The 72,089-nt window shown below is 41.7% G+C and overlaps 2 protein-coding genes across 5 annotated transcripts in view; both read left to right on the top strand.

The window, feature by feature from the left end:
* Positions 1–18,051, top strand: part of LOC311049476 (tensin-2-like) — a 48,102-nt gene extending 30,051 nt beyond the window's left edge. For 2 of the 4 annotated variants that reach the window (XM_084063052.1, XM_084063055.1), the window contains 24 exons: positions 1,593–1,625; positions 1,864–1,910; positions 2,013–2,196; positions 2,653–2,703; positions 3,045–3,167; positions 3,281–3,345; positions 3,595–3,678; positions 4,166–4,278; positions 4,964–5,024; positions 6,547–6,622; positions 6,874–7,003; positions 8,314–8,379; positions 9,534–9,650; positions 9,857–11,254; positions 11,750–11,903; positions 12,101–13,023; positions 13,635–13,766; positions 14,290–14,382; positions 14,560–14,637; positions 14,990–15,067; positions 15,314–15,482; positions 15,673–15,741; positions 16,067–16,096; positions 16,604–18,051. In XM_084063052.1, the coding sequence (XP_083919178.1) occupies positions 1,593–1,625; positions 1,864–1,910; positions 2,013–2,196; positions 2,653–2,703; positions 3,045–3,167; positions 3,281–3,345; positions 3,595–3,678; positions 4,166–4,278; positions 4,964–5,024; positions 6,547–6,622; positions 6,874–7,003; positions 8,314–8,379; positions 9,534–9,650; positions 9,857–11,254; positions 11,750–11,903; positions 12,101–13,023; positions 13,635–13,766; positions 14,290–14,382; positions 14,560–14,637; positions 14,990–15,067; positions 15,314–15,482; positions 15,673–15,741; positions 16,067–16,096; positions 16,604–16,748 (4,419 nt within the window). In that variant the 3' untranslated portion in view covers positions 16,749–18,051. The remainder of the gene's footprint in view (positions 1–1,592; positions 1,626–1,863; positions 1,911–2,012; positions 2,197–2,652; positions 2,704–3,044; positions 3,168–3,280; positions 3,346–3,594; positions 3,679–4,165; positions 4,279–4,963; positions 5,025–6,546; positions 6,623–6,873; positions 7,004–8,313; positions 8,380–9,533; positions 9,651–9,856; positions 11,255–11,749; positions 11,904–12,100; positions 13,024–13,634; positions 13,767–14,289; positions 14,383–14,559; positions 14,638–14,989; positions 15,068–15,313; positions 15,483–15,672; positions 15,742–16,066; positions 16,097–16,603) is intronic. The other 2 variants (XM_084063053.1, XM_084063054.1) reach the window with 2 other exon arrangements.
* Positions 18,052–25,694: 7,643 nt separating this feature from the next.
* Positions 25,695–59,553, top strand: LOC311049497 (vitamin D3 receptor B). The gene is made up of 10 exons (XM_084063097.1): positions 25,695–26,203; positions 26,581–26,657; positions 40,718–40,865; positions 42,125–42,255; positions 48,867–49,063; positions 51,793–51,892; positions 53,313–53,496; positions 56,306–56,457; positions 58,091–58,207; positions 59,259–59,553. Exons 3-10 carry the CDS (start codon positions 40,720–40,722, stop codon positions 59,510–59,512), a joined length of 1,281 nt encoding a protein of 426 aa, XP_083919223.1. The 5' UTR covers positions 25,695–26,203; positions 26,581–26,657; positions 40,718–40,719; the 3' UTR covers positions 59,513–59,553.
* The last annotated feature ends 12,536 nt before the right edge of the window (positions 59,554–72,089 follow it).

The raw sequence follows: 72,089 nt of genomic DNA, 5'->3' as shown, positions 1-72,089 counted from the left end.
AGAACATCACCAAACCCAGTACTGTTTTTTTTTTTAATAAAAATGTCAACTTCCTGTTGATTTTGCCATTTTTAATAAGTAGAAAACCTGGACTGGATCCGCGGATCCGGATCCAGATCTTCAAATAGTAAAATCAACAGGAAGTTGACATTTTTATAAAAAAAAAAAACAGTACTGGGTTTGGTGATGCTCTATATTGTCTGAATCAGCTATGTTTGGGTTCATTTATGTGCTAAAAGAGTGACTTTGAGAGCTGTTTTACCATACAATGTAAGTCAATGAGGAGCATATTTTGAATTATCAATTTCTAATCAATGGAGCAATTATTTTTTATTTCTTGCCCACCTTTGGGGTTACATCATGGCAAGGTAACTACACAACCCAAACCTCTACCAAAGTGGTCTTACCCTTTAAAGCTCAACTACTGCTAGCAGGAGTAGCTGGGGGGGGCATACTGTATATTGTATATTCACTGAAGGAAGCAATAGGGTTCATCTTGCAATCTGCCTATTATGAGATATTGTGTTTGCAATCTTGACATTTTTGCCTGAATGTCAATCCGCTTGCTACATTTTAAGATACTGTGTGTGAAAATTGGATATTTTGGCATACGGGTAGTGCTAGAGGAAAGGCTATTCGGTCACCAAAAGCAGTAGGGTTGTTCCTCCACAGAGCATGAATGCGCTCAACAAGTTTTATGGCAATCTGCCCAGTAGATTTTGAGATATCTAGTGTACAAATGGATATTCTGGCTTAAGGGGTGGTGCATTATCATTAGGGGCCATCATCTGGGGCACAGCAAGTGCACAGCACAAATTCCATGGCAATCCAGACGGTATTTTATGAAATATGTTGTTTGGGAGTCAAATGTGAGCATGTGGAATGTCTGGCCTGATGGTGGCTCTAGTCTAGAGGAAGGGCCATAGAGTCATCAAAATTAGTAGTTGTCATCACTAAGGGAGCATGAAGGTGCACACTTACAGCATTCCAAACAGTAGTTTTTGAGATGTGGTGTTTGGGTTCAAAATGTTGAACGGACAGACGGTTGGACTGACACAGCCATCCCTAGAACCCTGCCAGCTAGAAAAGAAGCAGTGATAAATGAGTTGAACAAATACAGTTTAGTTTATCCACCTTAAAAAAAAAAGAATGACCAGTGTCTGAATTTGTAATAATATAAATCTATATAAATATACTATTTAAACAATTGCTTGCTCAATTCATTTTTGGACATGAATAATTCCCATTAGTTCTGTATATGTATGTACTGTATATTGGGTGTGTCCATGCACGTGCATGCTTGCGTGCGTGCGTGCATGCGTACACAATACACATACTCTGGCATCACGGCTCGCCAGCCAATCATGTGGAACGGATAAATCTCCGCTGACAGCTTCCTCTCCAGACCAGCTGCTGCAGATGACAGGAAGAGAGTGAGAGTGAATCTTTCTGTCCCCTCCATCAACACTCCTCCTTCCTGTTCATCCCTTCATCCCTATGCAGCTGCAGCCAATCCAAGAGCATTAAACTAAGCACATGACGTGATTTCATTAATGCTACATAACCTAACCTATACTCCATTTCACTTTCAGGTGACAACCACCTGTATCTCAGCCCCAGACCTGGTGAGTCAGTACACATATTTATTATTAAAACATTAATAATAACAATAATAACAGACACAACAACAAGAACAGCAACAGCAATAATAATACATTATTATAGAATATAGAATATAGAATATAGAATAATGAATCAACAAAAAATATCTTCATCTCTCTCTATGTCTCTCTCTGTCTGTCTCTCTGTCTCTCTCTCTGTCTCTGTCTCTGTCTCTGTCTGTCTCTCTCTCTCTCTCTCTAGGGTGCCACTAAATCTACATCACAGAAGAAGAGGTGCTCCTTGCCTAGGTACATGTATATGGCCAAAGTGAATCAAATTGTATTTAATTAGCTTTTTCACAAAATGTTATGTCATCAGAATATTATAAACCATAACCATCTGTCCTGCAGGAGTAAGAGTGTGGAGCGAGTCATGGAGCGAGTCATGGAACGTCACTATGACTTTGACCTCACCTACATCACAGAGAGGATCATCTCCGTCTTCTTCCTGCCCGACCTGGAGGAACAACGCTACCGCCGGAACCTGCAGGAAGTGGCCGCCATGCTCAAGTCCAAGCACCAAGACAAGTTCATGGTCAGTTGCAAAAAACGACCACCACTGATACATAGAGAATTTAATTTGCGTCGTTCATGATGCAATAAGGATGACTTGCCAGCTCATAAAAGCCTAATTGAATGTGAAACAGAGTTATGGCAGTAATGATTGCTATTAAAAGCTTTTATTCTAGCAAAATAAAGGCTTTTTGTTTGTTCATTGGCATAATTATCCATACAGTAAATGTTATTGTTTTTGTATCTTAATCTGTGAGTGATTATAGACTATTGAGCTACCGAATGCTTCACTTCCCAGATCCTCGTAAAATTTATAGTTTGCCACTGCACTTTACAAATGTAGTGATTTAATTGTGTTTGCACAATGCGATCGGCCAATCATTTCAGTATATGGAACCAATGTTAAGCCCTCCATTTTGTTTAATGTGAATGAAAATCCCTGCTGGCTATTAACAACAAAAATCTCTTCTTTGACCAGCTCCTGAATTTATCAGAGAAAAGACATGACATCACCAGACTTAACCCAAAGGTATGACATTCTGTTATGGAGTATATTACATCAGATCACGCACTGTTCAAGAAATAAACTGTTACATGTTTCTAAATTCACAAAACCTTGCGTGCGTGCGTGCGTATCACTGTCCTGGGCATCGTGTGTATTTATTCCCATATATGGAGATTTGGACTGACAGACAAACACAAACAAACAAACACAAAAACAGACACATAAAAATCCTTTGAAAATAGCCGATCTACAATCTCACAATACTTTAATGTATGTTTTGTAATAATAATCAAAATCTACAAAGTAAGTTTGTTGTGTCTCGACACTCTCCTGCCTGAAATAAAATGTTCTCCTCTCTGAACCAGGTGCAGGACTATGGCTGGCCTGATCTTCATGCCCCACCACTGGACCGGATCTGTGCCGTGTGTAAGGCCATGGAGACATGGCTGTCCTCTGACCCCAACAATGTGGTGGTCCTTCACTGCAAGGTGGGCAACACAGGGAGGGCCTGCACCACTGCACACACACCTGCTTGTTCTGCAGAATATTGTGGAAAGAGTTCTGTATATCACATGATAACTTGTGCTGTTCATTCTGACAGGGAAACAAAGGGAAGACTGGCGTCATCGTGGCAGCCTACATGCACTACAGCAAGATCTCTGCTGGGTAACCTACATCAGTATTTATCACATTCATCTAAATATTATTTATACCTATCTATTCTACACAGAGCCTGATGATTATTGTACGTACTGTAGGTACATTTACTATACCCACAGCTGAAACGTATTAGCAATTTGGCCCGTCTTAATCCTGCATCCCATTAAACACTGCATGACTTTTCCATATTGTACATTAACAGTACATGTATTCACTTGTTTAAATATACTGTACAATACATCTATGTGTTTACAGGGCAGACCAGGCACTCACTACGCTGGCCATGAGGAAATTCTGTGAGGACAAAGTTTCCACTTCTCTGCAGCCTTCTCAGAACAGGTGTCTAATACTGTACCATACACCGTCTACACATTATCCAAGTTTCTGTATCTCTCAGATTATTATGATTTCTTGCCTTTCCTTCCCTGCACGGTTTCATATCTGATTCTTTCAGCACTGTGCCGATTTAAGACATCAGAATCTGTTTACACGTCATGTCATATAGCACTGACGAAGGTCCTATGACCGAAACTTTTGCTACCTTTTTCACAATGTGTTGCGATGCAACGCATTGTGACCTTGTAGATCGGATATTTTCAAATGATGATTTTTTTTTTTTGTGAAATGGGACATTCTGCACAATGAGTACTTTTACTTTTGGTACTTCAAGTATATTTGAATACTTTTGTACTTTTACTCAAGTACATTTTGAATATGGGACTTCTACTTGATACGTTTCCTTAAGTAAAACATGTGAGTACTTTTTCACCACTGGTTAAGGTGCAAATAAGTTAAACTAAAGCCTGATCCATGTTCTACCCACCAGGTACATCTACTACTTTGGTGGCCTGCTGTCTGGTTCCATTAAGATGAACAGCAGCCCTCTGTTCCTTCACCAGATCCTCCTTCCCTCACTGCCCAACTTCCAGGTTGGCGGAGGTCAGTGTTTGACCTTTGACCTCCTACAACACTACACATCTGAGTATTGTAGTCTCAAACATTTTCATGCCATGGACCCCCAAATTAATTTGTATTTGGTCGGGGTCTCCGCCAGGTCAGGTAGGTTATTGTGGGCCAGCAATGTTCGAAATGCGGCAATCAGGATGGAATATGAAAAATGTGACAGATCCGTCTTGACCACATGACTATTTTTTTATTTTTTTTATTTACCCAGGGTAGTAGCTGAGCACAAGTGCTCATTTTCAGCAACGCCCTGCACATAGAAACACACAGACAGACAGACACACTATAGAGATAATGTGTACAGATTTGCAGGATCTTGGACAAATTCTTTCGGAGTAATATCAAAAAATGTGTTTAGCAAAATTCGGCCTCCTGGTGCCGGTATAACAGGCCGATCTGAAACATTCGGAGCAGAGGTTGTGCTCTGGCATCCAGGGAGTGTGTGTGCACAGTTTCGCTGCAATTGGGCCTATGGTGCCGGAGATTAGCTGTTCAGAGATGGACTCACACACCGACGGACGGACGGACGGACGGGCGGACAGGGTGCAAAACATAGTCTCGGCCATGCCTTCGGCCTGGCGGAGACAACTAAGCTCTTGCATGTCTGCTATCTGTTTGTCCATCGTATTGTCCTTGTGTCCTGACCCGTCTCTGTCTGCAGGTTTCTATCCCTTCCTGAAGATCTATCAGTCTCTCCAGCTGGTCTACACCTCAGGCATCTAGTAAGTATTATATGCCTAGTCTGACCTTGTTATCGTCTACGAATTGTTTCATCAGACATTGTGTACACCACTCAACTCAACTCAACTACAGTATTTTATTTATAAAGCACATTTAAAATGACGGAAGCCAACCAAAGTGCTATACAACACAGCAAGAGAACAACAATGACACAGCAAAATATACAACAAATAAATGACATGCAGCAATTGAATACAAGTTAAAATACGCACAGCAGAAAACAGTGAGATGGAATCTATGGTCTTGGGGTGCCAGATTTAGCTGTGCTCAAAAGCCAGAGAAAATAAATATGTCCACTGGTTCATCTGGTTCCATGTGTACACTAGAGTTAAATCAACACTACAGATTTGACAGTGTAGATAAATTGGTGTCCCAGATGTACACTCTCAGAGTTAGAGACCCGTAAGGGTCCATTTGGACTCGAAGTTGAGAACCAGTGATCTACATAATTGTCTGCTGAACCAAGAATAAAGAAGAGGTCCAGATGAGATCACAGTACCAGGGCAGGTACCAGTCAAATAGTGAAGAAAAGCGGCACACTCATTTCTCCTTTGCTTATTTACTAACTTATGTATTTGGCCGCGGACCCTATCTTAAAATATGTTGTTCCAGGGAGCCCCAGAGGCACAGATCGGAGTTGAAAATGTTTGCTTTAAAACATAGCACACATTTCCAAGATTGTTCTAAAATAGCAGATATACAAGCTCATAGCGCGGCACTCGGTGCCGCTCTATGAGCTTGTATATCTGCTATTTTTGAATAGCCAAAGAAATCCTAAAATGACACAGATGCGTTCCCGGTCTAAATGGATTAAACGGCCTGAGCGCAGTGGCTGTTCTTCGTCCCTGGTCTGCTGTCATTGTTTAGATATCTGGTGCTCTGTGCTTACTTTAAAGTAGATGTTGTTCACATGTTGTAGGAGCCAAAATAATATATCTTGCTTGTTGATTTTATTTTTGTTTGGTTTTCCCCACGCTTTGTTTTGACGTCTCACTTCCTAATTGATTGATTAGCTCCTGCTGTGTGTCTCCTCATTATATCTTTAGTTTATGTCAGGTGTGTGTCTCGGGCAGCCGTAAAGGGGGGTGAGCTAGGCTCAATGTTTTCTGTTGACCGTTTACGTTTGGCGTTTACGTTTAAGGTGTTTTGCCTTCAGTTTCATTCATCTAAGTTTCGGTACAACATTTTTGGACCTTATTATTATTTCATGTTAATAAATCACCTTAACAGCAAGACGTTTTCTAGTTTTGTTTGGTGTTGGAAACGCATGACACAGTTCCTGCTGAAGCTCAGCCTCTTAGCGCTACTTTTTTTAATATTGGGAACACAACACATGTGTTTGCGACTATATGACGTCATGTTTTGATTGGCTTTACGTACCGTATGTTTTGTGAGCGTATACGTACCCATGCCTCTGACTTGTTCTAACCGACCGTGTGTGTGTGTGTGTGTGTGTGTGTGTGTGTGTGTGTGTGTGTACGTGTGCGTGTGTGTACTGTGTAGTGACCCCCAGGGTTCCACGGCAAGGAAGCTATGTATGGCCATGGAACCAGCTCTACTGTTGAAGGGAGACATCATGGTGAGGAATACTACATCTTTAGATAGAAAACATACCCATGTTTATGCAGACATCGCTCTCAACACCCGTACTATTTTGATTATTACCATATTTAGCCTTGAACCCTAGCGTACGTATTCTTGGGCCAACAATCAGTGAAAATGCCAGTTTCTGAGTGAGCAATATCCAAATCAATCAATCACTCAAGTTGGTGCAGGCAGGGTTCAATTTGCATCTTACATTCTGTTCTCACCATGTCTCCCTCCCTGCAGGTGAAGTGCTACCATCGGCGGCCCCGTGGTTCTGAGAGAGAGGTCGTGTTCAGAGTACAGTTCCACACGTGTACCGTTCACGGAGCCCAGCTGTGGTTCGGCAAGACTGAGCTGGACGTGGCCTGTACAGGTAGGGAGTCCGAGACGTGGACCGAGGTCCTGCTACTTAGTTTATAATGACTGTCTGAAATACCATTTTGGAACAGTCCTGTTATCTTTTCCGTCAATTGCAGATCTATTTTAGAGGGATTAGAGGAAAGTATATAAAGGTAAAGAATGAGTAAATATATGGGACACTGTAATCTGTCACACAGCTAATGTTTGTGCCTGCAGAGAGAGCACAAAAAGAAACAGGACTTGTTTTAGTGGAAAGCTTCTATGCACATTTCCATGTTGTTTGTGGCTACATAATTCAAAACCCTCTTTTTTTGTCTTTTCTTTTTGTCTTTTCTTTTTTCTGTTGCAACATGCAAAATGCACTTTGAAACAGATAACAAATGACAATGTCAGATGAGAAGAAACAGAAGGAGCTCATGCCTCAGTAAACCGCATTCCCCCTGACACAGGAGATACGCTCCAAATAGATACATGTACATAATGCACTGTTCATAATTAATAACACACACACACACACACACACACATCGGAAAGCAGTGATGGAAGAAGTACTCACATTTTATACTTGAATAAAAGTATCAATACAGCAACAGGGTGTAGAAATACCCTGTTGCAAGTAAAAGTCCTGCATTAAAAATGCACTTGAGTAAAAGTGCATAAGTATTGCCATCAAAAATACTTAAAGTACCAAAAGTAAAAGTACTAATTTTGCAGAAAGTCACATGTTTTCAAATGTATAAAATGTATAAAAAATCTTTTGAAAATAGCACATTTACAAGCTCACAATGTGTCGTATTGTGACATGTTGAGAGCTTGCAGATCGGCTAGTTTCAAATAGCCAAAGTATACATAGTACTGAATTGGCTAATGTATGTTTTGTAATAATAATCTGCAGAGTAACTTGTTACTAATGTTTAGAAATAATTGTAGTGGAGTAAAAGTAAAAGTATTACAAAATTGGAAATACTCAAGTCAAAATACCTCAAACTTTGACTTAAGTACAGTACATGAGTAAATGTACTTAGTTACTTTCAATCACTGTCTGAAAGACATGCTGCGCTTTAGTTCTTGGTTGTTGATGGTAGATTTTTACTTTGATGTGCTATTGATGCTGATGCCATTTCTTCTTTAGCCCTCGTCTGTCTCACTGATAATTGTATAACATTATATACTTATATCCTCCTGTTGTATCTGAATGCCATATCTTCATATTACACACAAATAAAAACATATTATATTCTATTTATTTGTAGACGACATAATTGATTGCTGATTTTAATGTTATTTGACCTTGTATGGCTCAATGTCATTGTCTGCCTGCAGATGATAGGTTTCCTCCTGATGCTACTGTTGAATTTGTGTTTTCCAATGCACCGGAGAAGATTAAAGGTAACGATCATGGGCGTGCATTAGTGTGTGTGTGTGTGTGTGTGTGTGTGTGTGTGTGTGCGTGCCCCGCGTGCGTGTGAGTGGACTCAATATATAACATAACTTATTACATGGCTTGGTTTATAAGTGTCCTATCCGTCCTGTCTGTATACTGTAAGTGTCCTATCCGTCCTGTCTGTATACTGTAAGTGTCCTATCCGTCCTGTCTGTGTAAGTGTCATATCCCTCCTGTCTATGTAAGTGTCCTATCCGTCCTGTCTGTGTAAGTGTTCTATCCGTCCTGTCTGTATAAGTGTCCTATCCGTCCTGTCTGTATAAGTGTCCTATCCGTCCTGTCTGTATAAGTGTCCTATCCGTCCTGTCTGTGTACTGTAAGTGTCCTATCCGTCTGTGTAAGTGTCATATCCCTCCTGTCTATATAAGTGTCCTATCTGTCCTATCTGCCAATTATGTATCAGCCATGCAGCCATTTCGTGATGGTTCCTGTCTTACCTCACTTTGACAGTGGCAAAGACACTGTCAAAGTGACGCCATGTATTTATACAGTATTTCACCGTATTGTCACGTGTCACGTGAGGCTTGACCAATCGGTGTGTCATATTTAGAAAGTGAAAACAATACTCTCCTGCGGATAGTAATAATATGTCTAATCAAAGATTTTTGCTGTATCCAACATGGCAGCCATATAAACGAACACACACATTTAGTGCCTACAGCTAAGCAGTACACTCAAAAAAGTTTGAAAACATTTGAGGCGAGAAATAGACAATGCAGTAACAGAATATTTATTCATATATGATCAACACTTCTCCTACCGGTGTTTTCCGAGCCGACCATGTTGCACTGGACACACCTGGCATGAATTAATGGACTGCTTTCATTACCGTAAGCAATGAAATCCTCTTAAAATCAATCAAATCGTGTTATTGTTACTTCTGGGTCAATTTAGTCATTTATTATGTAGCCATGTAATAAGCTGGATAATTAACAGGGAGTTGGTTCATTAGTGAAAAATCACCCTGTCAGGCTTTATTTCTCAATAACTCTCCGTTGATTATCCCTTGCATAATATAACATTTACTTGTAAAACTAAGGTGAAAATGGTGCATATTTTAATTCATTAACAACTTAATGTTTTATACCTGCTTTACAAGGTCGTGAGTATCGTAAGAATGACCCTGCCATCAAAGTGGACTACAACATCTCAGACCCTGTGGTGAGATGGGACTCTTATGAGAATTTCAACCTGCACCACCAAGACAGCCTGGAGAGTAAGACACTTTAATAATTATCCATTCTTCATCCAGCGATACACACGCACACGCACGCACACGCACACGCACGCGCACGCGCACGCGCACGCGCACACGCACACGCACACACACACACACACACACACACACACACACACGCACACACACAGACACACAGACACACACACACACACTCATCGCATGCTCTTCTATTCTTCCGGTAGATATCTCTCACACAAAGGGTCCCCTGGATGGCAGTCTGTACGCCCAGGTGAGGAAACGTCGCGGGCCGTGCTCACCCGCCTCGGGGACGTCGCCTAACGGATGCCTTCCTGACAGTCCCACCGTGAAGCCCCAGGCTCCCACTCCTCCCAGCCAGACCCCGTCTCACGGCCATCCGCTGTCCTTCAGCTCGGACTCTGGCCACTCTTCGGCCCAGTCCGATCACCTGGAAGAACCCTCTCTCTCCCCTCCCTGTCAGGACAGAGACGAGACAAAATGCCCGTCGAAGAGAGGAGAAGGGGAGAACAACAAAGCAAAGGGAAAAGAGAGGGACAGGGAGACGGCTATTTTGGACGACGGCGACCTTTCCAGCCCCGGGGGTTTGAGGCGTTCGTCGTGTGGAAGATGTGGGGAAGGGGGACAAAAGACGGAGAGAGAACGATGCCTCGCCAAATGTCACTGCTGCAGCAGCACTAAAAACAATCCCAAAAGTCGAACGCTGCCGGCCTTACCGTCCAAGTCTGTCTCCCCTCCTCCCCTCTGCCATCGTCACAGTGCGCACCAACCGCTGCCAGAGCTGCCATGGGAACGCCAGCCCATACCCCTGCCCTGTCTGCACAGCCCCTGCTACCCGTATTCCGCCCCGGAGCACGCTCACCCACACAGCCACACCCTCCCGGCCTCAAACAGACTGTGCACGGGGGAAGACTGTCATCTCTTCCACTATTCCGGCCACGGGCCTTCCTCTCGTCTCTCCCACCAGTCGCTGCCCTCCAGCCCGTACAGGGAGGTGTTCTTTAGCCCTCCCGCCACGTCCCCCGGCTGCCCCTGTCAGGATTGCACGAACAGGCGGGAGCACCAATCGGCGTCGGTCAGAACTTTCCACCCTCTGCACCCCGACCAAATAGAAAGCCAATCACATTGGGCCCGCGAGGCAGGGGTGCAACAACGCGCGAGGCAGGGCCCCCCGCTGTGGGAGGCCGAACAACCCTGGGAGGCCGAGAGAGAAGCAGAGTTCTGGCAGCGAAGGGTGGGGGGCATGCCGTCGTATCATGCCTGCCACTCTCATTTAGAGCAGAGGCAGAGCCTGGACCAGCGAGGCTTTGTCTTTGGGCCTCACCAGAACTACGTCGGCCCCCACTCCCTCATGGACATGCGGGACGGAACCAGCAGCGGTTACAACACCCCTCCGCAGCCTCGCCACTCCTGCCCCTGCTCCCCATATCAGGCCTCCCCCGCCGAGAGCCACGAGAGCCGGGGCTACGCCTCCGGATACCAGTCTGGATCCGGATCTCCTCTGCCACCCACAAGCCCCAACCCCGGAGCCTCTCCTGGAAGAGGCAGCGTGCCGGAGAGCCCGTCTGGAGTCCGAGATCAGCAACGACCTGAGAGTCACATTGGTGAGTAATTAAGCACTGTGCACTGTTGAGCCATCTGTTGGGCTTATCTTTGATACTGTGTGTGTTTTTTATATTAAATAGAACTGAAACAACAACACAAAATATTACATCAATGATGTAGCACTTTAAATTAGTTTATTTGTTTATTTAAACGGATCCTCATTAGCTGACTCCTTGACGTCAGCTAGTCTTCCTGGGGTCCAAGGCATTAAAATACATTAACAAAAATATATAAACTATGACAGTGTATTACAAAGAAATACTAAAAACAGCACAAAATAATGTTTTTTTTTCTTCTTTTTTTTTTACAAAAGTCGAGTATCACATAAAAAGGGATAAAACAGATTTAAAAAGTAGCACTATCAATCTGGTATGTAAGAAAAGATGTTATTGTATGTTTTGAGTGTACAGTATATGAAGTCGAAGTTTATGCATTGCCTCTATTACTTTACTTACTTACTCTAATTTCTTGGATCATCTCACCTCATCTAAAAGAAGATCACACTCAGGCTGACATGGAGGACCATGCATCACAAGGTTCAGTAGAGAAATCAGACTCTAACGGGCAGGTGACCTGTTCCACGCCTGGACTGGATTCGGATCAAGATTACACTGTCATTAGCAGCAGCCCAACACACACTGAGGATAGGTGGGTACCTAATCAAAACAGAAAATGTGTTGTGTGTGTGCATCTATATTTGTTAGGAGCTACAAAATAAACATTTTCATCAGGAATACTGCACTCGCCATTTCTGACGCAAATCTCGCTTTTATCTATGCCACAAATCTCAATCTAAGTAGTTCGAATCTGTCTGTGTATTTTTCATACTATGTCTCTTCTTCTAGTGTAACAGAGGAGAAGCTTGCCGATAGCCCAGAGCAGAGAAGTCCCCCACAGACCCAGGATCCAAGCCAAGGAACCTCAGCCTCTGCATCTGTGGACTCCAATGCCAATAGTGACAGCACTGCCACGCAAACACCAACAGAGACGACAGTACAAAGCCAAAGTTCTTCTAGCACACCCAAAGACTCGGCACAGACAGGCGATCTTTCCCCGGCTTTGAGAATAGAAGAAAATGTTACCGGGGCCGTAGATGGATCTAGCCCATCAGAAACATTGACCCGGACTCCCGTCGCTCGGCCCAGGTCCATCCAACCAGTCTTCCCAGGGATCCAAATGCAAATCAACGGCTCTGCCATCCCTGGCGACAGCCAATGCAATAACAATAGCCCTTCGTCCAGTCACAGTTCCACTCCAACGTCTCCCAATGGCACCCCAGACAGACGGTCATCTCCTCAGGCACCCTCATTGGCTGTAGAGCCGTCAGCGCGGAGACTGACCCCCGACACGGCCGACACCAAACCGCCCTCACCTGTGCCGGACGGATATATCACACCGACCTTCCCCATGGCGTCCTACTACTACCCATTGTTGAACGTACCCCGTGTGCCGTACACAGGGTACACGGCCATCACCATCCCCGCTGTTCAGCCTCCGCTCCCGGAGAAGAAGCGCTTGTCGTCCACGGCGGGCGCACCGCCCCAAAATGGACACAACTCCCTTCTGAGAATCGCGTCGGCACCGGCACCGCCAAGCCCGCCACACCACGTGACATTCTCCACCTCTGCGGGAGATGTGCCCCCACCTGTGAGACGAGGGTCAACGCAGTCTAGTGGGACAGAGACGGACAGAGACAGCAGAGTCAACGCCAAGTTTGTCCAGGACAGCTCCAAGTACTGGTACAAGCCAGGCATCTCCAGAGACCAAGGTGAAATCAGAGAACCAAGCAGCAGAACCAAGTGGAAGTGAATGGATCTAGAAATAGGATGATGTCGAACATGTTTTTATGATTATCATCACTTGGATTGCACAGTAGTCTGTTTCATCCGTTGTTTACTTGTACATGGATGCTAAGTATCTTCTTTAGATAAATGCTAGATTTGTTGTTGTCCTGTTATCCTCCTATTTAATTGTTTACCAATACAGCACACAGCAAAATCCTCAGTGTTAATCTAACTCTGAACGTGTAGAACTTGATCTTTTTAGTACTCTCAGGCGGCCTCTAAACCCATGTGCAATTCAATGTGCAATTCATGGTGCTATACTGTATGAGTGTGAAAGGGGTGAATTTGCCCCTTAAGTGGCCGTCTTTTTAGCAATGGTCTTCGATGGGAACGGAGCGTTTTCACACGGAAAGCCGCGCAATGGCAACAAAACACTCCGTTCCCATTGAAAACCATTGCAAAAAGCCACATAATGCAGAATGTTAGGTGTGACTGTACCCTAGAGTTAAAGATACACAAGATTGTATCACGTCACAACTGCTTCTCTCTTTCTGCCCCTACAGCATCCTTACTTTTTCTGTTTTCTCCACTGTAGCGATAGCAGTGCTCAAGGACAAGCAGCCAGGTGCTTTCCTCATCAGAGACAGCAACTCTTTCCAGGGGGCCTATGGCCTGGCCCTCAAGGTGGTCACCCCACCTCCTAATGCCAACCTCACTGGCATCAAAGGTACAGATCATAACTAATGCAATATTCATTGTACATCATTATATTGCAGTGGTTCTCAAACCTTTTAATTTCAAGGACCCCCATAACCCTCAGAGTTACAGACCTTTAAAGGTCCATTTAGACCTCCTCAAGGAACCCTGAGGGTCCCTTGACCCAACATTTGAGAACACTGTTTTTTTGTAACGTATTTATTTTGTAATAAATGTTTTATTTTTTACAAACAAATGTGCTTACAAATGTTGCTACAAGTTCTCATACTTGTGGTCTCTGTTACTCATTGGGAAAAAAATGTGAGAGGTGATTAGTATTGACATTTAAACTTTCTTTATTTTCTCATTTGAGTTTGACACATTGTGTATATTGAAATTTAATTCAGTCAAGGCAAGCAGTGATATTATGGTTCTTAAGGCTTGAACAATCTGAATCTTTCTATTTTCTCCCCTCGTCGTCATAGCACTATCACTATGCAACATACTTTCTATGGTTGTAGTGTGAAATTTATTTTTTTGTCCCTCTCTCTCAGGGGATCCACTGGAACAGCTGGTCAGACATTTCCTCATAGAGACTGGGCCGCGGGGAGTTAAGATCAAGGGCTGTCAGAATGAATCCTACTTTGGTCAGTTATGTCTCCAACACAACATGGATGATATATTTAGCCTGGTTAGGCCAATAGAATGCAATGAATGTCCACAGTTCTCAAATATACTGTCAGCTAAATAAAATAAAATAATGTCATGTTTCTTTTATTCATTTTTTTACTTACCCAAATCATTATCCTTCTTATCTCCTTCAGGAAGTTTATCAGCCCTGGTTTACCAACATTCAATCACTCCCATCTCCCTTCCATGTGCTCTGCGCGTCCCAGAAAAAGGTCATATCAATTTAATTTCAATACATAAGAGTTTACGTTTAGTCACAAAATGAGACAGACTTCATTTGAAAAAGTGAAATTCTGTAGATTGGTCAGAGATGCTATTTGTAGATGCTGTCTAGACTAGATGACTCACTCCATGGACACAATTAATTCTGGATCATATGTCTGTTATGTTTTATTTATTGTTATAACATATGGACTACCTGTTTTTAGGTTATTATTCAGGTTGTTTTATTTGTATCTTCTAAGAAGGGATTGTTTATGTATTTGTGTGCGTGCGTGTGCTTTGTGCTTTGTTTGTAATCTGTGTATTTTATTAAGACTGAACAGAGCAATGATTATGTTTCAGATCTGGTGGGAGAGCTTCAGGAGATACAGAGTGCCACAAGCACCAGCACAGCAGCTGATCTTCTCAAACAAGGAGCAGGTAAAAAAGGGGACTTTTAGGTTGAGTGAGTTGTTTAATAATGCCTGGAGTTATTTTGAATTGTTCAATGTTACAGATTAGATTAGATTACGAATTTATATTGTATCGTATTGTACTTGATTTTATTAGATTTCATTTTCACTTATGATCCCCTGGAAGAAATTCAAATGTGATTTCAGAATGATGACACATAATGATGTAATGCTAATCCATGTGAATCCATAATGCTCTATGTTTTGCATCCAGCCTGCAATGTGCTTTACCTGAACTCTGTGGAAACTGAGTCGCTGACGGGACCCCAGGCCATCTCCAAGGCAACCAAATGCACCCTGGCTCTGAGTCCTCGTCCCACAGCAACGGTGGTCCACTTCAAAGTGTCAGCTCAGGGCATCACCCTCACTGACAGCAAAAGGCGGTACGTTGAAGGGACTAGCTGGGGGTCTTCAGCACACTTTTGTTTATCACAAAATGATAGTTCCACAACTAGCAGATTGGTTAAATATTAAAATAAAATTAAAAATTCCAGCCTCAAGAAATTGTAATACACTCACCACTGAAATTGTAAAAGTACTAATGACGTGAAGATGTTGTGTGTGCCCATCCAGGCTATTTTTCAGGAGACACTATCCAATCAACAGTGTAACCTTCAGCAGTCTGGACCCCCAGGACCAGAGGTGGGGCTTTTGTATCTTGAAAGAAACACTGGCCGCGTTCTCTTACAATGATGCTCTTAATGACAGAAACTCAAGTGGGCTCCTTGTTCTGGCTCTGTTTATTCTCCTGCCACACAAACAAACTTATATTGTATTTTTATCATTTCAATATAAGTTCTCTTTGTGATTTGCTTGTATGCTTTGTTAACTGTGTGACGTGGATGAATTAGTAAATAGCGCTATTGTCAGTGGCTACTGTTGTGTAAACCAATCCTATCTACGTCCTTGTTGTCCAAGTTTTTCTAAGTCTGGTCTCTATGTCTCCGTTTGTTTGCCCGCGCTTCAGGTGGATTAATTCTGATAGTCCGTCATGCAAGTAAGTGCTTGTGCCTCTATGTGTTTCACTTTTGCAAGTGACAGTAAATGGCGCTCTGTACTGTGTGCTGATTTATGCATGGCTAATCGTACTTGCATCTGTTTGTCAGACATCTTTGTGAATTTGCCCTATTTACAGTAATGCAAACTTTTTTTTTACCAGGTGTTCTGTCATATAGATGGTTTCAACAGCCTATTATTTCTAGGAGACATGTGAAAACACTTTGTCGACATCCTGTCAGCTGTTTACACCACTAGCAAATGTAAAACAATAACAATACTAATAGTAATCTTTTTTTGTAGGCTAGCTCATTAGAAAGTTAGCAAACAGCTTTTTCCGTGACATTCTATATTGTTTCCCAGTGCAATGTTTATAAACAGGAAGTTCACATACTGTAGGCTGCAATGTTCAGGGCTCCTGTGTTATTGTTTACAGCTTGAAACTGTCCATATTGTTTGTTTTATGCCTCCCATAACCTCTTTACATGGGGTCCTCTCTCTACTACAGAATGTTTGGTTTTGTGGCAAGACGGACAGGCAGTGCCACAGAAAACGTGTGTCACCTGTTTGCAGAGATGGACCCAGAGCAGCCAGCTGTAGCCATTGTGAACTTCATCAACAAGGTCATGCTGGGACTACAGCAGCGTAGATGAAGACTGCCGCCCACACAAGAGAGACAAGACAGACAGACAGACAGACAGACAGAGCTCTCTGACTTGATGGGAGGGATTATTTGGATAGAGAAAGACATTCATAGGTCATTCTGAAGATGTGGTGTTTTTGTGAAAGAGGTGAGTGTTTATGTGTATGCTTGAAATGTGTGGCATTGTGTGGTGGTATTGCGATGGCTGTGATTGTGGGTTTACTATGAAATTCAGGCTGATGAACTGGTCTAGGGCACAGTAGTGTGAGTAAACCCCCAAAGAGTCACAGAACTTTGATAGCCAAATGAGATTCAAAGATTTTTCTTTTTTACTGGCCCTTTACTCATTGTCATTTGTCTTTCATGTTTCAGAAGAATTCAAATGTATAGCACGCCTTACAAAGCTTTTGACTGGCATCATTTACCATAGTCCATTGACGTTTTTTACATTCTGCTTTCCAGTATCATGATTCCACATATAAAGCTGCAGATGCAACGGCTCAGAAGGTTATTATTAATGTACCAATACTGTATTTGATATTAATGTTTTAAAGTGTCAGGTGATATCAGTGCAACATCATTCCCGAATTCTGATGTTTCAAAACCAAAGAAAGTAAAAACGTAAGTGATCAAATGGATAAAGTGAAGTTATGAGGCATTATACTGAGTAAGAACGATGAGATGGTTAGACATTTAAACTGATGTTCAGAAGAAGAACTTTGCTCAGTGTGTATTCATCCACCCATGGTACTTGCTCACATATTTGTCCAATTGCTAGACAATCTACATATTAGTGTTTTTTTCTTCTTTTCTTTATCCCGTTTAATATAGCACAAGACATATTATGCAACCTTGGTGCACCATAGGCTTACAAAAACTGTTTAAAATAAATAGAACCTATGTCTGGTTCATAAACAACAAAGGTTCCAGCAATATTCTGTTATGTGGTAAATTATGAGTAAAAAAAGTCAAACTATCGCTTGATGTCCACACACATCTAAATCTAACTATCCAGGACCATGGGCCATCATACAAATTCTGTTTTTGAATTTCACCTCAAGCCAAAGATTTAATTATTATGTTACAGTATTTTTGAAGGCTTGAAAAGTGTTGTTGTTTTTATGTGTTTGTTTGTTTGTTTTTTGTATTATTTTTGTGTTTTGGTCATTGTGTGTTTTATATAATACGGTATTTAGGTGGCTTCAACAGGATTCTTATTTTTCATAATGGAGCTTTATACAAAATAAATAATATATTTTATGCTTCTGACGTCTATGAGGAAAATGAAATATTTCTATCATATTTGACAGGAAAATAAAATCTCAATGGAAAACAAGTGTATGCTTTATTATTGCAGATGAACATACTGAGCTATTTCAGATGTGCATTATTATATTTTGAGATGGGCCCTAATAGTGAGACATGCATAAGATGGCTACAATATGGCTGTTCAGTGCCTTGATGACACTGATAATTTCGTACATTACGTTGCTCTGCTCTGTATGAAGACAATGAACTGAAATGGCCAGCCTGTGACGTCAGTCACCTATGACGTATCTATAACGTAGTATTAATTACTCCAAATTTGGGCAAGGGTTTTCAGTCTGATCAGAGTCTGTTAACTTTCATCATCATCATAAAATAGGTTATGTTAATAATTTTATATAACATAAGCGTTGGTACGCCAACTCTACTCTATTGGCAATGTGCAGAAGAAAAAGGTTGGTGGTTTATGAGATTATAGCTCCAGACAAACCAACACACAGACCCTCTTATAGACATACAGTCTCCTACAGTTAAACGTTAATTTGTAATAACATTAAATCTGAGATCAAATCTCGGTGGGACCTCATCCTTTTAAATGGCGTAATTACTAAATGTTATTACTATTTCTAGTAATATCATAGTAATAACATTATTAATAATAACGTTATTACTAAGTAATAACATTGTAATAACATAATAACGTAGTAATAACATGGTAATATCGCTTAATAATTAAGTAATTTAAAAAGGATGAGGTCCCACCGAGATTTGAACTCGGATCGCTGGATTCAAAGTCCAGAGTGCTAACCATTACACCATGGGACCAAACTCCGTTATATACTGGGTATTTGACGTATTTAACAGCAGCTACGGAACAACCTAAAGTGCATTTATTCTTCACATCATTTAATGTGTGATAGCGTGGATATATCATTTTGCCACGCCTCGCATTTCGCTCTTGGAAATGTTTCTGTTTGAAAAAAGGAGCGAGCCTAAACTGGGGTGTAAGATTGTATATGGCCCTCATGGATAGCTAACAAGCTAGCGTTAGCTTTCATTTAATAGCCAACGTTACGTGCAGCAAAGGCAAAACACCGATACGTTACTAATAGCATTCTATTACCCAGAAAGTATAAATACTCGCTCGCTGCCTTATTTACACAGGATATGGAAAACAGATTTTAACACAAACAACAAACAATACAGTTTTTCTAACCAAGGGCAACTGTGCCATTGGCGTAAAGTCAGAAGTCATGGCGTATTTTCTTAATCCGCTTCCGGTTGTGCTTTTCGAAATAAAATCTTGACTCAAGGCTTTATTTCGAAAAGCGCATCATCAATGTGTCCGCATCTTATTTATGTTTTTAACTATATGGCCCGCACACGGCATAGGTACATGGACAAAATGTGTCCGTGGCAAGACTTGGTCTTGTCCGTGGCAAATGTTAGATATGTTTTATATTTTTTACATACAGTTAGTATAACATTATAATGTCATTTTGATCATAAATCCCAATAGGCTCTATTCACAGCAGCCATATTATGAAGACATTCACAGATGTTACCAATGATACTAATGAAGGCTCTGTTCCATTCTGGTCAAAGTGAGTCAGGGTGCTGATATTGTGCATGTTGGCTCACTGGAAACACTTTGCTAGACCAGTGGGTCTACAGTTGGGGTCCAGGGACCCTCATGGGCTTCCAAATGGCCCCTTACAGGTGTGTAACTCTTACGGGTCCATTTGGTTCCATTTGTACACTCTCAGAGCTATGGGGGTCGTGGAAACCACTGTGCTACACTAAATGGAACAGAGCCTTCATTAGTATCATTGGTAACACCTGTGAAGGAAGTGACAATATGGCTGCTGTGCATAGAGCCTATTACTGAATGTCTCCAGATTTTCTTCAGAATATGTATGACACTGATTTACTATGACACTATGGCACATTAGGAGTCCACTAGGACAGTGCAGTGGTTCTCTAACTTTTTATTTTCAAGGACCCCCATAACTCTGAGAGTGCACAAATGGTCCATTTGGTTCCATTATAATAATAATGTAATAGTATTGTCTTCTCATTTGTATGTCCATGGCAAAAATTGCATTTTGACAAAAAAATCCACCACAAGCCAGCATGGTGATGACTCCTGATCTTGAGTTGTAAATTAAGTTAGTTCTTTTAAATTAATTAAATCATTGTATTATCCCCATTTACTTTTAACCCCGAGGAACCGGATGTGTTACTGTCACTACTTTTTTTCAACCGATTACACGGACAGTAGAGGGCGACAGAGCGCTGAAATAAAGATAATCACCATATCACAGGCAAAGCTGCAGTTGAGGTGATGGTGTCAAGAAAGCATGTGACACTAGTAAGCTGGCCCCTAGTAAAGTGGTAAGCTCATGCTCTGACACAGTTTACATACACTACCTAACCAACTCTATTGGTGTCAAGTGACAGTGTTTGGTTGCACTCTTTTTTTCTTTTTTGAAATATAGGAACAACAAAGAAATAGAGCAGAGTGAGCAGAGAGGTTGCTGTTCAGAGCAAAGAATGTAAGTGTCGTGTACAGTGTATAGAATATAATTATGCTGCCTACATGGGTTGTATTTTAGAGGACAATCTTCTTATGTCATTGTGACTAAGCATGCACCTCATGGTACTATAGCACCACAAAGGGATTCAAAAAGGCTTCCGACATCTCAAAACAAACTAGTCAGGTTCCTATTTGGCCTCACACCTAGAACTCACTGTCCTAACCCATGCTCTTATTATGCTAGGGTGGAATGCCCTATACCAACAGACATCAAAACGTGTGACTCCTTACCCTCCTTCAAAACCACCATTTTTTAGTTTTTTTCATTCAGTAGTAGTGAGTTGACAATTTATTTTTCAAAGTTTGCACTTTCTTTTTCTTTTTTATCTTTTATTTTGGATTTAGAAGGACTGATGGAGTGTGACATGCTTTCGCACCTTTCCCGCCTTTTTTAAACCTGAAAAATGAGACAGGGGACCTTAGAATATAACAAAAACCTGTTTATGCCTGATTAAATTATGTTTTTGTAGAAATCTGACGGAGTTGACAACGATCTTGGACACAACTTTAAAGGGCAAAAACTTTTACAAAAAAAACACATTTTTAAAAAAAAGTTTCGATGTATGGTAATGTATATATATTATTAGGCGTATTTCATGAATTTCAAAAACTTTTCAAGCATGAAAAATTATTTTGTTTTAAAAGTATTATTATTTTTAATAGCAAAATAGCTGATACAGCCCACAACCCCAAGCATAGGCCTATACTGAACACACAGCACTCTTGGTTTGACATAATTGTTCCTGTGGAAAAGGAGCTCAGACATTAAACAGGAGAAACGGGTCATGTGAGGGTGGACTGTGTGGTGGGTTGTTTACTGGTCATTCTTCTTATAGAAGCCTACGGCCTTTGCACGTGATCACGCCAAGCGTTGTAGCTTGAGGAGGACCGGTTGTTGTCGGCAAGCGCCACTGTCGTGTGATGGAGCTACAGTTTACAGTACAGTAAGCTACAGTCCAAAATCGAGTTTAAGAGGTGACTGGATCCAGGAACAAGAACGACATTCCCTGCTCCCAGCTATCCTCTGAGGAATTATGAAAAGAAAAATAACCTTTGGTCCCTAAAGTAAATATTTGAAGAAGTCAAAGGAATCCCAACAATGTTGAAGATTTGCTGCATGCAGAACTATGAAGACAAGAAAGAGAGATCTGCTGTGTTGATTCATAAGATGTATAGGACTATAGGCTATAGCAATGATAATTCATAAGTCATAAATTACAACAGTTTCAGGTTTTCAGTTCAAGCTACCCACAAATTGCAGTATATATTATATATATAATATATATATATTTTTTGTCTGAGAGATATACAGTACATCAAATATCGACATGAGGTACATCTGTACTAAACAAATAAAGGCAGAGTACCTCTGTCTATTGTGCAAGAGACATCACTTAGCAGCAGATATCAAATATGTATGAAATGTGTGGGAAAGGAGTATAGTTACAGTCAGTCATATAAGCATAAATGATAGCGCCAGTGTAATGGCAGGACTATTCACGATCATATGGACATAAAGTGATAGTGCCAGACTGCCAGTGTAATGACAATGGAGTATATTCATAGCCATACAGTGATAGTGCCAGTGTAACGATGAAGGAGAATATATTAAAGTTTATCAGATACACTTGGATGGATGGATGGATGGATGGATGGATGGATGGATGGATGGATGGATGGATACACAGATAGATAGATAGATAGATAGATAGATAGATAGATAGATAGATAGATAGATAGACAGACAGACAGACAGACAGACAGACAGACAGACAGACAGACAGACAGACAGACAGACAGACAGACAGACAGACAGACAGACAGACAGACAGACAGACAGACTCATAAGTCAAATAGGATGCTTTGCTGGCTGGTGAACAGGCACATGATGACACAGTTTATGTTGACACAGTTGCTAAATATTGTATTATCCCACTCTTTTGGAGAGCTGACAAAAATCTGGACTTAAAAAAATAAAAAATAAAATATAATAAAAATAAAATATGACAAACCATGTTATTTTTATTTTCCTGTTTTCTGGTTAGTAGCCTAAGCTTGGCTACTGAGCAAATTGAGCATCTGACGACACACACAATGGCTACATGTCTGACATGGATGTATTATGGAGCCACATAAATCCCCATTAACACAACAGCTTGTTCCATTATCGCTGCCAACTTGGAGTTTTCCCAAACCACAGGACAAGGATCACTTCACCATGAACACAGCCTGAGTTTCTAAACTTTACGCCCATATCACTACTAAACATTATATATTAATTAATGAGTCAGCATGCTCATGTCACATTTCTTAGTTCCTGAAAGGCTAAGAATGCTTTCAACCTCAGGTTCACATAAGACAAAAAACGTGACATAAACAAGCTGGTATGCAGGGCAAGACAGTAAACTCTGTCCATGCGTGCACGGGTTTTATGGTATCACTCTAATTGTTGAGTGGTCTGTGTACTTTTCAGCCACACACCGTCTGCAAAATGTATGTGCGCTTAATGTGGCATCGAGTGGAATGTTTATTGTGAAAATGCCCCTCCTTTTTGAAGCAGAAGTGGCATGGCAGCACTAGGGGGGTGGAGGTGGAAAGGGGGGCGGAGGTGGAGGTGGAAGGGAGGGGGGGGGGGTAGTGAAGAGGGGAGTGTAGGACATGGCCCCAGCATTGTGCTGACTGTTGGATCAATGCAGGGGATAAGTGGAGGGCTGATGAGACTGCAAAATGTCTGATATGCAGTTGACAAACAGAACATGGCAAAAAAGCAAATGGACAGGAAACAGTGTACAGATTTGCCTTAATTGCCATTTGTTATTTTAAAGTAACAGATTAATTTACCACGCAAATGTCTGCAATTGTAGAGTTTGTTAAAAAAAAACATTCGTAAGGTCCAAATAATAATGACAGGATGTGCAATGCTATTATTACCATAAAACCCTTGACACTGGATTTGTTAAAGTAAATATACATGTTCAACATCTGTGTGCTCTTTAGAAACCATATGATCCCCCTACCCTCCATTGCTTAGGTCTAGCATACTTTACTCTCAGCAGGGGTTTAGCAGGGGTTTTGCTTGGAAGAGGATGTACTGTATGTATGTATGGGTCCGGATGAGGCCCCTCACTCTTTCCCTCCATAATCTGCTGTCGCTTTTACTGTGTTTACATTATATAGACACACCCCTGACCTTCACCCTAGAAGCCCCCTCCCACAACGTTCAGTCCCGTTTCCCCATCTCCCACCCCTTCCCCCCCCCCCCCACACACACACACACACACACACACACACAGATCGAGAGAGAGGGCGAGAGCTGTGGCGTATCCACGGATAAACCACAACAAATAACCTAAATTAACAATACGAAGTGCAAAAATAATCGACTATACTCAACCTTCATCATGTTTAAAACCAAGTGCAAAGACAACGTTTAACATGTATTCAGTGTGGTGTAATTAGTCTATTCATTCATCTAATTTGCCGTACAACCTCGCATTGCAAATGAATGTATGTAAGGATCCATCGGCATGCAGCAGCATCGCTGTCTAGCAGCCTACCACTGTACTGCAGAACAGACACACCCCTCGAACACACACGCCTCACTGCACACATTTGGATTGCCATACTCACCATTTCTCCAACAAAACAGTAACCGGATGCCTCGCCCCAAAACATGCTCACCCCCATTTTTCTCGCGGACCGCTCGCACCCAGCGGTTCTTGTTTTTGTATTTATTTACTGAGGATAGAAATAAGCGTAGGGTTATGGTTAGCTTACTGAGGTTAGTTAGTTATTTAGGAATAAGGTTAGGTTTAGCTTAGGCATATAGTTTGCTGAGGTTACGTTTAGGAATAAGTTTAGGTTTCGGCATAGTTTACTGAGGGTACGTTTAGGAATCAGGTTAGGTTTAGGCATAGTTTATTACGGTTATGTTTAGGAATGAGGTTAGGTTTAGGCATAGTTTACTGAGGTTACGTTTAGGAATGAGGTTTGATTGATTGATTGAATACTTTATGTAGAAAGACATGGAAACAGTACATGGAAGTACAATTCACAATACAAAGGTCCTCTAAACTGGATCGCTCATAAAAGCAGAAAGGCTTATTTAAAATGAGGGGTTAGGTTAAGACTTTGACAGGGGCCAGCCTCCAAGGTGTTCTTTTAGGGCAGGTAAGGTTAGGTTTCGGCATAGTTCTGAGATTTTTTTTTCTTAACTGTGTATAATCTGAATTACATTCATTTCACTGTTTTATTTTATTATTATTTTTGTTTTAATATGTAGCACTTAGTAGAGATTTCAAATATAAAGTGCGTTACAAATAAAATGTATTATTATTATTATTAGGTTACGTTTAGGAATAGCAGGCATCGACCGTTCCGAGGTCGCCAGATTTGCCCCGGGGCGACTGTGTTTTGGGGCGAATGTTTTGGTATTCCACAAAACGCATCAAATACAAAGAAAAGGTACACTCTTACACACAACAAACACCAACACCACTTCAACCACGCGATGTCGGCGGGCTATAATTATTATGATATAAACGAAACTGTGTGTCGCGTATTTATTTACAATAAAGACATTAAAACGCAGCCTCGATTAAGGCGTGCGTTTATGAATCGGGCCAGTGTGTGTGTGTGTGTGTGTGTGTGTGTGTGTGTGTGTGCGTGCGTATTATTGAAACCGCCACAATGTATCTAACGCTGCTGTGATCTCTCCCACAGATCCACGAATCAGACCTCAGTCGGAGTCAGAGTGAAACAATGTTGCTTTAAACCTCACGCGGTCAAAGTTGTTTACCTCTTCGTTACCTCTGACGTCATGACACACCCCTGTTTTGGGGGAGGAGGAGGGGGAGGGGGAAGGGGGAGAGGTGGGGGGAGCCGCTCCACATGTTACGAGCAGCGGACTGGACCAAACACTGGCAGCCTCAGAGCTAATGTCAACCAATCACGACACGGCATCCACGTCGAGCCCACCTCTGATTGGCTGGCTGGAGAGGGGCTGGGTGGGTGGGGGGATGGGGGGGAAACCCCCCCTTTCCCGTAGAGGTCCGTGGTGGGGGGGCGGGGCATAACAAAAAAAGTAATGGCCATCTATTTAGGGTCTGGTAGAAGGACTGTTTCTCGTCGAACTATAATCGTTAAATCCGAAGGGTTTTTTCCACTTATTTCGTGCATGCGTTTAATTTAAGTGCGGCGGTCGTAGATTGTTGGCTTTGAACCGTTCGTGTTCGTGTGATTTCCACGGCGCGTGGGTCTGTAAAACGGTTAATATCGGTGCCCTAAACTTGATGATAACCACCGCGTTTTGGGGTTAAAAAGCAAGCCAAGGCTAGCCACGCTAAGCTATCAAAGCTCTGAGTTGAGCCAACGTTTTGGAATCCTCGGAAAGAAGGGCGTGCGACGTTCTATCAAGTCCTTTCACGTGCGGAGGGAGGTTTTTTTTTTCGGTATTGAAAGAAGAAGAAGACACTCTTCTCTGATTCTTATCGTAGCTTTATCTGAAAGTCAACAACATGGAGGAGAAATACTTTGCAAGAGGCTGACGACGACAAAGGGATTAAAGAACGACTTGGTTCTTGATGGGGAAAAGTTGAACTGAGGTATGAAACTCAACATGCACACACAGAAGGAATGCATGGAAGTCAAGGCTTTGAGTGGTCTTTCAGCTATAAACAATGAGCTTATATGTTATTACTATGTTATATTACTATATGTTATTATTATGTTGTGTGTGTGTGTGTGTGTGTGTGTGTGTGTGTGTGTGTGTGTGTGTGTATATATATATATATATATATATATATATATATATATATATATATATATATATATATAGAGCTAGCTACACAGTACACACACGTATGCTATACGTATGCACTTTGTGGATGAAAACTTGTTAACGTTATGCAACTGCATGTTAAGTTGCAGGCTAAGAGGCCCACAGTGAGTGACTTGCGACATGCCATTTTGTATTGAACAGGATTATCTACTTGGGGGATAAACTGAAGAAAGGGTTTCAAGTCTTACCTATTGTACAAGGGCATGCAAAAGACCCAGGTAAGTCTGCCACTGTTTGTTATTGTTGGTTCATTTGTTTATACTCATTTGGAATATGCATAGGGAATTGTGTGACCTATTTTGAATACAGACAAAGTAAAGCCCTTTCTTGTGTGTGTGGTTGTCAATTTTAGCTTCATGAAGTTAAAATGTGCACATGTTGCATGGTACTTCATCACTTTAAAACAGCATTTAATTCAAAATACTGTTTGCAAATGTTCCTTCCACCGCTATAACAGCTCAGATCTGTTTCAATAGATCTCTATTTTGTAACGTAATTAGATTATACATTTGTACTGAAATGCTGATGGCATTTAAAATGATCAGATATTCCCTAACCTAATTAATCAACGAAAAAGCCAACTGCTCAAAGAAGAGTTTAACACTGCTGTCATGTAACATGCACTTGTGGTTTGCCTCTACAAGTCCCATGTAATAGGATTATCAGGACCTGGATAGAGTTCTAAAAGTAGGCTACTTTCACACGCAAACACACACTTTCCTTAAGAAAGTGGTGACTGGTGACTTTGCTGGTCCCAGAGAAGTGAGCTGTCAGTTGGATGATGGATATATCATGCAACACTGTGTTCATGTCCCTTGTGTAACCGTCTCCAGCCCCTTCATGTTTTCTGCCCACCAAATAAATCTGAAAGAACTATATGCAGGTAGCTAGTTGGTAAAGGAAATAGTTTCAGTGGGATTCATGGTACCAGGGTTGTATACTGGACACCTATCCATTTCCCTCAGGTAGGAAACACCAGAGTGGACTATTTGGAACTGGGGCGGGGGGCATTTTGGGCCAGATGCTCTGTTGCCCCATTTAAAAAAAATAAAACGAGAAAAAAAGGAATAATTAGTTAATGAGTTTCCCTCCAAATTTGCCTTCCTTCTTTCAGTTGCTCAGCTGATTTATAGATCTGCTATCACATACATTTTTTGATAAATTGTACATTTTGTGGAAAATTAACAACAGAAGTAGCTTAAGCTATAAGTTAACCTCTGCCAGAAATCTCCCCCCCCCCCCCCCCAAAAAAAAAACAAAAAAACAAAAAAAAATCAAAACAAGACTCCGCAAGCACCAGCTTTCCCTAATCGACTACCATAGTATCCAGTGAACTAAATAATAGAGCTGGGCCAAGACCTGCCACGGAGGACATGGTATGGACCTACATCCCATTCTGTATTGACTGCAACAATGGCAGCTTGTTTATGGAGCTGTGCAGTGGTGATGGTACAGTCCATTAGGTCTCCTATACAGTAAAGCACCCCTCCTCCTTTCGTGACTACAGTAATTGGTCGCTTCCTCTCGTATGTAACCCTATAGAGAGAAAGAGGCCGCTGTACTTAACAGTGTGAGCCACAGGCCCACTTGTACTGTATGTCCATGTGTTTGGACAGTGGTTCGTATGTATGTGTGTGTGTGTGTGTGTGTGTGTGTTCATGTTCCCTCTCTGTTTAGACTAATGAAGTAGTTAAGGTTGCCCTATATCGTGCAGCGGACACATCTACATGTCATAGTTGATGCCTGTGCTGAACACATCGCAAGTTATGTTTTGAGGGGAAGTCTTGCTGAAAGGGATGGTCTTGGAGAAAAATATGGCAGTTGATGCAAAGAGTAATTACCTTTCTTTCAATATAGGAGCCTGATAACATAAAGAAGCAGGATGTTTGCATATATTCTTATCAGCTTGCAGAAGTGATTGCGGTTATGAAGTCTTTATTACATGGCATGCTCGTTATTTTAGCTTTCTTTCATCGATGAGGAGACGTAGCATGTTCTTTTTTTGCTTCTCTTTTGTTTAGTTTTTTGTTCTTGACATTATGCAACTCTGACACTGGCTAACTGTATTTACACCCCCCCCCTCACCCACCACATGTCCGTCCATTCCTTTTCTAGTTGGTTTTGTGTGTGTGTGTGTATGCATGCGTGTGCACGTGAAACTCCCATTCTCTGTCGTATTCTGAATAGACATAGATGGGACGTGTGTGTGTGTGTGTGTGTGTGTGTGTGTGTGTGTGTGTGTGTGTGTGTGTGTGTGTGTGTGTGTGTGTGTGTGTGTGTGTGTGTGTGTGTGTGTGTGTGTGTGTGTGTGTGTGTGTGTGTGTGTGTGTGTTTGAGTGGGCCTCTCCCTGCCTCGTCTCTTTCCCCTCTCCAGAGTCCAGCAAGGGGCCCAGAGTAAGGGGGCAGGCAGGCTGCCGTCATTGCCTCTCTCTCCTTTCGTAGGCCCGGCCTGGCAGTGGGGCCTGGGCAAGGGGAGGGAACCGTGGAGAGACCATAGGTTTGGACACGGGACATAGGAGCCCCCCCGCCCGCCACCCCCCCACCCTCAACCCCAGTTTAGCCCATCCTGTGTGGGGCACAGGTCACCTTGTCATGTGCTATCCCTCTGATCATAGGGAAGCACATGAGATAGATAGGAAGATGGAGAGAGAGAGAGAGAGAGAGAGTGAGGGAGGGAGAGGGTAACGAAGGGACGGGGTCGGACTCGTTTGTTAAGCCAGTCATTTAGTTATATAGCAGTGCTGCAGATTCACGTTGAATGCATGCCCTTACAATCTGTATTTCATTTCACTCTTTCTTTTTACTGGATACTGTGCGAGTTGGAATTAGACAAAGCGTCTGCCATCATTATGTCGACTTGTGCTTGCCTCATTGCTTGATCATAGCCCCCTTTGCCGTTCCTAGACTTTTCCATCCTCCATCCTATAGCCCCAAATACTCTCCATGAACCGGGTCAATCAAGGTCTGATTTGATCTATGTCTCCTCTGTACTCGTAGTGACCCAGCCAGAGGTATGCAGTAAAACACATTGCTTTATATATATTTGTTTCTCTCTCCTACTTTTTATTTGTGTCACTCTCTAAGCCCACTCCCCTATTTTTTATATATATCCTGCAAATTGAAAATTTTGGCAGCGCTGATCGATTTCTGAGCCATTTGCGGGATTGCGTCATGTGATGTAGGAGGGGGATTCTCATTGGAGCCGCGGCCGGAGAGAGACCCCCCCCCCCCCCCCCCCCCCCACAGCACACACACTTCTTTCCCACTCAGGCGCCCCACATAGCCATCTCTCTTTTTTTTCTTCTTTTTTTTTTCCAACGTTGTTATACGTCTGGATGTGATTCCGGCTCTGACTCTTGTGTGTTGGGATGTGGTCTGTAAGCTCATTGCTGACATTCTTGGGACGTGACGCCAAAGGTTTTTTTTTTCTTCTTCTTTCCCCCTTCTCTCTTCTGCATGTCTGTACGCAGTTAAAAATGATCACTCCCTGAAATACCGTCTGGGCCCTCATCTTCCCCACTCCTTTATCTCTCGTGCCATGCATAATCACCTTTTACTTTAAATACCATGCTTCTAATGGCACCACCTAATCAGATGTTGTTGGATGGATGGCAGGCGTGTTTTTATGCTCGCTCCACACTGACATTCATGGACGTGGATCTAACATCTGGGCTACCGTCCAAGCCGTTTGCACACGCAGCCTGTGTCACATTTTGTCTCTTGCTTTCATTTGCAACAAGTTAGCTTACAAGTGAGACCAGTGGCCAGTTTGCCGTCTCAGTAATCACACATGGGGCATCGGTGCAGTCGCAAGTGGAAAGGGAGCCAGGAGAGGAGTGAAGGAGCTTCCATATGAGCAGTATTGGAACGTTGCCACGGTCTGTCTTGGCACTCTTCCCCTGCAAGAAGCTTTCACAACACTACAAACTTGCTGCAGATAACAGGAGCCCCACAAGGGGTATACCGACTCATGGATTTCTCTATGCTAATAAATACACGCCAATAGTCTGCAGCATCGTTAACATAGAGCGCTAGCCGTGTTAATGTACCACAACATTTACTCCTTGTTGCAGAGATTCACGCCATATGTGGTGCAGGCTTTGGAGGTCTTAACTCACACGGCATCTAATATCAACTAATTAGATGGTGCAAATTAGAGGGGCTCGCTTGGGACGTGGGGGTGTGCAGACAGTTTACACAGCTTTGTGTGACAACGCTTTTGTGGTAGTATCCATCAGATCAGTCAAATCTTGGTGGGATTACTGGGATATCCCCGTATTGTGATTAAAGTTGAAGCCGTACCAGTTGTAACTAAATCATTAAACGAGGACATTTTAAAATAACGTAGAATGGGTTAGTAATTCTGAAACTACAGAGCCCGGGGTAGTCTGCAATATGACACGACGAGTCATTTCTCAAAATAACCACAATGATTTAGTTAAGCTGGACCAACGACTCCACACTGACAGTCCTGTAAACAGTTGTTAAACTGTTTGCTATTTAATGTTAGGACTTTCTCACCGTGTGTCCTCTGTCTTCAAAGCTGACCTGGGACATGCTCTTCTGACACTGAGGCCTATGTTATGAGACACATGCACGTCATTTCAGCTGTTTATATGAATAAATCAAGAGGAGGAAAGGATGAGTCACAGTACAGTCAGATGGATATTGGTTTGCTAGTTAAAAGGAAAAAGTGAAAACTCTCTCCAAGTAACTACGGTAAAAAGCGGGGGGTAACATTTTTATTTTGCAGCTTTCGCCACCCACTTAAAATGACAAGCTGTAGTCTGTTTTGCGGTGTATAGCACATAATTATAGCGCGCCTCATCTCTTGCTCATACTCATCTGCCGCTTGCTGCTTCGCTCGGTTTATTGTCGAAACTCCAGCCCTTCGGTCTCGGCTTCTGTTCCATCTCTCCCCAACTCTTATTTGCTCCACTTAACGGCCATTTGATTGGCCCGCCATTTCACTTCACAACACGCAGCCAGGTTTGGTTCTGGGAAGAGAGGATGCAGGTATACGGGAAGCTACGGCAGCAGGCGTTTCCCTATGTCTTTTTTTATTATCACTGGGCATGTTCCTTCAGACGGGAATCACTGTCATTTTCATCACGTTAGATTTTGAAGCAAAGAGGAGTATCGCCGTTCAGAGATGTTTGCATAAGATTCACTGCTTTTGACCTTTGACCTGATTGACTCGTGGTTTGAGTTGCGGGAGTGGCGGTCCTCACGTGGCGCTGGCACCTCCGTGCCTCCGACCTCCACCCCGTCCCGTGGCCTGGATCAACCAGCTTCCTGTTCACACACAATCACCGGATTGGCCAGGGAGTGGAAAGAAAAAGACCTACATCACACTGCAAACAATATTGCGCATATACATCCAGACTCACGCTGCCATACATGATGCAACGTACACCTTAAAGTTTACATCTGCACAACTATCATCTGTTGGCTGATTCTTCAAGGCAAAAAGTTGAACCAGCAGAGAGCGCAGTCAGTGACCATCCTTTCAGTTGGGTTCCATTTTTGTAAACGACCTCTAATAAAAAACAACAATATTTTTCCTGCTGATGGACCTCAAGACGAGTAGCTGTCAGAGAAGAGTGGTTTTGGTTTATTTTTAGTGTGTAATTGAGCTGGGGGCCCACCGCAGGGTATTTTTAGATGTCTGTTGGAATATTAACAACAGAAAACAGACTGTTTGTCTTGATGGCTCCTCTGTGGGTCCCGGCTGGCGGCCCAGAGTGCTCACTCCTCTATCTGGTCCCCCTCCAGCCACCCAGTGGGGCACACTGGGGCTTTGTGACACAGAATGTCACTGTGACAAAGAGGTCACCCCCCTTCACCACCGCACGCACGCACGCACGCACACACACACACACACACACACACACACACACACACACACACACACACACACACACACACACACACACACACACACACACACACACACACACACACACACACACACACACACACACACACACACACTCCATCTATCTTTATATCTCTATCCCTTGCCTTCCCTTCTATCCATCCAACACCACACACACACACACACACACACACACACACACACACACACACACACACACACACACACACACACACACACACACACACACACACACACACACACACACACACAAAATCCCTGCCACCACCCTGTTTCTGGCCAGCATCTCTCTGTTGTCTCTCTGTCTTTCTCCTACGCCACTCTCTCTCGCTCTTATCCTCCTTCTGTCTCGCTGCTCTCTCTTTTTTGCTCTTTTCTCTCACTCTCTCTGTTTGTCTTTCTCTCACACTCTTCCTTCTGTTATTGTTTTCTCTCCATCTTCTTTTCTCTCAATTCTCATTTTCTCTCTACCTCTTCTCATTCTCTCCCTCCTTTTCTCCTTGTTTCTCTCCCCCTTCTTGCTCTCTCTCTCTCCCCCCCTTCTTGCTCATTCTCTCTCTCTCTCTCTCTCTCTCTCTCTCTCTCTCTCTCTCTCTCTCTCTCTCTCTCTCTCTCTTTCTTTTTCTCTCTCTCTCTCTGTGTTGTCACTCCTCTCTGGTGGGTGGGTGCTTACTCTCTCTGTCTAACTTTCTCTGTTTCTCTCTCTCTCTCACTCCTCTCTCTCGCTCTCTCTCTCTCTCTCTCTCTCTCTCTCTCTCTCTCTCTCTCTCTCGTGGGCTGGTGCTTCCTCTCTGGCCGCCAACAGCGAGAGGCCATTCAGAGGGCAGTTGTGGAGGCCTCAGCCGAATTATCTGTGTAGTGATGTGTAATTGAAACGGTAGCAGCCTAACAACACATTTATCATGTGACTTACTCTCCCCAGCAAGGTGAGTAAGATGTTTTTTCAAGAGCCAGAGAAAAGCAGTGTTGCTATATTGCTACTGGCACTGCAAACCATGTACTTGTATTCATGGGTTTTTGATTAATAAATGCACTTCATTTATGTTGTGTAGTGCTTTAACCCATTAGGACCTGAGGCCGATTCTACAACAGCTTTATGAAAAAAACGTATGTGGCTATATCAGTGTATTATTCATGTCAAGGTCTCAAGGACCCCCAAAATTATATGCATTTGTTCGCGGACCCCCATCTCAAAATATGTTGTTCCAGGGACCCCCAGAAGCAAAGATTTGAGTTAAAAATGTTCGGTTTAAAATAATATGTATTCAAAGATTTGCACACATTGTCAAAACAGTTAAAAAATAGCAGATCTACATACAAGCTTGTATATCTGCTATGTTTGAATAGCCAAGGTGTAAAATAATGCTTTTTAGCTCAAATCTAAAAATGACACCGATGCGTTCCCGGCCTTTATGTGTTAAAAAAGAAAGAAAAAAGACAGACATAAAAAACACAGTTTAATGATGAACTTAGATTCAGGCGCTTAGCTGCTGGGTAACTAGTTGTTAAACTAACCACAAAGTCATGAAATCACTGATGTACTCCATAACCACTGCTACCACTGCTCTGAAAAAGAGGCCATGTTTAGTAGACTTTGGTCAGAGGCAATGGTTTCAAAGTGTTCACCCGCTGCCTGTCTTTATGGTGTTTTACATAACTCTGGCAACGCCATACACATGGTGTAGGAAGGAACTAAAGGTTTTTTTAGGTGAGCTGCCCCCTGTTTACATCAACAACGTGTAATATGTAATGGCACTGACTTACTAAAGAGATTACATGATCCTCCATGTTTTCTTTTCCTCTGCCCTGCTTTTCCTTCTAGCTCCTTGGCCTAGATTTGAAGCTACGATCCACAGAGAGAGACCGTTAGTGTGTCAGATCCTGTCAGTGACGTCTAATAAGAGTGCAATCATGCTATATGCATCGCTTGGTCCAACGGGCCGTTTGTTTCCACGGGTATTTAGTTTGTCGCTATACCTTGATCGTAAATGTTTTCAGTTCTCTTAACGTCATTAAATGGAATCCTCTTCGTTTGGCAGCTAATTGCATGCTTTTCTTTTGTTGCTTTTTTTTTTTTTGCTGTGAATTCTTCTTATTCAGAGCTAATCTTTTGTTGTACAGGAGTACACAGAGGCTTTGATTATGAAGGCAGATGAAATGCAAGTTGTAAGCAAAGGTGTTCAGGCTATAATGTGATCAGTTGCATTGACTGAACTGCCTCTCTTGCTGCATTGCAGCAAATACAGTATTTCCTGCTGTTTTTTCCGAGTGGTATGAAGAGACTATATTCTGGGTAAAAGCTTCAAATCGACCAGTGTCAGATTCTTCACATTATGAACTGTTGTGGGCATTCTTGACAAATTCTATTAAAAGTCAGTTGGACGAGACCCAAAAAATCCACACCCCGTTACCCCGCGGTGATGCAGAAGTCAAGCCCTGTAAGCGAATCTGAAACCACAGTGTTATGGTAGTATCCTCAGGCTTCATGCTGCCATCATAACACACGCAGGAGTGGTGGTGTAAATAATAGTCTGCATCATTAGCACAATAGCGGCCGTGATTGATGTTGCTTAACCCATTAAGGCCTGAGGTTCCGATTCTACAAATGTCTTCTAAATCCTAACAGTTTTCTGAAAAACGTATGTTTCTATATCAGTGAGTGGTGCTCAAACTTTTTCATGTCAAGAACCCCCAAAATCATTTATCTTGCCACCGACACCCATCTCAAAATATGTTGTTCCAGGGACCCCCTGAAGCAAAGATTTGAGTTAAAAAATGTTTGCTTTAAAACAATATATATATTCAAAATTTGCACACATTTTCAAGATTTTTCAAAAATAGCAGATCTACAAGCTCGTAGCGCGGCACTCGGTGCCACGCTATGAGCTTGTATATCTGCTATTTTTCAATAGCCAAAGTGTGAAATCATGCTTTTTAGCTAAAATCTAAAAATGACACAGATGCGTTCCAGGTCTAAATGGGCTAAAACCCCACACACATTATCTGCATATGAAGCCAGCGAGAGTAATGCAATGAAAGCCTAGAGTAGAGCCCCTACCCTCCCCTTTTTACAGTTGCATGCCAGGCACTGGAATGGGTACAGATCTGGTCTAATAACCCAATTAATTATTTAGAGTCTGTTTTACTGTTATACATTTAGTGTAATGGCCTGTCATGGCTCAGTGGAATCGCAGATCATTGATTTTTTTCTGATCAGTCGATGATTTAGTAAGGCAAACCCATGTTTTCCTCATCTGTTGCGTCAACAAAGTAGCCTATAAACGACTATTATGACTAAATGGTCTACTTGCAACAGTAGAGAAATTTTACGCTGTTGTGCCAATGTCCTATGTCATTTATCATGCAAAATGATATTCCATGCTGGTAAGCGTATGCAGTCTCAATTTTTCTTTTTATTATTTAATGTGTTAAACAAAGCTGTAGACAGCTGGTCCAATGTCAGAAAATGGATGTGTTCTATTTGTTGAACATGTACCACAGTAAAATACCCAAGGGTCCATTTTTACTCTGAGTTGCACTGAGTTAAATTGACACCAAGTATTTTACCGTGCCCCTCCCAGAATCTCAGCACGGCCCTGGAGGGCCTCCTTCCTTGCACCACTGTTTGTGAGACTTTATGTTGTGCTATACGCAGAAGCCGTTTTCCCACGAAATCTGTTATTAAGAACCATTGACCATAAGAAGCTGCTACCTGGGGGTGGAGACAGGAAACTTGGTAAAAAAAAATCCTGACTGTAACAAAACTGTATTTCCACTCAATCATCCTGTTTGCATTGAGAATGTCCTGTTCTGGAGGATTTCCAACGTTGTTAGTGCTTTCCTACAAGCTCCAAATAGTGCCACAGTCTTGCCCAGTAGGCTAATTTAGGCTATTTTTGTAGTAGGCTGTATGGATCGGTTGAAATCTGAACCCTGGGCCCATTAATATTACATCACCTGTGTGGAAAGTGTTATCTTTTATAGTAAATAGCCTGCTGGCCTTATCTTAATGTGGCTACCTGATAAGCCCTATCTTAAAGTTGTCATCCAGCCGTATAACTAAGTTGATGTGGATTTATTTTTGTACACAAAAAGTTCGGCTCATTAATGTTTGATTTATGGTCTTTTATTCGGGCAGTTATTCAAGGTTGCTGGTGGTGCCTGCCCTAAAGTGGCCCCTCCGTGGCCCATTTAGTGTGTAGTCATTCTACAGGACCTTTGACTCTGCCTGTGTACTTTACCTCTGCGCTCACAGAGAGGCGAGGGATGTGTAGGTGGGCTGGTGACTCGAAGGAAAGGTGAGCTTGGGTTTGCATGAACAGAGGTTGAAAACTCTGCGACACGCGTGCATGGAAACAATCTGGGAAAACAAGAGAGCGCACGGGACACACCCATGCCTATTCTGTCACAAGAGGCTAGCTGGTCACCATAACAAAGCGTAACTTGGTGGATACACAGCTTACATAAACTTACGCCTCTCTAGCGGCGAGCAGCGGCCACAATTCATGTCTTAACGAGTGCTATTAAAATGTTGTGTGTAGCTGTCAAGTCTATGCTACGGTGTTGATTCAAACTGCCACGTCTGTGTCACAGTAAATGACTATCATTCTTTGTGTCTGCACTGCGAAAGCACGAGTGTTAATTTAACTCTTGAGAATGTGCAAAATGGGACCCTATGGGTCTCTGCGCTGACTCGAGCTGTCTTTCTTCATCAAGAGTCCAGAGCAGATCGCACCAGGAGCTCATTGATGTGGCTGAATATTGAAGCATGTCCATATTCTGTTTGGCAAAACTCTCTTCAAACCATCTGCTGACCATTTCCCCCCACAAATATTTGCTCCTCTCTGATTCCAGTTATGTGGCAAGACTGTCTTACTGTCGCATTCTGCAAAACATGGTCTTTGTGTCTTTTCGTGGAGCTTTCCTAGTACTAATATGTTGTGTGATGCAGGGCTGTACCGTATTTTTTAAGCATTTTTTTTATCTTCGTTTAAGTCTAAAGCTTTTATTAAAGTGTATTTTTCTTCTGCTTGCTGTTTGGAAATTGTAACTTGACATGGCACTGGCACCCCTATGAATTACAAATGAATTCTGTGTAAAATAAAGACGTCATTAGTACTTTGTCACATGACCAGTAGACGTCATCAGATGCTAGTAGCAGTACATATTAGAGCCCGACTGAGATTTTTGGGTCCGATGCCGATTTTCTTTTAGTCTTGCACCACAGATTACGGATGATTTGACTGATATTTTGTCAAAAGGAGCAACATTTCCTAATCCATTTGGAAAACTATATTCCTTTTCACATTAACTTCAATATATGAAAAAACATTTAAACTTTAATAAAACAATGAACAAGCAAACAATTAAATATAAAATACCACACATATTACCACACTTTATTTTATTTAACCACTTAAGCTAAAAAAAAAAAGTCCCCAAAATGGACGATAAAGCTCACACTGTGTATGTTGTGGGATTGTATATGTGCTATTATTGAACATTTTAGAGAAATGTGCCCGTAATGACATGCCTAAAATAGGGGTAAGTGTTTAAAAATTGGGACACATCGACTGCATAATTGCAACAAAACAAAAGGCAATTAATGGCCTATGGCCGATATATATCGGTCAAACCGATAACATCGGTCGGGCTGTAGTATGTATCTACTGTGGTGATGTTCAGCCATGCATGTAGTGCAGCCATTTTAAGTTCCTGCTTGTTTCAGAGACTAGATGTCTTTACTGTATTTTCCTCTTCAACATATGGAACACATTGGATTCAGGTTTGGCGATTGCCTTGACCAGGGGTTTAGAGGTAGAGGTTTCCTATTTTTATGCCCTGAGAAACTCCTTGTTGATGTTTGGGTAATTTTCTTATTATTCTATGAAGAAACATTGTCCAATGAATTTGGAGACCTTTTTATAGGCTACTTGTCTTGAGCAAATAAGGTACTCTGTTTCACTAAGAATGTATTCTTCTGCTGCTGCCATCGGTTATGTTGTCAACAAAGGCAGAGAGCCATGACTTGTTGCAGTATTGCCTTAGCCACTGCTAGAGTAGGTGTGCAGATTAGATCATAGATGTATTTGTTTCCCCACGCTTGCCATTACCCTGGCCAAAGTTCATTTAGGTCAGATCTAAGGACATTTTGCAGAACTCGAAAGACAAAATGGAATGTGGATATGGGAATAGGGGTGCAACAATTAATCAAACTAATCGATTTTATCGATCATAACAAAATAATCGATAATTTAATTAAATTACCTATTTTTGGCATGATGTCATAGGCAAAAAAGTTTCACAAAATTTCAAAAACCTTTCACAAAATAGTGAAAATACTAGATCTACAAGCTCTGTTATTTTCACTATTTTTACATGACACCATCGTGCGACAAAGTATAAAATAGGGCTTAGCTGGTTAGTCGATTCGTTGATATATAAACAATTGAAATGTCTTTTAAATCTCGATTATTTAAAAAAGTAATTGATAGAATAAACGCTTAGAAAATATTTGCAGCCTTATATGGGGACAGCATGGCTGCAATGTGGATCTCCGACTTTGTGGCCAGCCTGTGAACTTCAATTATAAAAAATAAAATAAAAATAATAATAATAAAAGTACATAACATACAGTATGTGAAAACATATACAGTAGTATACTTCTGCGGCCTACTGGCAGTGTGCTCAAGAATCTGGTGAATAAATACAGACACACAGACCCTCTTATAGATGGCTAGCCTGCTGCCGAGACCTGTAACCTACCCATCCTGTTTTTGTGGTTTGTTTGTACCTTGCGGTAGCGTCTCTAATTTAGGTTGTGAAGTTTTCTGTGCAAGACACTGACAAAGTCTTACCTGACTCCTGGAGTGTGTTGCCGATGGGACAGTTGTGATTTATCTTTCGTTATATGATGACACGTCTTCCTTTTTTTTCTCCCGGGCCATGTGTGTGGCACATCTCTGTTTTGATTCTTATTTTTCAGCCTCAATGGCATCCTTGACTTTTATTGGCACAACGTTTGGGCCTCATGTTGACAAACGCACAAAGCAAATTTGCCTTCTCATGTTCTGATAACAAGTCAATTCCAAAGCTTATAATCAAGACTAGAACAACATGGCAGTTCTCTTTTTATCTGTGCTAATGATGCAATGCAACACAGAACAATATCAAAATAAAACAATAAGCTGTCCCATAATTTGTTACAGAGCTAAATTCCATCTGTAGTTAAATTTAGTATTATAGAACACTACACCAAATATTATGGAGGCCACTGTAGATGACGGTAACCTGTGGGTCTGCCGAATCAAGTGTTAATGTCTTTGTTTTTTTTATCCTTAAATTACTTCGTTTTGTATCCTTTATTTTCACAAAGCTAGAATTACACGAGGCTAAATTACAAGCCTCACCCAGAACACACAGTGCACAGTGTTTTACCTTTATGCCTTGCACAAAGATTTCAGAGTTTTTGAAAGACTGGCATTCATAATCGGATGCAAGTGATGGAGCAGTCTGTCAACCCATTTTAAATAATTCAGCGAGGCCCATACCTCATTGGCTGTGATTTGTGTGTTTGTGGAGATTGGTATTGGTGTTGTTGCTCTCTGTCTTCCCATCCTTTTTGTCGTTCTTTCACTCCACTGTGGAAGGAAAGAGAAGACGAGAGAAGGGGGCTTTGTACCGAGGACAGTGATTGTTTGTTTATGAGGATGCTAGCCTTGCGGTGACTGGACTTTTTTTTCTTCTCTCCCTTGTAGGGCTGTTAAGTGTAATAGATACTTGGTGCGCTATATAATCAAATGTAACCCAGACCTTGTATTTTAGAGTCAAATAAGTTATTTTTTTTCCACTTGACTCGTATGGCACTAGTTCCTGGGCTCTCAGGACAAAAAAAGATTGGAATTGAGTTCACCGCCAGGGGGAGGACAGAGGACTTAAATCTTGCCAGGAGAGTGGACACAAAGCTTGGTTTGAATGGAAAACAGGGCTGCAAAATGTGTTGTCTTTCTCTGTATTACGCCTTTCATAAATCTGCAGGATACAAACAAAGGACTGCAATGCCGAGCATATTGGTCCTATTGTGCGAATAACAACTTTGATATTTTTAACTTTTAAGATCGTAATTGGTAACTTCTCCCCCATTATGTAACAAAGAACAGATCAAATTTCCCCCAAGATTATGATATTCCTTTCATAAACGACTTCAAATGTTTTGACTTGGCATCCAAAGGTTTTCTTTTTTTGGGGGGGAATAATGAACAGTTTCTGTAAACGGGAGTCAATTTCATCCACTTCTTTGCTTCTCTCTCATGCTCCTGTTTGTTTTTCCATCCTTCTCTCTCTCTCTCTCTCTCTCTCTCTGTCTCTCTCTCTCTGTAGTGATGGAGACTACGGCTGTGAGCACCTCCACTCTGGCCCCTGATGAGTTTGACAGAAACGCGCCGCGGATCTGTGGCGTGTGTGGTGACAAAGCCACTGGCTTCCACTTCAATGCCATGACCTGCGAAGGCTGCAAGGGCTTCTTCAGGTACACAAACAAGAGCTGACGCGCACAACTGCGAATGTGCAGCGAACGCCGACATGCGCAGTCACTCGTGAACATGGGTTCTCCTCACACATGGGTCCAGTTAGCGTGCGCACCCCTCATAAAGACAGGAGGAAAAAAAGAAGGACAACACATACCCTCACGGAAACATGTGCGCCGTGGCACACGCACACACACACGGGCATGAACACACATACATAATGACTGCCCGCCCACTCACTCATGCACACCACTCAAATGTAATTGCCACCCACGGTTATGTAACAAAATGCACAAAGACGTTCACTAATGTTCGCACACAAGCATGATACACAATATGCATTGCATGCAAATGAGCGAGAGCTTATAGAAATACTCAATGCAGAGGCAATTGGCTGCTTAGTCATTCATGCACACTGACGTTCTCCATTTGAGCGAAAAGGACCTCCAGAATGATGTAAATATTATGTGTGTGTCTGTGTGTGTGAGAGAGGGACAGAGAGAGTGGGTTTTGTGTGTCCGTCCCTCTCCTTGCATCTGTTCCTCTTGGCAACACCGATGTTTAAAGCAGAGGATGAAAAAGACGGATGTTTAATAATCTCCTTCCTCATCTCTCAGCTGCCCTCAGTATGAACCTTGGTCGTTCTCGGGACGCTCGTGTGTGTGTGTGTGGGCGCGCATATTTCTGTGCGCGCTTGCATATAGATGTATGTTATGTGTGTGTGAATTATCTGTTGTAACACGAGTGAATTATTCCACTTTGTGTTGGCTCTTGGCCGGGGCCCTTGTCTTTTCCCCCGGACAGTCTGGCACTCCGCCATGTTTGTGCTTTTTCACTCCGCTCTGGAGTTGAAGGGCAGAAGTGTTTATCTACTTCCAGTATGATTACATATTTGTGTGCTGTGAGTGTCACCACCGGTGCCACGATCTCACACCTGTTGACGCTGGAGACACCATACATAGATTATCCATCAGCAATCCCATAGACCACATGGATGTTTGTGGAAAAAAAAACACAGACTTATGGCTTTAACGATTGGAATGCTAACCCATCCGTCTTTACTTTCCTCATCCTACCTCCCCCTCCCTTTTTTATATTCCTCCCTTGGAAGGCGCCATGTGAAACTAAAAACCTGCTTCCCCCCGACCCTCCATCCCTCCACCGACATCATTTCCTGTTATAGAAATTATTTGATTTACGTACTGTATGTATACAAACCAAAATAATATTCATGAACATACAATGTGTTTCCCTTGGTCAGGCGTAGCATGAAGCGGAAAGCCAGCTTCACCTGCCCCTTCAACGGTAGTTGCACCATCACCAAGGACAACAGACGCCACTGCCAGGCCTGTCGACTCAAGCGCTGCGTGGACATCGGCATGATGAAAGAGTGTAAGTGCGGTAGATCAGTGGTTCTCAAACTTTTTCATGTCAAGGACCCCCAAAAATGATATGTATTTGGCTGCGGACCCCCATCTAAAAATATTCTGTTCCAGGGACCCCCAGAAGCAAAGATTAGAGTTACAAATGTTCGCTTTAAAAATATATATATTCAAAGATTTGCACAAATGTTCAAGATTTTTCAAAAATAGCAGATCTGCTATTTTTGAATAGCCAAAGTATAAAAGGTCATAATTATTCTGATGCTATATTTACACATTTTGCTGGGTACCCCCTGGAACCCCCTCAAGTACCCCTGGGGGTCCCCGGACCCCACTTTGAGAACCAAGGTGGTAGATATTCCTGTTCTGTCCATCACTATCCTGTTCTCATTTAGTTTTTTCAAAAGGCTGGTGGTGGGGACTGGGAGGGGAACGTTTGTTTTCGAGACATCTTGTCTTTGCTGTTATTTACCAGTGCAGGTGCTTAGGTGCTTTACAAAAAGCTGTTTTCTCTCTTGGAACGCTTTGTCATAACCAAAGCGTCAGTTCTTCACATCGTGCACCATGCTTATTTGTTTCTTCTTTGGGCGGCGGGATTGGCAGGGGTACAAATACAACTTCTTCATCTTCTAGAAGTGAAGGGTAGCGCAGACACTACTAAATATATATCTAATGTGTCCTGTACTGATCCAAGAGGCATCTCCTGTTGGGCCTTTGCCATTGGACAACTGCATAAACTCACTTAAAATCAGCTCTTTGTGTCTTTGAAAATGCTACCTTTTTGTATAAGAAGATCATAGGGTTTAACTAAATAAGCTTTCGGATGAATAGTACATTTTACTGAACTGCAAATTCAATTTATCCAGCCCCCCCTGTCCCCCTTGTAAATATTATGTAATATCTAGATTGGGGTCGAGTATCTTTAGGTCTTTGCCCCCATTAGAATGTTTACAGGTTAACAGTGTGTTTGAACTAGCGGAGCCCCCCCCCCCAACACACACACACACACACACACACACACACACACACACACACACACACACACACACACACACACACACACACACACACACACACACACAAGCGTGTACAGTAAGTATACTCCGATCTAAAGTTTAAACACCTGCTGTTATGTACAATCCATGCTGGGCCTCTGCTATCTACGGGCTTCTTGTTTGTTTTCGCTGTCTGTAAATAGCAGGTAAAGCGTTTTCTTGTGTTCCCCTAAAATCCCGGATATTGTCCGCGAGGGACGGGGTGGTCTTTGAAGCAAAGGCCCCTCGTTCCCCCTCCATATTGTTCCCAGAGTCTTTCTGTGAATTCCAGGGGAGTGACGGCACACAGACGCTCAGATTCACTGTATGTGAACAGGAGCCAGCGGAATGTGCTTCTGTTACCACTGCTGTTGCAAAAACCAGCAGCATGTTATAAAGACAGATCTCTCTCTCTCTCTCTCTCTCTCTCTCTCTCTCTCTCTCTCTCTCTCTCTCTCTCTCTCTCTCTCTCTCTCTCTCTCTCTCTCTCTCTCTCTCTCTCTCTCTCTCTCTCTCTCTCTCTCTCTCTCTCTCTCTCTCTCTCTCTCTCTCTCTCTCTCTCTCTCTCTCTCTCTCTCTCTCTGAGCTAATTCAGTGGCTAGAACAACAAGGGGAGAACAGAACAGAGACAATGCTTCCCGTTGTTAAGCACCAGCAGGGGTCTCCATATGGACCCCCCCCCACCCCCCCCCTCATCTCCTGAGAATAACAAGCCCTCCCGAATGGACATGGCCTTTATTACAGTACAACACAAACAAAGCATGCACGACTCAGGTGTAACCTCAACCTATGCGTTGATATCCTAATAATAATACATTTGATTTGTATAGTGCTTTTCATAACACTTAGACAGTAAAATCACATGGGATAATGACAGTGCATAAATAGGTATTACAATAAGGTAAGGCTGAAAGGTAGCAAACAATCGTGGTCAAAAGAATGAAATAGGAAACGTAAAGAACACAGTGCAAGAAATTAAGGTATAAAAATAAAATCTAATACAGGGTGTTTTGAGCTGGTTTTGAAGAAGGAGAATATACTGTAGTAGTCATGGACTGAGGCAAAATAATAGTGATTCACAATATTATCCCGGTAATCACCAGAATGTGCTTAAAGCTTTAATGGCACTTAACATACATTTTGTTAAATAAATATTTGTATTGCGTCACTGGATACGTAATTCTTGTGAAAAAATAAATGTGTGTACATAAGTATGTATAGTAAAATGTAGAGATGTCTTTGCCTGGGGTTGGATAATAGAACGGCAGTGATGAATGCTGGGTGATAATTAGTTTAGCACATAGAGTAACTGTAACCTTGTTTATTCTCAAAGGCTAGAAAAAAGTGCCCCTCGGCCTTTGGCCACATCCTGCCTCAAAGCCCCCCCATACCCCCATTTTCCATTCTCCACTATCTTGTCTCACTACTTAAATGCTATAAGTAAGTAAGTAGCCTGGCCGAGCCATGTAGCCCATAGGTCAGAAGCTTATCTCCTGTTTCTGTAGCATGAGGCTGCTTGATGTACAAGTGTATCCCCCGCCCATAATGTACAAGTAAGTACACCCACTGGACATGACGCTAGTATGGCAATGACTTACCCCTTGATGCTTGCTGAGGGCCAAGCAGGGAGGCATTGGGTCCCATTTTTATAGTCTTTGATATGACCCGGCTAGGGATTTAACTTAAATGTTATAGTCTGACTGAAATTCCAGATTGTCTACGACTTGGCTCAAAACGCTGACGATATGTTGCTGGCATGACTCTGCATTCTGTGAACCGTCGTTGTTTTACACTCTGTGTTTTGGGTCCTTTGCACCCGGAATAACTCCTTAGTCTCCTCAACTGTAAATTCTATTAAACATACGCAGTAACCAGGTTAAGTAGAAGAGTTTCCTTAATCTAATCTTGCTGAACTCCACAAGTCCACAGCCAAATCTCGATGTTAACTCATTCACTGCCAGAATTATTTCTGGCCGCGTTTGAACACTGCCATATTTTTCATTGAAAAAAAAAAGTACTCAGGAGCCGAGATACAGAATTTTTAAGTTTTAAGTTAACAAGGAAGTGGATGGGAGTCTATATCTTCGAAAAATCATATCTCCTTGGTCTTTGGGTAAAAAAAAAAAAAAAAAATCTTAAAAAAAAAAAAAAAAAAAAAAAAATATTTTAAATTTTTTAAATTTTTTAAAAAGTCGTTTTAGTCGTTCTTGGCAGGCATGGCTTATGGACAAAAGTCGTTTTAGTCGTTCTAGGCAGTATATGAGTTAAGTAGAGGTCGGATAAGGTGTCAATACTACTTGCCTTTCCACTTTAGCTACACAATTGCTTATTCTGCCGTGCTGCCCCACAGGAAGATGCAGCTTTAGCTTGCATTGATTGGACAGGTACCATGTGAACCTGCAGGGTTATACGCAAACTGACCAGTCAGCACAAGCCTATTGCCCTCTCTGCCCTTTTATCACCCCCGCAGGGTTGAAATGAAGGCTGGGTATGTGGTACACATATTTATATACTGTATAATCACCCAGGTATTCGTACACCCCAGCCCGTTGAGGGGGCCCCATGTTTGTATAACCCCTGTCATTTGTCATCTTTAGCGAGCTTGCTCATGCTAGCAGTTCAGCACACGGTGGCACTTCAGGGTCAGTTGCTGGCATATCAGCCCTAGGGCTTTGTCACCCTCTTTGGTCCTTTTAATACTCCTCTTACCCATGGCAAATAAAGGTTGGATGGATTTGTGATAAATATATTCATATCATGACAAACATGGACTGCATTTGTCCGTCAAACATGGCTGCTCAGGATGGTTTGATAGAATTCACAGACATGGAGTTTATCCATACGCAACAGAAACAAAACAGTGGAAAATGGTAACCTTCGACAGAATGAAAGCAAAGCAGGCAAAGCAGTGAGCATCCCAGTGTGACTACCATTTTGTTTGCCCCTGCAGTTCCTCATTTGTTGACAGTAATGATAATCTATTTATTACATTACAGTGTTGATCAAATGACATTTTGGCATCAAAGTACGCTGATACGATGAAGTACACAAAAAGTTGGTGATGGCTTGTTAGTTTGATTGTGTAGTGCTCGAGTCACCACGCTGATTTCTGCCAGGAGGCATGCCGACGTAACTTCAAACAAACTGATGATGGGTATTGGGTATGTCTCCGTCCCTCTCATCTCTTTCTCTCCGTCTCTCTCCCTCTCTCCCTCTTTATGTGTATGTTTCATTACGGCGCTGTGTGGAAGATGCTGTGTGTTGTTACTATCTTTAGAAATTTCCCATAAGACAACTAAACAACTAAAGACAATGTTTGTGTAAAAAGAGAGAAAAATCTGTGTTTTACATATAACTAGGATGCAATATAGTTGCATGCTTGCAGTCAATTGGGACAGGAGCTGCTAGTAGTGTAGACATACGCTGGAGCCTACATAGGCTGAAGGGACAATTGGTTAGCGATGTTATTATTTAGTGACCCCCCCCCCTCCCCACTCCGATTGGTTTCTCAAGTGAGGACATTCTTTGCAAAGATAAACAACTGGTGGTATGTGGAAAGTTGAGATTGGAACATAATTTTCATACATAATATTAGGCCAATAACTAGCCTAATATTATACAATTATAATATTTTATATATAATATATAATATTATATAATATATTTTTTAATAATATTATATTATAAAAAAAATATTAAAAATATGTGCAAACAAATAATTGCACATTAAACGTTTTTGTTTTTGTTTTTGCAATGTCTATGTATTGGCAAGTTCCATATGAATTAAAAGGGATAAGATTACAGCAAAAACTTATTTTGTAAATAGCCAAAAGGCATACATGTGCTTATCAAAATAATATTTTGATATTACTCAGAATAAAAAGCCAATGTATATATTGATGAATAACTTGATAACTTGATCAGATATATCTTGATGATATAAGATGATATGGAGGTGAGTCTGAAAATGTGACCGTGGTCAAAGTGAAGCAGCGCGGAGGCGCATGAGTGCGGTACTCAAAACAATTTTGGCAGTTACAGTATGTGAATGAATGATTTATGGGCATACAATAAACAAATTCTTGCTCGGTATGCATTGTTGCTCTTGGAATCCAACCTCAAGCGCTGCTTGATGGGTAGGTAGACAGACAGACATGTGGTTCGTAATTGACAGTGAGACTAAAACGTTTTTTAATTGGTTGCACTGGTACCACCATATAAATCTGACTGTCCGACTAACATCGAGCGTCTGTCTGCTTTTTTCTTTTTTCTCCCCTCACTTGTCCCCTACTCTGCCAGAGGGGACAATGTGTGTAGATGTTGCCCCGCCTCCTTTCTGGGCGGAAAGTCTTACTCACTCACTCTGAGACCATTGTGTGTGTTGTCATGAAGGCTCTTCTGGATTCTAAATGCCTAAATTGTAAATTGCAAAATTTCTCCGCTTTATGGTGTATTACCTAACCAGCTCATTGAAGAGGTTATATGCATGTTTTAGTTGACAAAGATAACAGCACTTGAGAGCCGTTTGGAAATACGTCACGTTCGAGTCAAATGCACGAGCAACCCAACAATGCAAGCGATGCTACGAGCAGTGCTATGGAAAGATGCTAACACAACAAATTTTGCAAAGCAAGGGCCTCTATAAAGAATTTCGAGAGCTTGGTGACAGCTCCGCTTTCAAGTTCACTTAAGCATTAAACTCGATGGACCAATAAACTATTTCATAAGTGTGTAGTCCTTGGGGCCTGTTTCACAAACGCTGGAAGGCAGATTAAACAGAGATTTATCAGTTATCCCGACTGAACTAGAAAGACTTGGGAAAATAATAACATTTCACCTATAATGTCAATAATAATTGACTGGATTATTTATCCATTAATCTATCCTGAGGATAGATTGCTTTCTGTTGGTTTGGATTACCGTAACCTTTTTCCCCCCATATGAGCATGGAGATGATACGTGAAGGGGCTTATTACCACTATGTGCATGTACAGTGATGCAAAACTGTTGTAGTGGCTTAAAGAAATGATCATCTCTTAAATGTGCACTCTATTAAAATATGTCATATGAACATTTAATCATTTCACAGTCAAAACAGTGCCCTTTACTGGGCTCAAGTAGTGACCTTTCTGGCGCCTGTTGACCTACAAAACTGTTTATGAAATAGCCATCAAAATGTCATAGAAATAAGTGATACTTGAGGGGGGTTCCAGGTGGTCCCCAGCTAAATGATGAGAGAGTTGGAAACCAAATGGACCCTTATAGAGCTTTAACTCTTGAGAGCATTTTACGGTCTCAAGAGTTGCATTATTCTTAAACATCTGCATTACTTAATTAAAGAACTGTTATTTTGATCAATGTTTGCCTGTTATCTCTCCAATGGTGCCAAAATCAATACAGCATGGAATTGTGGACAAAATGTTATCCAAAGATAACAAAATATTCTAAGTCTGGGGTCTGAGAGGCTAAATAAATCTCATCAAATGTTGGTCCGTGGCTCAAATGCCAAATAAATAATGGACCTTGTAATGAAAGGGGTTGAAAACCACTAGGCTAAACCATGCCTTTCTCCCTCTGTCCCCCACAGTCATCCTGACCGACGAGGAAGTCCAGAGGAAGAAGGACTTGATCGCGCGACGGAAGGACGAGGAGGCGCAGCGCGAAGCCCAGAGGGAGGCCCGGAGGCCCCGGCTGTCGGACGAACAGAGCCAGGTCATCGCCACGCTGGTGGAGGCCCACCACAAGACCTACGATGAGTCCTACTCCGACTTCACACGCTTCAGGGTGAGGGCTCTACAAAACTGAGAAAGAAAAAGAAATGTATACTCGCTTCATATCGTTGTTGTTGTTGTTGTTGGGCGGAAACTTTTCAGGAAATGTGGGAAAAAAATCTGTGTTCCAATGGCTCCAATGTAGTTATTTTTCAGTCAGAAGCTCTTGTTAATACTTTGGTTCAATATTCATAAAGATCCACAGACAGACTTAACTACTTAAACTTTGGCAGATAGTAGATCGGCTATTTTTGCTATTTTTTGCGACACTGTAGTATGACGAAGTAGGTAATTCATTCAATTCAAACATACGTTGAAAGATGGAGATACAAGGTTTCTGCCCGACGGCGACGATATGGTGCACACAGTGCACGTTGCACTGTGGACCATATAAAGCTTATATACTGTACCTAGCCTTGTTCATGTGTCGTCAATGTTTGGGATTTCAGCACCTGCCACCTACTGCACCCGACTTAAAAAATACCCCAAAAAAGCACACACAAATTGAAATCAAGGTTTATCTTACAATAAATGCAGGGAATCTCTGTACGTCTGTAATCCACGTATCTCGAGAACCGTTAAACCGACTTATATTCCGCTTCAAATTTGGCACACACGTCGCCGTGTGTGTGTGTGCTGAAAAAAAGGTAGAAACTGAAGCCAAAGCTTATTACGTCTACCCTTTTGTACTTTTAACTTACTTTAAAATAGACCTTGTCCAAGTATTGAAACAATTCAAAACAAGACTGGGTCTAATAACAGCATATGAGTGAGTCGGTTGGTATATGGAGTCAAATGCCCCCATCAAATGCACATAATATGGAGTCAAATGCATTATAGTTGGAGATCAGCATGCACTGATGTCAGACACAACATAAACCAAATGCAAATACTGTATATGGCGAGTTCCTTTTTAAAATGCACTGATGTCAGACACAACAGAAAACGTATCAAATGCTCTCACAGAGCCTCACTGTAATAAGATAAAAAAGTTAAACTATGAAAAGAATACATGTATATGTTACGGTTGTAACGGTACACATATTCATATTGAACTTTTTTGGTACATTCGGTTTGGTGCAGAAGTGTACCGGTACGAGTGCAAAGTAGACTTATTTTACATGCGTAACATAGGCTAATCCGAGTTCCCATACTGACCGGAAATACCGGAGCTCACTATACACATAGCAGATGATATTTGTTATTACTTTGTCCTGATCTGAATGACCAGTGAAAGGCTGTTTAAAATGCCATAGGGAGCTGTGTTTGCACCATGCTGTGTTTTTTCCTAGCAGCAGTGATGCCGCTTCACATTAGTTAACGCGTTGGACGTGTTGACACAACAACAGCAGTATACCCGATCACTAATGAACAATGCCGGTGCACTGCTTTAATCGTATCCACTTGTCTTTCTCCATTATTGTATTCCACAGAGAAACCGAAGTGATCCCAAACAGGAGACATTAAGCCTTATTTATACTTTGTTGTATGATGTAAAAAATAGCAGATGAACAAGCTCAAATCATATCCAACAAGTCGCATGAAAACGGCAGATCACATGTTGTGAGCTTGTAGAGCTGCTATTGTCAGCATACATTCTATCTTCTCAGATTTAAAGAATGACAATGAAACAACATGGCTGTGTAGTGTAGGCACTGCGGCACCAGGTTCAATGCAACAACACCACGCATGTCCAACGGGTCATGAGGATAATGTAACAACTCAGCTCCTCCAATGTTCTGATTCTCAGTACGATTTGCTCCTCTGACTGTCCCCAGGCAGCCACACAACCACTCCACACGTTAACCCTATTCAGCAGCAGCAGCAGCAAACTCACACTGCCACACAGCACCATTTAAACACATCGTCCTATTACAAATGGCAAAAATAGCTTGTAGATCTGCTATTTTTGTGCGATTATTGAAAACATTTGGAAGATTGGTTCAAAATATGGATTCCAGGGTTAACATGGTTAAACACCTCTGTTCCTATTCTTTCACATCCAGCATTACTGTACACACGGTAGTAGTAGACCAACCTGTTGCACTCACCCATAGCCACACTCACACACCCAATAAGTTGTTCTCAAAAATGTTTTGGGCTTCAGTACCAGTTTCCCTGATTTCTGGATCGATGGACCCCCTTTATCTGACTACAACGTTTTGCTTAGAAAAGTACAAGAGAAAGCCATAGAGCTAATAGGATAACCCATATAACATTAAAAATAAGAAATTCAGTGAAAGAGTTGCAATTAGTTCCTCCTGAGCAGATTTATCTTAAACTAATACTAGTCAAGTTTTATGTCAAAATGTTGAGATAATGTACGATAAGTATTTCTTTCTATTAAATAACAGTTGTGTTAGTGAAGTTTCTTTCTTTAATTTGCTTGAACATTTTACAGACCAGTAAGTTCACACAAAGTGTGTCAATGTTTTATCAATAGAAACAACAGTCAAATAAATTATTCCATGTTCCACTTTCTCTCACATACCCTCTCTATAGTACCCAACAATGTACTCCACACCACCTTTGTTAGAATCCTGTGTGTTTGTCTTTAGTTTTTCTTTGGCACACCTTTCTCTGTTTGATGCCATGGCACTCATTTCTTCCCCTACGTGAATGATAAATAATGCAAGATTCCATGTCAAATGAGACAAGTCTACCCATTGTAATGAAAGTCCGTAGGAATAAATGCCATGTGGTCTTTCTCTTTCGTGTGTGTGTGTGTGTGTGTGTGTGTAGCCTCCGGTACGTGACGGCCCAGTGACACGCAGTGCCAGCAGAGCGGCCTCTCTCCATTCTCTGTCAGACGCTTCTTCTGACTCCTTCAGCCACTCTCCAGGTAAATGAGCCACTACCCTCAGGGCGTCTGAAACGATGTGTGCTGGAGTTCATGTCGGATAACATCACTTCTCCTCCTGGCATATCATTATGGTTCTGTTTTTCAATTGCCGGTGGTCCGGCCCGGTGGTGTTGCATTCTGGGAAATTTGCTTCGAGAGACACAAGTCGGCTCTGATGCATCCTCATAGTCAGGGGATATTAGCAGAATATTTTCCAATCTTGGAATAAATTCCTTACCAAAAACAATCTTCACCAATGTGTTTGTAAAGGTGTCTAGTAACACATCTCACAAAGACTGAAATGCAGTCCCCCTAGGAGAATTTTTGACAGCTCCTTAAAGTTGGGGTACCCACCATAACCTTGGTTAAAAAAAAATCCCCCAAAAAAAATCCAAATTTAATTCTGTTTTAAGTAGCATGTGAGGGGTCAAACTAGGGTGTTTTTATGATTCTGAATCAATTGCTAGCATTTGTTTTGCACCAAAACCACTCATTGGGCTAAAAACGGCCATATCCATCCTTTTCCAGGTATACTTTTTGTGTAAAAAGCCCATTGAGATTGGGCCCTTTTTAGCCCAAGGAGTGGTTTTGGTGCAAAACAAATGCTTGCAATGGATTCAGAATCATAAAAACACCCTAGTTTGACCCCTCACATGCTACTTAAAACGGAATTAATTTTTGTTTTGATTTTTTGGGGGGATTTTTTTTAACCAAGGTTATGGTGGGTACCCCAACTTTAAGGAGCTGTCAAAAATTCTCCTAGGGAAACTGCATTTCAGTCTTTGTGAGATGTGTTACTAGACACCTTTACAAACACATTGGTGAAGACATTTTTTGGTAAGGAATTTATTCCAAGATTTTTCTAATATCCCCTGACTATCAGTAAAGTGGCAAGTTCACATTCGGGTATTTGCTCTGTACTTGGCCAGATGTGAACTTGTGTATTGGAACATTACTTGGGCAGCAACTGATGACGTATCACAAGCTCGGGAGGAGACCAGTACAGACAAGACCATATATTGAGAAATGGCCTCAGGCTTTACTTACTATATGGATCTGTGACGTTGCTTTACTGAGAACTCAGTGAAATTCCTGTGAACCCCCTGTGGACTGTATTGTACATCAAGCAGCAAACATCAGGCCATTAATACATTCATCACTAATAAGCAAAACACAGGCAAGGACACTGCTGCATGGCCAACAGCCAAGCACAATCAATAGAGACAACTCACACCTCCCAGCCCCCCAGCTGTCCTTCTAATGATAAACAAATTATTATGGCTGTCATCTGACTTCTCCTAACCATGCACTGTTTTTCCTCTTTTGTTTTACGTGTTGACGTCTCTCCCTCAAACAAAGAGCCTCATTCTGTCCCCTCCCTCTCTTGTTAACTCTCTCCCTTCCTCTCCTCCTCCTCCAGAGTCTGTAGATACCAAACTGATGAACTTCAACAACCTGCTGATGATGTACCAGGATCAGGGTGGAAGCCCAGACTCCAGTGAAGAGGATGGCTCTCGTCTCTCCATGCTGCCCCATTTGGCTGACCTGGTCTCCTACAGCATCCAGAAGGTCATTGGTTTTGCCAAAATGATCCCTGGCTTCAGGTATGTCTATCAACTGTATACCTACAGTACCTAGTTGTATGTCCAAGTTTGTTGGGGCCCTGCATGAAATGAGGGAGCGCAATAGTAAACACTCTGTCTGACTCTTCCGTCCAGCCACAAATTTCATTATTATTGTTCATGAGACCACTAGGGTAGAGCTCTTTCTGAAAAGTGATTGAAGACCAGAACCCCCGAAAGATGAAGGATCTGTCAAGAAAGATTATTGCCAAATGTCTGTTGGCCGATGGTTACGGAACTATGATGTGCTATCATCCTATTTCAGTTGATGTTTTACTTCAGTTTTCATGAGTAAAACAAAGAAGGCTATCCTTAGAACACATGCCAGTGGGGTATAGAGATAAGAGATTTTATATTTGTGAATCTGGAAAGGTCTGTGTGTGTTTGCCTGATTTGACCCAATATGCAGTGGAGTTCTGTTTCGAAATGGGCCCATTTCTCAATACTGACATACACATTTGCACAAAACCATTTGATAGTTGATTTATTGATTTATCTTTATTTTTTTCATGTGTCTCGAGCTGACTTTTTACCTAAATGTTTGTGTGTTAGAGATTTTGTACACTTCTTGTTTTTGTATCTGATTAATCAATAGTATGCCACAGTAAATGGCCTATGGTCTAAAGGCCAGAGATTAGCTGACACATATGGAAATGTTTCAAGCATGAACATACCGTGTGGTATGTTTGCTAACTGAACCGAGTGGCGTTCTTGCAAGATTATACTAGCATGAAGTTTGGCCTTCAATACACAGTATATATCTTCCCCTTGGGCCAAACAATTACATGCCCGCCCACACTTGTTGTGGTGAACACAGAAGGTTCTTTTACACTCTTAACACTCGTCCTTCGGGGTAGACAACAAAAGCTTCATAACAGCTTCCCAGTGTATACTTAACTGAAGAAAGGTTTCGTTTAATGGTTGGAATGGCATAACACAATTCCCTGGAAAATGTAAGTTTATATCAAGGGTTAACCTTGAAAGTAGAATGAATTCCCATTTGCATTTCCCCTAAGAGATAACCGTAATATATCCCTGCGGTGAGACACTTGATCAACACAAGACATTATTTATGACAGTTAGAAGGCAAATATCCTACAGTTGAGGCAAATATCCTACAGTTGAAGCACATATCTTACAGTTGAAGCAAATATCCTACAGTTGAGGCAAATATCCTACAGTTGAGGCAAATATCCTGGAAAAACCAAGAGGCATCTTAGCCGTTTCTTTATCACCTCCCAAACGAGGCCCCCATATTGTCGTTTAGTGTGCATGTCTCTTGAAGTGTGCATGTCTTTTGGAGCGTGTCGACAGAGACCATCGCTCAATGTCTCAGGGGTCACCTTAAAGTCATGGCTAAAACGAGCCGGGGCCTGTCTTTCCTGAAAGTTGTCATTTCCACTGGTGGGGAGTGATGGAGGCTGTTGGATTAACTGTGGAATGTTTGTCCACTTATGATCTGCTCCCTAAGTCCGCTGAAACCCACCCAGACCTCCCAAAAAAAGCTGCGTGTTTCATGTTTTCCTGTCTTCTGCTAGTTCCGTGGTTTTGTTTGAGTCAAGATTTGAACTCATTTTGATGAAGTTTGAGAATAGATCGGCATTTGTAGTGCTGCTGGTACTTTGAGAACAGGGTCAAAATATATCAGGAGCTTATTGATTCTGCTTAATTAAAGGTAGGGTAAGTGATTTACTTTGGTTAAAATAAGTGTTAAACAGCTATGTATTCTGATAGTCTCCATGTCTCTCCACCTCTTTATTAAACAGAAAATGCATTTTCAGTTCAGTTTCATTTCCAATTCTATCCAATCAGGATAGAGAACTCTGTCAGGATATAAATTAAACAAGTGAAATTGGAAGTGATGACACCAAGAAATGAACAGATTTTTTTTTAACTGGAACACTATAAAAATGAAGCTGATAAATGGGTACTTTCTCCTGATTGGCTGAGATTGTGTCACCTACCTGAAAATGTATTTTCTGTTTATTAAAGAGCTGGAGAGACATGGAGACTCCTGTTACCGAACAAACACTCTATAGAAATGATTACTATCAAAATATAGTGCTTTAACCTTTTAACAAAAAACGTTTTGTTTAAGCCAAAGAATCACTTACCCTACCTTTAATTAAAGGTAGGGTAAGTGATTTACTTTGGTTAAAATAAGTGTTAAATAGCTCTATATTCTGATAGTACTCATTGCTAGAGTGTTTGTTCAGTAAAAGGAGTCTCCCATGTTTCTCCAACTCTTTATTAAACAGAAAATGCATTTCAGTGCTCTTTCCTGATTGGCTTAAATGTTGTCACCTACCTGAAAATGTACTATATTCTGTTTACTAAAGAGCTGGAGAGACCCCTGTGACCGAACAAACGCTCTGTAGCAATGATTACTATCATATCACTATCGCTATACTGTCACTAAAAGAATCACTTGCCCTAGCTTTAAATGTTGTATTTAAGCAATAATTGACTAGAATCTCAGTAAGGCTTGTCAACAAATACCCCAACAGGGAAATCGGACATCCAAATATGTTTTAATGTTTTCACATTCCTGCCCCCAAAAAATCTAATGTCTCCCGATAAACTTTGGAACTTGTGCTTGACCTTGACATTGTGCTCTATTTAACTGCTGTTAAACAAAAGCATTCCAGTTAAATATACGGTATGACTTGTGTTTTCATGGCAACTGATCAATTGCAGAAACTCTGCACTTTAATACGAGCAGTTTCCTGGCTAGGGTGTTTACTGGTGGCTGTGCTGTGCGTATCTATAAACTCCTGATTGACTCCTGCAGGGAACTGACTGCGGAGGACCAGATTGCCTTGCTCAAGTCCAGCGCCATCGAGGTGATCATGTTACGCTCGAACCAGAGCTTCAACCTGGAAGACATGTCGTGGAGCTGTGGCGCGCCTGACTTCAAATACCAGATCAGTGATGTCACCAAAGGTCAGTCTGCTGACATGACATCTCTGCTATCTGCTTTGCAGACATGAGGAGAACAGCACACCTGTATCATTTCCAAGTCATTTTACCTAGCTGGTAGCTGGACAAATCCTTGCTAATAATGTATGGACTCCAGTCTAGTATGCTAGCGGAATTGAAACTCTCAAAAGATCAGACAATACCTTAGACTCAGAATGCAATATTAACTGATAATAGAAAGTTTTATTTACAGCGCTGTAACACTCACACAACATACATGTTACTCCAGCAAAGCACACAGCCTTGCCCTGACAGTCAGTTCTGAATTTGTCTAAAAGTAAAACATTGTACCATTCTCCCATGCATAGTCGTAAAACAAAGGATCCTTCACTCTGGCCAGCTGTGACCTGAGACCTGTACTTGCATTTCAAGCTTTTCTAAGCAGATGGCAGACCAGCTCTGCTTCACAGTTCTCAAGATTCTAGCAAAAACAGACTGATCAATGCTAAGCAATATCATTATATAATTTCGCAACTTGTGTTGACAAATCCAATCCATCCAATCCAACTGTATTTATAAAGCACATTTTAAAACAACAGAGTTGACCAAAGTGCTATACAGTAGGCATAACGACACATAAAAACATAATGCAATAGAAATAACGCACAATTAAAGATGAGTACAAACATCAATCTGGGTTAAAAGCCCAGGAATAAAAATTTGTTTTAAGATTTAAAAAGATGTAGTGTGCAAATACATGCACATGTGTGTTACACACCTCTACATAGAGCCTGCAGGAAGTGGCCTGCTTCTTTAGATGGGGCTGGACCTCATTAGTGTGTCGGCAACGTTAGGTAAGGTTACTCACTCTGGCACGTGTATACACCCACGTGCGTGGATGCAAATGCATGTATTCCTGCTGCGGAACCAGTCCGACACATCCGCCATACCCCTCAGGGCATGGCTTTCATTTGGCTTTCAAACAAGACCCCTCTTTTCTGAGATCAACCCAAAGAATGTCACTTCTGACCTCCTCACCACACAAAACAACTAGTGTCTGAGGACCCTACTCCTTTGTGCGCCTACCTCTAAACCAGTTTGAATTCTTTGTCTAAGTTCCCCTCTAGCGCAAAAATATTTATACATTTATTTTGAATTCAATTAGTATAGTTGTTTTTATCCCACAACAGGGGTCCTATCATTTCTACCTTGTGATGCTGTTGTGTTTGCAGTTTAACTCTTTGCACTTTTCTAAACCAATAATAGTATATGAATATAGATGACATTGTTTGATTTAACCTATGTATGCTTTCTCATCTAAACACTCATGTTAAAAAAAACTAAAACAACAACCACTATACATTTAGGCAGTGTGTCATAATTGCAATGTAATGATTTGAATGAGCTCATTGGTGGTGTTGTAACTAACCTGAGTGTAGATCTACCATAGCAAACCCCCTGCCTAGGCACAGCTAACGGAATATTAAATATTTAACAGCAGGAGGGATGATAACATTCTTTGAGGTTGATTATGTCTCTTGGGACACACTGTGGAGCCGGTAGGGTTCCCACCTATATGGTGTGCGGACACGCATACATGTGCATGTACATCCACATTCCACATACATTCATGCTGTGTAATTTGCGCCTCCTACAGCGGGCCATACTCTGGAACTGCTGGAGCCCCTGGTGAAATTCCAGGTGGGACTGAAAAAGCTCAACCTCCATGAGGAGGAACACGTGCTGCTCATGGCCATCTGCCTCCTCTCCCCAGGTAGGCATGCCTGCATATGTGCACCCCACCTCAGCACAAACATACACACACATCACTCACAATGCATGTGTGTGAGCGTGGCACATGCATGTAAGTATGATGCGTGATGGTTGCTTTCGGCAGAGGGTCCTCATGAATTGTTTATGTTTCTGCTTTTTTTCCGCGAGGAGCTTATTCACTTTAACTTCCGCACCACTAATGATAAATGGCGGCACGCGCCGATTTGTTTATAGATCACCCCTTTGGTTGACGTGTACTGCAGAATGTACGTCAAGACGAATACGTGTATGTGTCTGCTACTTGAGTGGTTTCATGCCTTTTTTTAGCCTTTCATCCAAGCACGCGTTCATGTGAGCGGTATACATTTATGTAAGGTTTCGGTGCATATTTTATACGTAGATGGGCATATCTATGTTGATGTGCTGCACGTGCAATGAACCGGATGTTTGCATGCGCCTGCGTATACGAGGCATGTCATTAACAATGCATATACATCCCATATCCTCCTCTCACTGGTCTAAATTTAGCCAACCGCTTGATCAGATTGTGAGACATGTGACCATGAAGTTGGAGTCCTTACTTCTACCTTCAACAGTCAACCCATCCATCAATCCACTCTCATCCAGTTTGAAACTAGCACAGTCTTTCATGTAGCTGAGGGGTGAGGTCTACATTATATGCCGACATAAATATTATTAAACCGCTAACATTTGAACTCCTTTACCGAACCTTTGAGCTGTCCGGTGTAGCTCAGTCGGTATAGCACTTGCATTTCGACCACAAGGTCATGGGTTTGTTCCCGGGCAACCGCCAACTCAGCGTATGAGTAGCACGGCTTGTGTGTGGCAAGTCATGCGGTAAATACTGGGAGCTGATGGTAGGTGTTGCGCTCCACCTCAGCAATCCATCTCCGAGGGGTTTAGCGCATTGAGAAACAGGGATAGATGCGCTCTGGCTAATGCCGACAATAAGCCTCTCCGAACCGACTTACTTACTTACTGAACTCCCATTGCTGAAAACCTTAAATACCCATGTTGTTTCTGCTGCGCAGATCGTCCCGGGGTGCAGGATCACACACGCATAGAGGCCCTCCAGGACCGCCTGTCGGAGACACTGCAGGCGTACATCCGACTGCACCATCCCGGGGGGCGCCTGCTCTACGCCAAGATGATCCAGAAGCTGGCCGACCTGCGCAGCCTGAACGAGGAGCACTCCAAGCAGTACCGCTCACTCTCCTTCCAGCCCGAACACAGCATGCAGCTCACTCCGCTGGTGCTGGAGGTGTTCGGCAGCGAAGTCTCCTAGACTAGAGGACTCTGGAGGAGTTCTGAGGAGGAGTAGGAGATGAGGAGTTGGAGGAAATCTCCAGGGAGTCAAAGAGGAGGGAGGGAGGGAGGGATGGAGGCGAGGATGTGCTTGGATGGACTGTGGAATGAGGAATCGAGAGGTGTGGAGTTTTGAGAGATTGGGAGAGAGACGAAGAGTGTGTGTGTGTGTGTGTGTGTGTGTGTGTGTGTGTGTGTGTGTGTGTGTGTGTGTGTGTGTGTGTGTGTGTGTGTGTGTGTGTGTGTGTGTGTGTGTGTGTGTGTGTGTGTGTGTGTGTGTGTGTGTGTGTGTGTGTGTGTGCGCGTGTGTGCGCGCACGCTCGTGTGTGTGTGCGTGCGTGTGTGTGTGTGTTTGTGTGTGTTTGTCTACAAAGGAGTTTATCTTGGTAAGAAGACCTAGGTCAGAAGTCGTTGTCTGTGAGAGCAGGCAGATTCAGAAAGAAACAGTAAACAAGGGAACTTCACATAATACAGTTATAACCATACATTGAACTTCTGCCTATAGCTATATTTGACAGTGTTTTTCTTTTTTTTTTAAATCTGTATTTATAACAAACCGCTGCTTAATGCGCCTGGAAAGTGTATATGTACACCCTCAACACAACAAGCATACTCACTTGTTCATTTAGCCATTCAGTTTGAGCTACCTCTTTGTTTTAATAGGTTGATTTGTATTGACATCACCTATATGAAACAGTACTTTTCTTCACAGAACAATATAGATACAAATACTATGTTTCAGATTGGTGCAAACAGTGCCTGCCAGTTAGTTTTATGTCTGCCCATCGGCATCGCTCCAACATAGTGTGTGTGTATGTGTGTGTGTGTGTGTGTGTGTATGTCGGTCAGTGTACACTACATATGCCTCACACCTTTTTGCCAAAGGTTTGGTCAACTACTTTCTCAAACGCTTCCAATGTGTCCTAAAAATAACCTCACACCAAGGCCTTTTTCCACACATTGCAATCAATCTATGTGCTTGCTAGCCTTCTGACTAGCCTCTAAGAACTTATGAAGGAAATGTCTATACTTGGGTTTTAAAAAGCAGAGTACAGAATCTAGTCTGTAATTTACTGAGATTTTGTTTGGGTTTTGGGGTGGGTGGTTTTGAGGTGAGAATTAGCCACTAAATGTGTTAGCTACTTTTTACATTGCTAACTGTCAATCAAACCAAGCCAGCATTCTGGCTGGTTACTCTTCTCTTCTTTGAAATGGATGATTTGCTGTATAGTTAATTGCTACACATGTATCATATCTTAAGCACTATTATACCACCTTTTACTCATGCCTATGTATTGATATACAGTACGTACTATCACAGATGTTAAAGGGCTACAATGCCAAATCTAACTGGAATAGTCAATTAAGGCCAACGCAAGCTAGCAAAAGGGCCTGTCTTGTATTATAGAGCCACATACCATACCAGGAATTGGCATAGATAAGGATATTATAGCAATGGAAGATTTTTTTATATATATATAATGGAAATAGCTTCACCATTAATACAATTCCATGAATTGTTACTTCTGTCTCCTCTGTTCAGTGAGCAAGGTGGGCAGTTAGCTCCAAAAGCTGCTTCAGACCTCAACCGATATCACCCTTCCGTTTCTGACTGGGAAGTGGATTTTTCTAGAATGTCTGGGGGCCTGGTTGTCATTGTAGTTTTCACCTCTGACACCCGGGTCCTCCCGTTCGATGATGTGTGCTGCGCAGCCCCCTAGTGGCTGCATCCCTGTAAATACCAGGTATATATTATATGACTGCAGCTGTACATAGGGCTATATAGATATTACTAAAGGCTAAATTAGAAAAAGAAAAAAAAAAGATATATGCAAATATGATATTGATGCTCCTGTTTTATGATTCATTATTGCTCTCTGTTTCGAGACACTATGCTCTTTTTTTTTGTTTTTGATTGTTTAATATGAGCGAGCTCAACCCAAGGGTTAGGCTGTGTGTCTGACACGGCCATGTGCTCATCGTTTGTTTAGCGGCGGAGTGGTTATTGGGCAACATTTTCCAGGATTGATTATTGAGAAGGAGGACGCTGTACAAGCTGAACATAACCAGTGCTGCTCTATAAATGTAAGCCATATAGATCACCAAGCTAGTTATTAAGCTGATGCATTTACAATAGACTTAAGGATTATGATGATTCCAGAGCCTTGGGATATGCTGTTTATATAATCTCATATACTGTACTCATATACTGTATATCTCTGGATTTTGGATGATTCTGTTTAAGCTTGTGTACAGTAGGAACTCGTATGCCTTCTCTCTACCTTTGAGTCCTCCTTAGCTTCATCAGGCATGATATACAATAGCTTCTTGAAAAATCCCAGAGCAGTACAATGCTTAGGTGTTGAGGCCAGTAACGTATATTTTTGGCTGCATGTGGGATTATATACTGAGAGTATTTACATTGTCATCTCAGTTTCTCGTGCAACCATTTCCAGAGACGATATGCCCCAGAGAAAACTGAACTAGCGACCCCCCAGGCCCCAACACATACACACGCACGCACGTGCGTACACACACTCACACAGAGTTGTGCCAGACATATTTAAATAAAAGGCAAACTTTGGATTGTCGCCTAGTAAAATGATCCCCTTTTAACAGGGAAATTATTTGACAAAGATGAGATGAAGGTCTTGAACTGTTCCATTCTGGTTGTCTGTCGCAAAACGACATCTGTCAATCTTGCGATTGGCTGAGGCTTGCTTTCTGTACCGATCCTGTGCTGAGACATCATCGCAGGGCGATTTTTGTGATCTGGTCGTAAGTGGAAGTCAGTTGGAGAAAGTGTATTTGTGTGTCAGAGCTGATGTTCCTGACAACTGTCACACTTGTGTGTATCTTTGGCCTGGTGTAGAATTTTAAGGCATTAGGCACCTGGCTGTCAGTCAATATGCCTGTGTTCCAGCTTTTGTTATTAACCTGTATGGAATGAGGTTATTCTGCAAGCTGATTTTGACGGTTGAATCGATTGATTTTGATATCAATTGATATTGTCCCATCTTGCACACTTGTGATAGTTTGAGGATAGTTCTGTAGGCACCTGATAGTTGGGATTTTGTTTTGATTTTCATCCTGCAAGTTATAGGAGTTATATATATCCAGTTCTATGTGTCCTATGAATTACCATGTTGTGACTGAGATTTAAGGAATTGATAGATTACAGTATTTTAGACAGTACCACTCATATGTACAGTATGTTGGTTTGGTGAGGGGTATGGCGTGTAGGGTTATTGAATATGACTTTTGAAGTTTGGAAAGTCTCCATGTTGATTTTCTGAATACATACCTCTGTATGTAGATATGGGTTTGATTTAGTGTTTTGTTTTCTTTGAGATAGAGATATATAGTGTTGATTTGGATATGTACAATACGGTGGGAGGTTTGGTTTATCATACAAGTGCCACAGGGAGGAGCGACTTTCCTCGACAGACGAACAGGGTAAAAGGAGGGGAGGGGCTTGTTGGGGGACGAAAGCAAAACCAAACAGGAGAACCCATACAGATGTGTCATATATTAACCCTTTTATTTGAAATAGTACTGTGTCTTATAATGTTCAATCACGCAGGATACAGTGGGGGCGAGGTTCTGGCTATGATAAAGACATAAAGAATTTTTAACTTTACAAACAAATGATGTTACAATAACCAATACATTTTTTAGCACACTATAAATTGAATTCACCTCCCCCCTGCATATATGATGCGTCCTTAACTTCTCTTCTTTGGTTTTACTACAGCTAGCTGCTCAGAAACAAAACAATTTAACTCTGCATTGTGTTTGTTATAGGAAAATACTCCAAACTGGAACCTGAAAACCTATGGCAGTGAAAACCTTACAGCAGAATAGATCGGTGTTTGAGTCTTCTATGATTTCTCTTACCGTCTATATATACAGTATGTACTTCAAATGTACACAATACACACAGCAACAGTGGCTGCAATATACAACTCATGGTACACTTATCACCAGCAAGCTTTACAGTTTTTCATTTTAGTACAAACAGTTTTGAAGTGTATAATGGTTGAACAGAACCGAAACTGCCATTACAAGTCCTGTCTATATACATAACACACGTATTGTCATATCATTCTGCAGAAAACAGTAGGCGATCTCTTGTGTGATGGCTCTGATGTCATTCTTCCCAATGGGACAGGGATTGTAATGGCCTCGACGCATGTAGTTCTTATGAAAAAGGAGTGTCCAGAATGGATGTACACCATAATCTACCTAAAAAAAAAGAAAAGAAAGAAACCTACCTCTTTTACAGTAGCTACCGATTTTGCTTCAGCATTGAGCAGTTGCCTCTGTTTTTACTTTTGTAATATTTGTATTCATGTTGGTATTTATTGCTGTCTAATGAATCATATTTCAATGATTACCTCAGAGATATCTCATTCAGATTGGGAGAGTTTAGTTAATGAAGTCATTCATAGTTTAGTTTTTGTACAGTGTTTTTTTTTTCTCTGACTAAGCATTGCCTTTTTTAACGCACAAAACACCAGGACTTGTTTCGTTTTTATAACAGTGCCTGCGCTCTGACCAATGGGGTTCAGTCAGGCTACAATGAGGCTGCATTTATTCCAAAAGTGCCACCCTTCTCTCCATTATTCATCTTTTTGTTCAGTCTGTGGAATAGCTAGCTAGATAACTTTAGGTGATAGCAGCAAATCGTTTTTTCTTTGTTTTCCTTTTGGTTTGGTTTTGCCACATTGCAGGTGGTATCCATTTGTCACGAATAGCTCTCAAGGGCAAACCGAAGAGAAGAACCTTCTGGAGTCAATGCAGTTCCTTTTTTTTTTTCTTCTTTTTTCTTTTAAGAAACAGGCCTGAACAATTTGGTGGCAGGCGGGAAAGACAAGCTGTGTATGTGCTTCTCCTGGTACAGTTAGCATGGTATTGGCTCTTAAGTCTGATTTATATTTACATGTGTGCCGGTGTCGCACACTGAAAATTGAATGCGTTCGCGCCGCATTGTGAGCTTGTAGATCCGCATTTTCCGGTGCACGACACCCGCACGCAACTAAGTCAGGCTTTAGTACATCCGTACTCTCATTTTCCTAGCCTCGTCATCTCTTCCATGCCCTCTTCTTTGTCTTCCCCTCTGCCTCTGTCTGGAAGTTGTCTCACACGCCCTCATCAGACCATTCCCTAGTGATCTTTTAGATTTTCAGGAAAGGGGAGTTAGGAGAGGACAAAGCTCAGTATCCAATCCATGTAATGCTGCTTTTTATCTTGAGCATCACCAAGCCGTGTTGTTGATAACTACCGTTGGCATAGTCCGAGTGTCAGCGTGAAATGGCATGAGAGTCCACAAGAAATGATTGTCTTTTTTTTTTCTTTTTCTTTTTCTAAGCGTACAAAACATAGTGGCGCTTATTGGAACTAAATCGAAAAATATTTATGGAGCAACTACTCACTTAGGTGAATATGAACTTGGAAGATTTTTATTATTTTATTCATGTCAAACTGCTTCAGTTAAACACTGAATAAAGTTGAGCGCTTTGTTTGATCAGTGAATATTAAGAAACAACATGGTCACGGTGATGTATGCCCTGGTCACGGTGATGTAAGCTGTGTGCCATAGGAATCTTTTTTATAATAGTGGCGGGTTTCATGAAGCTGGCTTAATAATGGCCGCCGGCTAATTTCAAGGTTAAAATCTAACATTTTGCTGACCGTGGCAAGTCTTCAACATTGGTAAACTATTTAAAAGATTCGCACTCTTTAATCCACCCTGCGTATTGAGCTTTCTTAAAGAATAACTTTGAATTCGACGTTGAATTTTGTCCTTGCCCTGAGAACCCAAATCACGTCACATTCAAGGAAAAGCCCTGAAACGACAAAAGCACTTAATGTATTGTTTGTAACACATGCATACTTTTTAGATGAATACACTAGCCATAAACTGCCTGTGTAGGTCAGCACAATATGGCTCCAATTATCAAACAGTTAATTCATCTAATTTCTAATGTTATTGCAATGTATGTTTCGTCTCATTTCTTTTAAAGCTCATTCTTTTTTTTTTTCTATTACAAATGTTGTCAAGGTGTTTATGTAATGTTATTTTTGTCAGATGTTTTGCAAATCAAAAATAAACTGTACATAGTATTAGGTTTGTTTGTGTGTGTGTTTCTCAGTTGCCACATTGCTTTCTTTGATGTATGCAGATGACAATTTAAGGACTTAAAACTTGTAATACCTAAAAGAAAAAGAACATTACTGCATCAAAAGTAATCAACAAAACTATACTATAACAACTAAACATTGGCCAAATTGTCAGATAATATAAGAAAGAGGCAGAAATTGTGAAAATAGACGATCTACAAGCTCACATTGTGGGCTTGTAGATCGGCTATTTTCACAATAATTGTCTATGGAACCGAGTCAAACTAAATTGAATGCCTCAACTCCTACATTCCAAGTGCTTATCAGGGTTCGGGGTCCCCATTTCAAATATATTTTTTTATATCAACACAAAAGCCCAGGTAGACGTCGGTTAAAATGACCCCAGAAGTGTTTTTAAATGTAATGTTAAAATACCCTTTAACATGTCTGAAATACACAAGTGTGTGTGTGTGTGTGTGTGTGTGTGTGTGTGTGTGTGTGTGCGTGTGCGTGTGCGTGCGTGTGTGGTGTGAGTGAGTGAGTGCTTGTGGGCAGAAGGGAGGGCTCCAAGGAAAAGAGATTGGGAACCACTGGTGCTGCTCAGTGGCTGCCTACTGTTCTCCTCATAGTTAAGATTGGAGATGAATTTCCCCATGGGGGATCAAAAAAAGTTGGCTATAACAACCTAAAAAGGCACATATAAGGATTGACTGTATATGTACACCGGGGGCCTGGCCTATTACACGAAATCCAATGGATCAAATCCAGGTTTGACAAAGTCTGGTCCGTACAGCCTGGTTTATTCCGTTCCATGAACGCCAAGCCAGGCTGTGTCGAGCCAGGATGGTAAAGCCAGGCTTCACGTATTCCTATAAAAGACCATGAAAGTCGATAGCAGAATCCTTGAACTTGACCAATCATGGAGCCCAAAACCAGAGCGGTGTTCTTCTCTGTGGCTGAACAGCAGCACTGCAGCAGCTCATGGAACAGTGGCGTTCCCAGGAATTACATTAAGGGCAGGCGAGATCCCCCCCCCCACCCCCCCAAGAAGGGGGGGGGGGGTACTCGGGGAAAAACTGACTACAAAACTGAAAAGCGTTAATAAAAACAATATGCAAGTATAATCAATCAATCAATTCTTCTGCGGTGGTCTCTTCATGTTGTAGTTTAGTAATGAATGGCTCAAGCTGCTCTCAGAGCCCCTTTTATGCCAGGTGAGTACAGGTGATGGCCCAGACCCCCACCCCTGGCACTCCTGGTACCCCATGAAGACAAAGGCATACATTTGCATCACTATATAGGCGAGGGTCGCTCTGCTGAATGGATACGGTGGTGATTAGCTGCCTGCCCACGTGAATGGACGAGGAGGCGGGCTAATGGTCCGAAGGCCACTATTCTGTTTGGATTTTTTTCACTGCCTGTTTTTCAGTCAGTCTTTTACTTCATTTTCTAGGGGAGGCGAGATTTTAATTCATGCCTCTACGGTGGGTAGGCCTACGCCACTGATAGCGTCACAATCATTTTAACCACTTAGCCATGCATGCATCCAACTAATATGTCTGAGTCTGTGCTCAGGAATGTGTCAAAAACAAAACATCTCCATGAATTCAAGGCTTCATGGAGTGTGTAATTGATAGAAAATAAGTATTTTAAGGGTGAACTATTCTTTTTAGTGTGTTGTTTAGGGACACTAGGGCATATTGCTGAGGCCTGGGATCGAACCTGGAACTTATGGCTTGCCAGATGGGCTCTCTAACCGTTCAGCTATGGCTACATAATCATTAGAGAGTCTAAGGCAGTTTTACTCTTTAACAGTAAAGGGGTTTCAGGGGAAACCAGCAAAATGAGGATAAGGATAATTCCTTTTAACAGGTCGTTCATGAAAGTCCTTGCGGTCTTGTTTCCAATGAGAATCTGTGAGCAGTTAGAGGTTAAGAGTCTTTCTCAGGGACAAATTTCATTTCATCGACACATATGCTGACCTGGCCTGGAATCGAACCTGGGGCAATCAGGGTCTCTGGCTCTCTAGGCGGGCTCACTAACCATTCAGCTAAAGCTATGGCCGCCCCTATAATAATATATAATGAGGAATAATATAATAAAAGACTGTCTTGCTGATAAAGCTTCATGTCTCTCATTTTTTTTACAATGTATTTGATATTACCTTTATATTATTTAATAAATTATGCATTTCATCCTCTATAGGTATTTCGTTCTCATTTGCCTCTATCATGCTTCTGTGGCAAGAGAGCTGTGTCGGTGATCTGTAAGTGGAAGGTCTGGAGTTCAAGGCCACCATTAGGCACATTTTCACATTTCCACTCGCCATCTAAATTCTATCAGGTTAACTATTTCCTCCTCACTTGCATACACCAAGCTTCTGTGGCATGAGAGCTGTGTCAAAGATTTGTAAGTGCAAGGTTTGGGTTCAAGACCACCGTTAGGCACATTTTCACTCTCCATCCACATTCTACAAGGTTAAGTATTTCATTCTCACCTACATTCTCCATGCCAGTGTGGCTCAAACAATAAGGTGAGGCCTCTACAATCCGTATAATTATGTTGTCAGTGCTGTTAATAAAAAGCCCTGCATTGACTTTTTTCAGCCAGCAGGTGTCATGGCAACAACATGCTACTTGGCAATGGACATTTAAAGGGAAACGAGTACAGGCTACTAATCCTACATACTTACTGCTAGTAACCCCATTCATACTTTAAAATGTTCATCTTACTGTGGACATGTTTGCCTGAAAAGGAATCTTTGAAATGTTTAATAGTTTTAGAATTGTACTCCTTTAAAAGTTCAGAGATTTAGAATGGAGGTCGATGGACGAATTTGGGACCTCAAAAAAACACTTTCACCTAGAAACTCCATTCACAGATCAAAAGTTCCACCTTACTGTGGACATGCATGCTTCAGATTTTTTCTTTGAAATCATTTGTAGTTTGGGAGATATTTAACTTTAAGCACCCATTTAAACTTTTACCTGGGGCTTTTACCTTTATCTAATATTGTAGTGAATACCACACAAGTTCACAGACTACATCAGAATCTCTGTGGTGCAGTGGTTTAGATACAGGGCTTACAACCAGAAGGTTCCTGGTTCAAATCCAACAAGGACATCTGTAGAACTTTTATCTGACTCTTGTGGTCTGTATCTAATCTTTCAGTGAAGAACGTACAAGAGACCAGAGAAAAAATTAACCATGGTGGAGCTGTGGTTAAAATACAGGCCTTGCACACAGGTGGTCCCGAGTTCAAAACCAGCAAGGACATCTTTTCAACTTTTACCTGGCGCTTTCACCTTTATCTAATCTTTTAGTGAATACCACACAAGTTAACAGAATTATAAGAACCTCTGTGGTGCAGTGGTTTAGATACAGGGCTTGCATGCAACCAGAAGGTTCCCGGTTCAAATTCAACCGGGACATTTCCCAACTTTTATCTGACTCTTGTGGTCTGTATCTAATCTTTCAGTGAACATCCTGCAAGAGACCAGAGAAACTATTGTAACCAAATGGACTTTTGAGGTTACTAAAACCATGAACTACTGACTACGCCAGTTGGAATTTCACCAACAACCAATTAAGGTTTTAACTTTAGAAAAGGAGGTTTGTAACAGAGCTTAAAGAACTGGGTAGGGAGGCTCAGGAAGGACACCAAGTTAGAGTTGACATTTTATTCACATTCAATGTAAATCATGTAATAATTTAGGCCACTGTAATAGATTAGTTCCGGTCTTCCTCAATATGTTACCATTCCATTTTAACTCAATAAACAGCAAATAAATTAATACACAGCACACAACACACATAGCACTACAAAAGGGTTTACTGAAATCTCAATAAGTAGTGGCATAAAAGAGGGAGGACCAAACATTCCAATAAATCAGTGGGTCTAAAACATCATATCAAATAAATACATCTTTTCAATAAGTTAACATTACGTGCACGTAATATACCTAAAATCACTTACCATGGGGCGAGCAGAGGGCAGCGTGTCTTTGCAGAATGCTGCCTCACTTAAACATCTACATTTTAACTATAAAAACATTGCACCGCACTTATAAATTGAACTCATACCATAAAATCAAACCATACTCTCGCAGGTCACACTGGGTCCCACTCTGCTCGCTCCATGTTCAATCTGCCCTTGTGCCAAAACAAACTGAAACACACCCACATAGACACAGTAGGAATACAATAAATGACAAGTCAATACTCCACCCGGTTACATCAGGACATGGCTGTGTAAAAGTTGGGGTGGATGTAACCGGGTGGAGTATTGACTTGTCATTTATTGTATTCCTACTGTGTCTATGTGGGTGTGTCATTGATACCAACTAATTGCTTGTCATTGATTGCAGGTGTTCGTGGGTGTGGTGCCAGTGCTCTTTAAAATCAGTTTGTTTTGACACAAGGGCAGATTGAACATGGAGCGAGCAGAGTGGGACCCAGTGTGACCTGCGAGAGTATGGTTTGATTTTATGGTATGAGTTCAATTTATAAGTGCGGCGCAATGTTTTTATAGTTAAAATGTAGATGTTTAAGTGAGGCAGCATTCTGCAAAGACACGCTGCCCTCTGCTCGCCCCATGGTAAGTGATTTTAGGTATATCACGTGCACGTAATGTTAACTTATTGAAAAGATGTATTTATTTGATATGGTGTTTTAGACCCACTGATTTATTGGAATGTTTGGTCCTCCCTCTTTTATGCCACTACTTATTGAGATTTCAGTAAACCCTTTTGTAGTGCTATGTGTGTTGTGTGCTGTGTATTTATTTGCTGTTTATTGAGTTAAAATGGAATGGTAACATATTGAGGAAGACCGGAACTAATCTATTACAGTGGCCTAAATTATTACATGATTTACATTGAATGTGAATAAAATGTCAACTCTAACTTGGTGTCCTTCCTGAGCCTCCCTACCCAGTTCTTTAAGCTCTGTTACGAACCTCCTTTTCTAAAGTTAAAACCTTAATTGGTTGTTGGTGAAATTCCAACTGGCGTAGTCAGTAGTTCATGGTTTTAGTAACCTCAAAAGTCCATTTGGTTACACTATGAACCATGGTGGAGCAGTGGATAGGATACAGGCCTTGCACACAGAATGTTCTGAGTTCAAATCCAATAAGGACTATTTTCCAACTTTCATGTGGCTGTTTCACCTTTATCTAACCTTTCAATGAACAACATGCAAGTGAACAGAATTAGGATCAATTACACTGGTGCAGTGATTGAGATACAGGGCTTATAACCAGAAGGTTGCTGGTTCAAATCCAACAAGGACATTTTCTGAACTTTTACCTGACTCCTAGACCTTTATCTAATCTTTTAGTAAACAACATGTAGGTCAGTAAGAATCGCTGTGGTGCAGTGGTTAAGATACAGGGCCTACAACTGGAAGGTTCCCAATTCAAATCCAACTTGGACATTTTTCCAACTTTTACCTGACTCTTGCACCTTCAAATCCCAAACATGCTGATTTGCCATTTCCAGGATTTGATTTCCAGGATTTGAGTCTTGAGTCCCAAGACTCAAGACCCAAAAGAGTCTTGAGTCGAACCAATTACTCCCGCGGAGACATCAAATTTCTCTTTTGGGCCTTGAGTCCCAAGACTCAAGGCCAAGGTTCTTGGTGAAAAAATAAATTTACTAAGTCCAGAGCTCGAAAGTTTGTCACTAGTTGATCGGAAGTTTGTCACTACCGAAACGAAAGTTAAATCCGAAAAAATCACTAAGTGTGGAGGCCAAAATCGTCCCCCCAAAAAACTGTTAGGAGTACGTTTCAGGCAATTTAGAGTTGATTGGTAGTACTTTGTAGTGACACTTTTTTTGGTCCCTAACATTCATCGAGCTCTGGACTTAGTCATTTTTTTTCCGTTTTGGTAGTGACACTACCGAAACGAGAAAAAAAAAAGTTCCCCCAAAAACCTGTTAGGAGTACGTTTCAGGCAATTTAAAGTTGATTGGTAGTGACTTTTTTTTCTGGTCCATAACATTCATCGAGCTCTGGACTTAGTAATTTTTTTTCCGTTTTGGTAGTGACACAGCATTTTTGGTCATTTTTCGTCACCAGCATTTTTTCGTCACCAGCATTTTTTGTCATTTTTCGTCACCAGCATTTTTTCATCACCAGCATTTTTCCGTCAGCAGCATTTTTTCGTCACCAGCATTTTTCGTCATTTTTCGTCACCAGCATTTTTCGTCATTTTTCGTCACCAGCATTTTTCCGTCACCAGCATTTTTCGTCATTTTTCGTCACCAGCATTTTTTTCGTCACCAGCATTTTTCGTCATTTTTCGTCACCAGCATTTTTTCGTCACCAGCATTTTTGGTCATTTTTTGTCACCAGCATTTTTTCGTCACCAGCATTTTTCGTCATTTTTCGTCACCAGCATTTTTTCGTCACCAGCATTTTTGGTCATTTTTTGT

This window comes from Gymnoscopelus microlampas (genome assembly GCF_963454915.1).
Source record: "Gymnoscopelus microlampas genome assembly, chromosome: 7".
NCBI classification, from domain to species: domain Eukaryota; kingdom Metazoa; phylum Chordata; class Actinopteri; order Myctophiformes; family Myctophidae; genus Gymnoscopelus; species Gymnoscopelus microlampas.
Note: the sequence above shows the minus strand (reverse complement) of the source record. Positions and strands in the feature narration are given on the sequence as shown.

Coding starts and splice junctions, on each gene's coding strand:
- LOC311049497 (XM_084063097.1), top strand. CDS start 40,720: ATGGAGACTACGGCTGTGAGCACCTCCACTCTGGCCCCTGATGAGTTT. Junction 51,893..53,312: donor CTCCTTCAGCCACTCTCCAG/GTAAATGAGCCA, acceptor CTCCTCCTCCAG/AGTCTGTAGATACCAAACTG. Junction 56,458..58,090: donor GATCAGTGATGTCACCAAAG/GTCAGTCTGCTG, acceptor CGCCTCCTACAG/CGGGCCATACTCTGGAACTG.